General features: G+C 45.9%; 1 protein-coding gene across 1 annotated transcript; it reads right to left on the bottom strand.

Annotated features, from left to right (window-relative positions):
• Positions 1-43832: 43832 nt before the first annotated feature.
• INHBB (inhibin subunit beta B) lies at positions 43833-55472 on the bottom strand. The gene is made up of 2 exons (XM_068246149.1): positions 55000-55472; positions 43833-46271 (listed from the first exon to the last, which is right to left on the bottom strand). The coding sequence occupies exons 1-2, from the start codon at positions 55373-55375 to the stop codon at positions 45499-45501; spliced, it is 1149 nt and encodes a 382-aa protein (XP_068102250.1). The 5' UTR covers positions 55376-55472; the 3' UTR covers positions 43833-45498.
• Positions 55473-72089: the final 16617 nt, after the last annotated feature.

Genomic DNA, 72089 nt, shown 5'->3' with positions numbered 1-72089 from the left:
CAGGGGAGGAAATTTGGAGGGGAATAAAGGAACAGACGGATTTGTGGCTGGCACCGCTGGACCTGAAACCGGGCATGAAGCTAGACACCTGGCACGAACTGGCAATGTACGCAATAGAGGTGCTGGCTTGCCCGGCAGCCAGCGTTATGTCGGAACGCTGTTTCAGTGCTGCCGGAGGCATCATCACAGATCGGCGTATCCGCCTCTCCACAGAAAATGCAGACCGTCTGACTCAAATTAAAATGAATCAATCCTGGATTGGAAACGACTACGCAACACTCCTGGACCCCAACCAAGTAACATGACCGATGAACATCTGGGATGGTTTAGCGTTTCCGGTCCCTGTTTATTGAACCTCTCATCTGTATTACATTTATGACTGCATGGCGGCAAAAAGCATTGCTGCTATATCCGCACGCTTTTTGTCCTCATGCAAGGCCTGGGTTGTTGTGTCTCACAAAGCGTGGCCTTCTCCTCCTGCGCCTCCTCCTGTTCCATCACGTGTGCTGCTGCTGCTGCTGCTGCTGCTGGGTTACCGTTGCCGGTCCCTGTTTATGGAACCTCTTATCTTTATTACATTTATGACTACATGGCGGTACAAAGCATGCTATCCGCACGCTTTTTGTCCTCATGCAAGGCCTGGGTTGTTGTGTCTCACAAAGCGTGGCCTTCTCCTCCTGCGCCTCCTCCTGTTCCATCACGTGTGCTGCTGCTGCTGCTGCTGCTGGGTTAGCGTTGCCGCGTGGTCCCTGTTTATTGAACCTCTTATCTTTATTACATTTATGACTACATGGCGGTACAAAGCATGCTATCCGCACGCTTTTTGTCCTCATGCAAGGCCTGGGTTGTTGTGTCTCACAAAGCGTGGCCTTCTCCTCCTGCGCCTCCTCCTGTTCCATCACGTGTGCTGCTGCTGGGTTAGCGTTGCCGCGTGGTCCCTGTTTATTGAACCACTTATCTTTATTACATTTATGACTGCATGGTGGTACAAAGCATGCTATCCGCACGCTTCTTGTCCTCATGCAAGGCCTGGGTTGTTGTGTCTCAAAGCGTGGCCTTCTCCTCCTGCGCCACCCTCCTCCTGTTCCATCACGTGTGCTGCTGCTGGGTTAGCATTACCGGTCCCTTTTCCTGGAACCTCTTATATGTATTACATTTATGACTGCATGCCGACAAAAAGCATGTTACCTGTGCAAAGAAAACAGACATTTCCCGCATTTAAAAGACAGTTTTCCCTTTGAAACTTTAAAATCGATTTTCTCAAAAACTATAAGCTCTTTTTGCTAAATTTTTTTTTCCTCTTGTACCCACTCCCAAGGTGCACATACCCTGTAAATTTGGGGTATGTAGCATGTAAGGAGGCTTTACAAACCACAAAAGTTCGGGTCCCCATTGACTTCCATTATGTTCGGAGTTCGGGTCGAACACCCGAACATCGCGGCCATGTTCGGCCTGTTCGGCCCGAACCCGAACATCTAGATGTTCGCCCAACACTAGCGGCTAGGTGTGTACCTCTGAGTAAGATCGGAAATGTAGGTTGGACAGGTTTTGTGGACGGATTTGTAGGCCAGACACAGTATCTTGAATCTGATTCTGGACTGGATAGGACGCCAGTGGAGGGATTCACGGAGGTGAGCCGCCCTGGTGGAGCGATGGGAGGAGTGGATAATTCTGGCTGCCGCATTCATTCATATACTACCGATCCGTCAGTCTCTACGGCGCTATTTGTTCCCTGAGCCCCTTTTATAAGTACGCAAATTATTTTCTTTCAATGTGCTTTTAATGTGTTGTAAACAACTTTTATACAACACTATAACATATAACAACAAAAATAAGTAATATAAATAAAAAACACACAAAACAACAACAGTATTGTATATTGTGTACATGGAAAATATTTTGTTTGTATCAATTTGTTTTTTTTCAATTTTATTTGTATCAAATTGTAACTCAAGTCGTTTGTAAGTAGTGGACTGCCTGTATTGTATAAACTATGTTTTTGGGTTGTTTTCAAACTAAGTTTATATAATACTGTCTGTAACATTTAACAACAAAAATGTGTAATAAAGTAACAGTATTGTATATTTTGTACATGATACATAACACAACCTTATATCTCTGAAATGTTGTAACTTGCATCGTTGGTAAGTAGTGGTCTGTCTGTACAGCCGTCTGTCTTATGTTCACTAAGACACATTCTGGAAAATGTAACGCTCGTTATTCTACCTCATGCGGTAGTTTAGACTTTTTTTGTCTGAATTCACGACTCTTCACACGTGGTAATAGTTCGGTAATTTACCAAAACACTGCCTGACAATCCTCTAGGATTTTTACTTCCTGTGGTATTTCATTCAGTGTTTGCTGGATTATTGCAGTGCAGGGAGAATAGATGAAAGATGTGATATTACAGGCAGCATTTTTTTTAATAATAATAATGATTATTATTATTATTTTTAATATTATTACAAGTAAAGTCCAAGTTGTATAAAATTACCATAACATTTGTATCAACTCAAAAACATTATAACCTTACTAACCATTTATAATTACTACATAATAATATTGTGAAGTAAGGGGGAGGGGATATGTTTTTATTATTAACTTTCTTATTTCCCCAAATAGTGTAATTACTTTTTCCCTTTTCTCTGCTCTATTTCCTGCCTACTATAACCTTCTGAATGTCTGTTAGTTACCAACAGCTCTATCCAGGCCGGAGACACCGAACACCACACTTGTTTTGATTAATGTTAAGGTGGCCACACACGATACAATAAAATGATCCAATTTTACAGCAATTCGATAAAAACAATCGTATCTCCTGGAAAAAGATTTGAAGGCTTTTTTTCATTCGACTGAAAAATCCGATCGAATTTCCCATTTTTTTTAATTATATCGATTGCCAGATATTTCTCTTTATTTTTTTTTAAAGATTGTATGGTGTGTGTTAGATTGTCAATTTATTAGTATACACACCATAGCAATTTTCTCAGAGTTTCCAATCAGTTTTATCATAATTGGGGAAAATTGTACATAGGTGTGTGGTACATTCGTCAGATTTTTTGAAATGTTACAATCAGTCAGAAAAATTGATTGCAATTCTTAAATTGAACAGATATTTAAAAAATTGTATGGTGTGTGGCCACCTTTAGTCTTGGAGTTTCTGCGCAGTAGTCTTGGCATTAGACTTGTATAGGTGCCCTCAGTATAGGTAGCCGGGTATAGGTGCCCCCAGTATAGGTAGCCGGGCATAGGTGCCCCCAGTATAGGTAGCCAGGTATAGGTGCCCCCAATATAGGTAGCCAGGTATAGGTGCCCCCAGTATAGGTAGCCAGGTATAGGTGCCCTCAGTATAGGTAGCCGGGCATAGGTACCCCCAGTATAGGTAGCCGGGTATAGGTGCCCCAGCATAGGTAGACAAGTATAGGTGCCCGCAGTATAAGTAGCCGGTATAGGTGCCCCAGTATAGGTAGCCGGGTATAGGTGCCCTCAGTATAGTTAGCCAGGTATAGGTGCCCCCAGTATAGGTAGCCAGGTATAGGTGCCCCCAGTATAGGTAGCCAGGTATAGGTGCCCTCAGTATAGGTAGCCGGGCATAGGTACCCCCAGTATAGGTAGCCGGGTATAGGTGCCCCCAGTATAGGTAGCCAGGTATAGGTGCCCCCAGTATAGGTAGCCAGGTATAGGTGCCCTCAGTATAGGTAGCCGGGCATAGGTACCCCCAGTATAGGTAGCCGGGTATAGGTGCCCCAGCATAGGTAGACAAGTATAGGTGCCCGCAGTATAAGTAGCCGGTATAGGTGCCCCAGTATAGGTAGCCGGGTATAGGTGCCCTCAGTATAGTTAGCCAGGTATGCAGGAGAACGCGAACCCCCTAAGTTCGCCTGGAACCGTTCGCCGGCTAACCGTTCACTACATCTCTAGTGTTTGGATCTGGTGCTGCTGGGACAGGTATGGACTCGCTGTGAGCTGGGTGGATAGAGGATGTCCTCTCCATTGGTCCTGGGTGTGGGCTGGTGATGTTTTTGAAGCAGAGGTTTCGGGGATTTTGTGTGTGTGGATCTGGTGCTGCTGGGACAGGTATGGACTCGCTGTGAGCTGGGTGGATAAAGGATGTGCTCTCCATTGGTCCTGGGTTTGGCTGGTGATGTTTTTGAAGCAGCGGTGAGTGTTGGGGGGATTTTGTGTGTGTGGATCTGGTGCTGCTGGGACAGGTATGGACTCGCTGTGAGCTGGTTGGATAGAGGATGTGCTCTCCATTGGTCCTGGGTTGGGTTGATGATGTTTTTGAAGCAGAGGTTTCGGGGGATTTTGTGTGTGTGCATCTGGTGCTGCTGGGACAGGTATGGACTCGCTGTGAGCTGGGTGGATAAAGGATGTGCTCTCCATTGGTCCTGGGTTTGGCTGGTGATGTTTTTGAAGCAGCGGTGAGTGTTGGGGGGATTTTGTGTGTGGATCTGGTGCTGCTGGGACAGGTATGGACTCGCTGTGAGCCGGGTGGATAAAGGATGTCCTCTCCATTGGTCCTAGGTTTGGCTGATGATGTTTTTGAAGCAGAGGTTTCGAGGGATTGTGTGTGAATCTGGTGCTGCTGGGACAGGTATGGACTCGATGTGAGCTGGGTGGATAGAGGATGTCCTCTCCATTGGTTCTAGGTTTGGTTGATGATGTTTTTGAAGCAGAGGTTTCGAGGGATTGTGTGTGAATCTGGTGCTGCTGGGACAGGTATGGACTCGATGTGAGCTGGGTGGATAGAGGATGTCCTCTCCATTGGTCCTAGGTTTGTCTGATGATGTTTTTGAAGCAGAGGTGAGTGTTGGGTGATTGTGTGTGTGGATCTGGTGCTGCTGGGACAGGTATGGACTCGCTGTGAGCTGGTTGGATAAAGGATGTCCTCTCCATTGGTCCTGGGTTTGGCTGATGATGTTTTTGAAGCAGAGGTTTCGGGGGATTGTGTGTGTGGATCTGGTGCTGCTGGGACAGGTATGGACTTGCTGTGAGCTGGTTGGATAGAGGATGTCCTCTCCATTGGTCCTAGGTTTGGTTGATGATGTTTTTGAAGCAGAGGTGAGGTTTTCGGGGGATTGTGTGTGTGGATCTGGTGCTGCTGGGACAGGTATGGACTCGCTGTGAGCTGGGTGGATAGAGGATGTCCTCTCCATTGGTCCTAGGTTTGGTTGATGATGTTTTTGAAGCAGAGGTGAGGTTTTCGGGGGATTGTGTGTGTGGATCTGGTGCTGCTGGGACAGGTATGGACTCACTGTGAGCTGGTTGGATAGAGGATGTGCTCTCCATTGGTCCTGGGTGTGGCTGATGATGTTTTTGAAGCAGAGGTGAGGTTTTCGGGGGATTGTGTGTGTGGATCTGGTGCTGCTGGGACAGGTATGGACTCGCTGTGAGCTGGGTGGATAGAGGATGTCCTCTCCATTGGTCCTAGGTTTGGTTGATGATGTTTTTGAAGCAGAGGTGAGGTTTTCGGGGGATTGTGTGTGTGGATCTGGTGCTGCTGGGACAGGTATGGACTCGCTGTGAGCTGGGTGGATAGAGGATGTGCTCTCCATTGGTCCTGGGTTTGGTTGATGATGTTTTTGAAGCAGCGGTGAGGTTTTCGGGGGATTTTGAGTGTGTGGATCTGGTGCTGCTGGGACAGGTATGGACTCGCTGTGAGCTGGTTGGATAGAGGATGTCCTCTCCATTGGTCCTAGGTTTGGTTGATGATGTTTTTGAAGCAGAGGTTTCGGGGGATTTTGAGTGTGTGGATCTGGTGCTGCTGGGACAGGTATGGACTCGCTGTGAGCTGGGTGGATAAAGGATGTCCTCTCCATTGGTCCTGGGTGTGGCTGATGATGTTTTTGAAGCAGATGCGAGTGTTGGGGGGATTGGCGGCCCGTTAATTGACAATCCTCTGTCCCTTTCATACCTCTTGAAAGGAGGCCGGATTACCGTTCATTTTATCGGATTACATTTATGGGAATTCCGCGGGCTTTTGACTCCCTGATTGATGCATCTCTAGCAATCGCATTAGCTGCCTTTTGTCTGAGTTATCAGCTTCGCCGCCGCCTCTCTGAACATCTCAGGATCAAAGCCAACCACTTCTCAACGGTTAAGAGGACTTTAACTTGTTGTGTGCCGGAGGACTGGGGCAGCTCTGCTTGGCTGGGCTGACTCTGGTGAGGCCGGTCTCACATCTCTGCCGTCAGGCTCTTGTATAAACGCATAGCATGTATAGGACTTATTCAGCGACCTTTTCTCCTAAAGGCAGAGCAGGATCATCCACCAGGAAACCTAAACAGGTGCTTGGGGGGGCGCTAGTGGGTGTCAAGGGGCCCAACTGCTACCTTCTTTGATCTCCTTCCACTTAAAGGGAACCCGAGGTGAGAAGAATATGAAGGCTGCCATATTTATTTCCTTTTAAACAATACCAGTTGCCTGGCAGTTCTCCTGACATGTGACATGATGAGATAGACATGTGTATGTACAGTGCCTAGCACACAAATAACTATGCTGTGTTCCTTTTTTTTTTTTTCTCTGCCTGAAAGAGTTAAACATCAGGTATGCAAGTGGCTGACTCAGCCCTGACTTAGACAGGAAGTGACTACAGTGTGACCCTCATTGATAAGAAATTCCCCTTTTTATCTCTAAGTGACTGACTCAGTCCTGACTCAGACAGGAAATGACTACAGTGTGATCCTCACTGATGAGAAATTCCCCTTTTTATCTCTTGATTGCTCTCAGAAGCCATTTTCTACTAGGAAAGTGTTTTATAGTTGGAATTTCTTATCAGTGAGGGTCACACTGTAGCCACTTCCTGTCTGAGTCAGGACTGAGTCAGCCACTTGCATACCTGATGTTTAACTCTTTCAAGCAAAGAAAGAAAAAAAAAGGAACACAGCCTAGTTATTTGTGTGCTTGGCACTGTACATACACATGTCTATCTCATCATGTCACATTGGTTATCCTTTAAGCTTTTCAAAAGGACCACTAGGTGGCCCCAAATCTACTGAATTGCCTAAGGCTAATGCATCTCTGCCTAAAGTTTGCCATACATCTCTCAACTTGGCGACAAATCAACCGTCCCATTCGATTTTTATAATCAGATCAGATAAAAATTGGTGCTGCCAAGAGCATGCCCGATCAACGATGCGACCAATATCGGCCGGAATTGGTTGCCTGTATCGATCAGACATGTTGCAAGACGTAGAGCCAACATGCTGGACCGGGAGCGCGGCGGGAACAGCATGCAATATCGGGAAGGGTGTAGAACGCAAAGAAACACCCGGCGCTGTCCTCCCTAATGTAAAATGCCCCCCACCCCCCTGCACGATGCACTATACGTTATCTGTCGGTGTCCGCCGCTGGCTTCGTGCTCCATCCCACGGGTTGGGGGCGTAACATGGGTGCATGTGGGCGTGACAGGATCATATGCATAGCGCTGCCCTACCCCCTTCCCGCTCAGTGACCGCCTCCCAGCTAGGCAGGAAGGATGTCACTGGGATTTCGGTCGTTCCGCACCGCGCTCCCATCAATTACCTTCCTGCGTCTCCCCCTGACTCCAATGACTTTCAGCACCGCTGCGTCGCCGTTGGAGTCATGCGGTAACACACTGCAGACTGGATCAGCTCGGCAGCGATTTGAAAACTTCCGCTCAACGCAACACGGTAAGAATAAAAGGGCCCCATACACTTGCATTGCTGTTGCGTTACCCTGCGGTAAAATAGGGTAACACAACACAAGGTTAGGGCTGGAACCCACTAGTGCAATTTTTTTGAGCGTTTTTAAAACACTAGCGATTTCCCTAAACACTCAGCTAATGTTAATGGGTGGGTCAAATTCTATTGGAGCGATTACGATGACTAAAATCGCAAACGCAGGACATGCAGCATTTTCGAGCGTTAGTGTTTTGCGTTAGCGTTTCTGCACTGAAAAGTATATAAACGTTGGCGTAATCGCTCATGAATCGCTATACAGAATGATTTTGCTAGCATTTTTAAATTACTGCGCACTGTAATAAAAATTTAAATTATTGAAAGGACCAATCAGAATTAAAAACACTAATAAAAACACTAATCGCAAATCTCTACACAATCGCCAGAAAAAGCTTACAAAACGCTCATTAAAAACGCTAGCGCGTGCGATTGGCGATATCGCTTTGTAGTGGGTTACAGACCTCAGACTCCTACTGTAGAAGGGACCTGAGGGATAGTTCTACATGTCAACTCACTGCCCACATAATTCTATGGGCCTGTTCACAGCACTGCACTGTAAAGGGGCCAATACACTGGTCATATCCTTTCAAATCAATCCTTTCGAATCCTTTCGAAGCCGATCGATCAATTTGCGTCTGATTTCGATCGAATTTTGATTGATTTGATCTTTCTGACTGGATGGAAAGTCTAGGTCGATGTGCTGCTGGCAGCAGATCCATGGCCCATAAGCTGGCCATACACTGGCCCGATTTGCGCCCGTTTCGACAGCAGATTCGATCACTGGGATCGAATCTGCTGCCAATCGTTCACGCTACACGCCGAATTTCGATCCATTTCGTCCGATCCCGTCGATCGTGCCGTGCGGAAAATAACCGTCGATCGCCCGCGGGTAAAGAGCGCATCGCTAGCGGCGTTCGAGTGCCCGACGACCGACGCAATAGAGCCCGCATACATTACCTGCTCCGCCGGCGCAACTCCAGTCTCCCGGTCACCGCTGCTCTGTCTGCGCTCTGGTCTCCAGGTCCGGCATGCCTCACTTCTTCTAGCCCGGCAGGAAGTTTAAACAGTAGAGCGCCCTCTACTGTTTAAACTTCCTGCCGGGCTAGAAGAAGTGAGGCATGTCGGACCTGGAGACCAGAGCGCAGGCAGAGCAGTGGTGACCGGGGGACTGGAGTTGCGCCGGCGGAGCAGGTAATGTATGCAGGGGGGGCAGCAGCAGCAGCACCACCACAACAGATTGTGAACGGTTTCAGGCTGAAATCGGTTCGCAATCTGTTTGCAGTAAAGGCAGCCATACGATCCCTCTCTGATCAGATTCGATCAGAGAGGGATCTATCTGTTGGTCGAATCTGATGGCAAATCAACCAGTGTATGGCCACCTATAGAGTTGCATTGGATCTAATGGTGCAATAATGCATTTAGATCGATTTCCAATAGATTTCCTTCTGAAGTATGTTGGAAATCTGTTCCTAGTGTGTGGCACACATCAGATAGATTTCTGTCAGATTGGACTTGCCAGGCATCTGATAGAAATCTATCTGATGGTCGAATCTGCTGCAAATCTATCAGTGTATGGCCACCTTAACTGATCGCATTATTCTAACTCGCTGCATGCAAGCTTTGTATTAAAGTGGAGCTGAACTCTTGCTCAAGACAGAAAGAAAACAGAGAAATGCACCCTGTATGTAATTAGAGAGTATAGCCTGTCTAATTCCCCCTCATCTGTGACTAATTACAAGTTGAAACTTGATCTCTCCCCTGTGTCACCTGAATGCCACGGTAGAAAAGCTCATTTAAAAGCACAGGATGTTAACAATATGTCTGCTTCCATGAAAGCAGGAAGTAGACCCACTGCAGATTTATTGCAGGATTTGTATCAGCTGTAACAAAGAAATGTTTTTCTGTAACGGTTATTATGCTGTTGCGTATCTTTTAGAGCAGAGAGGAAGTTCTGAGTTCAGGTCTGCTGTAAAGTCTATGTCCAGTCTCCATCTCAGTTCACAGTCATTATAACGCCTGCGCTTTGCAACCACTGTGAACAGGGCCTCAGTAATTCTGGTAATCTTATCATGAGTAGTGATTTGTTTGTTTGGGCCATAAAGTTTTGATTTTTATCTTTTTTATTGTTGAGAAGTTGCAGAAACCTCCCCTGTGAAATGTCTGGCGAAATGTTTATAGCTTCAGGGCCAAGTTGTGTGCTGAAATATCCTTCCTATTCCTCGGGCCCTGCAGTCAGACACGAGTCGCTATCGCTGATGTTTCCGGAAGATGACGACATCCAGTTTCACAAACCTGCATCCGTGAGGTGCGCGTCTGTCCTTCAAAACTGACAGGAAGCGCTGTGTAACCATGGCAACGCTAAGCTGGTTGGCGTACAGACTGTTTAGAGGTTCCCAGCGAAGGATCCAGCAACTGACACCAGAAACACTTTGGAATGGCTGTTTTGTGTGCTAGATTTGAAAACAAAGTACATAACTGAGGTGAAATAAGATTTGTTAGCGGTTTTTACAATATGCAGATTTGAACTGAACAGATTGCAGATTGCCGATTCTGCTGTGAAAGGGGGTGTGGTTTTCACGCAAAGCAGAGCTTAGTTAGCATAGCAGAAAGGGCGGGGCAGAAACCGCTCCTCTCTATTTAGTTGATTATTATTGAACACAGCTCCCCCTTCAGGCCAGTCGCATTATCCTCTGTGTAATACTAACTTTGGTAATGGGGGAATGAGACTGGACCATTTTCAAGATGAATGTATTTGCATACAAAAATTGCATAATCCTGCATCAACTTGGAATTATTTGCATCTCATTGACCATCCCTGGTTGCATAATCTGGACAGCAGCTGCTCATTTATCCCTGCGGAACCCGGGAGAGGGATGAAGTCATATAACATACTGGAGCTGGAATATAGAAATGGTATAAATAGAAGCAATAGTCACATGACTGCTGGTGGGCGTGTCTGCAGTGTTGCTACTTTTGTGCAGTATTGCCCGCAGAGCCAGGAGAGGCCTGAGGTCTCACATATTGGAGCTGGTGCTGGAATTGAGAAACGGAAGCAATGGTCACATGACTGCTGGTGGGCGTGCCTGCAGTGTTGCTACTTCTGTGCAGTATTGCCCATTAATTCCTGCAGAGCCAGGAGGGTCCGGAGGTTTCACATACTGGAGCTGGTGCTGGAATTGAGAAACGGAAGCAATGGTCACATGACTGCTGGTGGGCGTGTCTGCAGTGTTGCTACTGCTGTGCAGTATTGCCCATTAATTCCTGCAGAGCCAGGAGAGGCCAGAAATCTCACATACTGGAGCTGGTGCTGGAATTGAGAAATGGAAGCAATGGTCACATCATGACTGCTGGTGGGCGTGTCTGCAGTGTTGCTACTTCTGTGCAGTATTGCCCATTATTTCCTGCAGAGCCAGGAGGGGCCAGAGATCTCACATATTGGAGCTGGTGCTCGAATAAAGAAATAGTAGAAGCGAGAGCAGCACGAATGTAGTCTCACGATAAAATCCACTGTCCTACACGGCCCCAAACGTTTCTACCTCTGATTCTCCTTCCCACTGCAAACATAAAATAGAGTATGTTAGAAATGTAAAAAAAAATCTAAATTGTACCCAAAAGGCAAGTGCAATGCCTCAGCAAGGTTCAGGAAAACATCTGTGTGGGAGCATGCTTCTTTCCAGCTTTTTACAAGTCCAAAAGACTCGGCCCAGGGTCAGCAGGTGAGTTTCAGCAGTGCCTTCCTCTCACCTGTAATTTCAGAAGGAGCAAAGTCAGGAACTGGTGTCAGGCAGAATGCGAGAAAACACCTGTACAAAAATTATAGTTTCAGTATATAATAAGATTCGTTATTGTTATCAGATCAGTGGACGTGGGCCGTGACACGTGGGAAACGACTCAGTCCCATTTCTGAGGCCAGAGATAGCCGTTAACTTGAAGCTTTTCTTTGGGGCAGTTTGCAGGGAAAGAGGGATGAATGTCCCTCTTGTTCACCTCCTGAAAATAAAGAGTTAAGTCCGAGAAAGCTCCCGCCGAATATACACTGTGGCTCCCGCGATAAACTTTCTCTTCTTCTGCAATGACCCCCCTGGCTTGTGTAAAGCAAACTCCATCTTCCTTATCTCTCGCTTCCCCTTTAAACTTCTTTTCTTTGTACACACGGGAGTCAGACTGCTGCGCATTCTGCTTCTAAATATACAGCAGATAACAGTTATAGTTTTTAAACATAAACCACGACGGCGCCACTCTAAAAAATAATCATTCTAGAAAGAGGCCAGATGGCCCAAGCGTGACCGTTTCATCAGAGCGTTTCTGTAACTTCCGCAATACTGACCCGTAAGGCTAGGCTCATAGTGGGGAGCTGCGTTGTGTAAAAACAGGGACGCAACAGAGGGGGAAAGTCGCATCTTATGTTATGTGCATGTTGCGTCACTTAAGCCTGGTACACACATCCAATTTTGATTGGCCAATCAATAGCCAATTTTACCACTTTCATGTAGTATGAGAGCTTACCTACATAATCTGTTGATAGTATTCAATATCTGATGACCCTCATGGTACATGGAGGTGGTGAAATTGGTCAGTGATTGAACAATTAAAACTTCAGCTTGTGTGTATGCACTGATTTTAAAGCAGTGCTGATTTTAAATCTCTGCTAGTGGGTACCAGCCCTTTAAAGGGGCACTACAGCGAAAAACTGTAAAATTTAAAATATGTGCAAACCTATACAAATAAGAAGTATATTTTTTCCAGAGTAAAATGAGCCATAAATTACTTTTCTCCTATGTTGCTGTCACTTACAGTAGGTAGTAGAAATCTGACAGAAGTTACAGGTTTTGGACTAGTCCATCTCTTCATAGGGGATTCTCAGCAAGGCTTTTATTCTTTATAAAGATATTCCCTAAAAAGGATTTAAACAACGATGCTGATCAGTTTCCCTGCTTCCTACACAGTTTTTTGACAGTTGGACAGAGCAACTGCCATTCACTAAGTGCTTTTGAAAATAAATACATCCCTGAGAATCCCCTATAAAGAGATGGACTAGTCCAAAACCTGTCACTTCTGTCAGATTTCTACTGCCTACTGTAAGTGACAGCAACATAGGAGAAAAGTAATTTATGGCTCATTTTACTCAGGAAAAAATGTACTTCTTATTTGTATATGTTTGCACATATTTTACATTTTACAGTTTTTCGCTGTAGTGCCCCTTTAAGTCATTTTTTTATTGAGTAGCATACTTTCCCTGGTAATATGCTGCTGATTGATTCCTCTTGTTTAGAAATGGCGTCCAGCGAGGTTAGGTTGTCTCTGACTTCAAAGGCCTGGCGTGCCGCTGACCCGGGGGAACCCGTGATGCGCTACCCGGGCCTTTTAAGTCGTTACGGTTGGGAAGTTGGCATGTTTGATGAAAGATGATGTCACAGGCCGCTTCACGCGGCGATTACCTGGAGCGTCTGATTACCTGCGTTCCTTCCTCCTGCGCGGGGAGAGGTTAAATCGCAAGGCCTCTCTTATTCGCCAGCAGACATTTCTCTAATGAACTTTACTCTCCTCTTACCTAAAAAAATGAACTTCAATTTCCCTTATCTGGTATTTTGCCCGGGAGGGAGTATTAGATAAACTAACAGAGCGAAGCGCTGATTTTCCAGAGATTAAACTTCTAAAGACAGAAGATAAATCGAAATTTCTCTGAAGACGTAAGCCGGAATCCAGAGAGCAGCGCTCACAGTTCACCGACCACGCAGCTCCACCCACTTTCACTCCATGATTTCATGACAACTGATGATTTTCTAGGGTTTTATTTAGGAGCTACTCTACTGCAAGTGGGAGGGAAATGCCATGGGAGCTGCCATATTTATTTCCTGTTACACAATACCAGTTGCCTGGCAGTTCTGCTGATCTCTTTGTCTGCAGTAGTGTCTGAATCACACACTGGAAACAAGCATGCAGCTAATCTAGTCACACTTCATTCAGAGCACCTGATCTGCATGCTTGTTCAGGGGCTATGGAAGGCAGGACAGCCAGGCAACTGGTATTGTTTAAAGGGATATGGATGTTTCCTTTTAAACAATACCAGTTGCCTGGCTGTCCTGCTGATCTGTTTGGCTGCAGTAGTGTCTGAATCACACACCTAAAACAAGCATGCAGCTAATCCAGTCAGACTTCAGTCAGAGCACCTGATATGCATGCTTGTTGAGGGGCTATGGCTAAAAGTATTAGAGACACAGGATCAGCAGGAGAGTCAGGGAAACGGTATTATTTTTAAAGGAAAAATCCACATCCTTCTCAGTTTAGTTTCTCTTTAAAGAGAAACTCCGACCAAAAATGCAACTTTATCCCAATCAGTAGTTGATACCCCCTTTAACATGAGAAATCTATTCCTTTTCACAAACTGACCATCAGGGGGCGCTGTATGGCTGATATTGTGGTGAAACCCCTCCCACAAGAAACTCTGAGGACCGTGGTACTCCTGGCAGTTTCCTGTCTGTGAACCTTGTTGCATTGTGGGAAATAGCTGTTTACAGCTGTTTCTAACTGCCAAAAAAGCATGCAGCAGCTACATTACCTGCCAACAGTAAAATGTTCACTGGAGTTCCTCTTTAAGAAGAAAAAGATATAGCAGCCTCCACAGCCCTCTCACTTCAGGTGTGCTTTAGAAGTTCACTCCGTCCAAAGCTGAGACCTCCATGGACGCCGGATAGGGTTTGTCCACACGGGTTCTGCCGGCGTTAAACGCTGGGATCAGTTGCGCCCCACATTGAGATGAATGACAATATTCATCTCAATGCAATTACCGCCGTTTGCGCGAATGTCGCGGTTGATTGAAATTCTTAAGCTGCTGCACGGAGCATCTAGCAGTAGTTGCGTTTGGCAATTTCATGACGCCTACGGAGCTGAAACGTGGCATCGCGATGGAACGATGGGAACCAATGCCAAACGCTCATCTGCTCATTTGCAGACTTTTTTTTAGCATTGGCTAAACGCACCCCCAGCAGAAGCTCATGTGAACGGGTCCTTAAAGAGGAACTCCAGGGAAAATATGTAATTAAAAAAAGTGCTTCATTTTTACAATAATTATGTATAAATGATTTAGTCAATGTTTGCCCATTGTAAAATCTTTCCTCTCCCCGATTTACATTCTGACATTTATCACATGGTGACATTTTTACTGCTGGCAGGTGATGTCAGTGGAAGGAGATGCTGGCAGTTGGAAACAGCTGTAAACAGCTATTTCCCACAATGCAACGAGGTTCACAGACAGGAAACTGCCAGGACCATGGTCCTGACATCACACTGTGGGAGGGGTTTCACCACAATATCAATGGCTGAGCCCCCTGATGGTCCGTCTGTGATAAGGAATACAGGTGCAAACCCAGGATTTTAAGAGGGGGGGGGGATTCCTGAATGGTCTCCGTCAGCGACGCACAATACAGTTCAATGACACATTCATTGAAGTATGCCAGAGCTAAAATCTATGAACTGATGTCCCTTGTTTTCTCTTTCCTGCTCTCAGAAGCCATTTTCTGCTAGGAAAGTGTTTTATAGTTGCAATTTCTTATCGGTGAGGGTCACACTGTAGTCACTTCCTGTCTGAGTCAGGACTGAGTCAGCCACTTACATACCTGATATTTAACTCTTTCAGGCAGAGAAAGTAAAAAAGGAACACAGCCTAGTTATTTGTGTGCTAGGCACTGTACATACCCATGTCTATCTCATCATGTCACACCATTTCACATAGGCCGTGTTGTAACTCAGAGCTGGCTGCAAAGTGGAAGAAGTGTTATTCCGTTTATGTTGATTTTCGCTTTGTTTCGCAGTGTCCCCCCCCCCCCCCCCCCAATCGGATCAGTGAAGCCGTGACATAACTTTTTCCCCCTCTTCTCGCCTCTTTTGCCCCCTTCTGCACGTTGGCAGTCGGCGGTGGGCCCCCGCTTGGCCTGCGGGCCTTTGTGCAAGGTCATTAGTAAAATGTAATGCACTATAAGTGACAGAAGCCACCTCCGACAGGCTTTTATTTATTTTTTTTGAATTTTTGCCGGCCGGAACGGGCCGCAATGTTTTTTTGTCAGCCTTTGATTGATATCTTGATTAATTTCCAGAAGGCATTTTACCAGGTGTTAGTGGCGGGCAGACTGGAGGCCGGGGCTCAAAGCCCTTCATAGCCTGTAATGCGCTACGACATGCTCTGCTACAGCGCTGGGCCATTGTTCCCGCTGGCAGACCTCCGAACTCCCTGGGGCTCTGGCCATAAAGACTTTCTGTTAAGAGCCACGCAGCTCATTGTCGAAAAATTGTCCCTGGAAAAAAATTAGCATGGTACGAGGACGCAGGCATCATGTAGCACAAATGACAGCTGCGTTGCTGAAACAATGGGGACGAAATGGCTTTTTGTAGCGGGGCCATTTCTCATGTAAATTTGACCGCACAAGAGATCTGCGCCGCTGCCCCATCGAAGATAAAACAGGCTTCGCTCTGCCGAGACCAGAGGCCTGCGACTACAACATGGGGAGCGAAACACGGGGTCTACAAGGGCTGTTATGCTTGGAGGAAAAACAACACAGCAGTCCAAGAAAAACACCTGCTACCTACAGTAAGATATGGTGGTGGTTCCATCATGTGTGGCCAGTGCAGGGACTGGGAATCTTGTCAAAGTTGAGGGACACATGGATTCCACTCAGTATCAGCAGATTCTGGAGACCAATGTCCAGGAATCAGTGACAAAGCTGAAGCTGCGCCGGGGCTGGAGCTTTCAACAAGACAACGACCCTAAACACTGCTCAGAATCCACTAAGGCATTCATGCAGAGGAACAAGTACAACGTTCTGGAAGGGCCATCTCAGTGCCCAGACCTGAATATTATTGAAAATCTGTGGTGTGAGTTAAAGAGAGCTGTCCATGCTGGGAAGCCATCAAACCTGAATGAACTAGAGATGTTTTGTAAAGAGGAATGGTCCAAAATACCTTCCAGCAGAATCCAGACTCTCATTGGAACCTACAGGAAGCGATTAGAGGCTGTAATTTCTGCAAAAGGGAGGATCTACTAAATATTGATTTCATTTATTTTTTGTGGTGCCCAAATGTATGCCTGCCTATTTTATTTAAAGGGTCACTATGGCGAAAATCTGTAAAATTTTAAATACGTGCAAACATACAAATAAGAAGTACGTTTTTTTTTCCAGAGTAAAATGAGCCATAAATTACTTTTCTCCTATGTTGCTGTCACTTACAGTAGGTAGTAGAAATCTGACAGAAGTGACAGGTTTTGGACTAGTCCATCTCTTCATAGGGGATTCTCAGGGATTTATTTATTTTCAAAAGCACTTAGTGAATGGCAGTTGCTCTGTCCAACTGCCAAAAAACTGTGTAGCGAGCAGGGAAGCTGGCCAGCATCATTGTTTAAATCCTTTTTAGGGAATATATTTATAAAGAATAAAAGCCTTGCTGAGAATCCCCTATAAAGAGATGGACTAGTCCAAAACCTGTCACTTCTGTCAGATTTCTACTACCTACTGTAAGTGACAGCAACATAGGAGAAAAGTAATTTATGGCTCATTTTACTCTGGAAAAAAAGTACTTCTTATTTGTATATGTTTGCACATATTTTAAATTTGACAATTTTTCACCATAGTGCCCCTTTAAACAATTATTGCACACTTGCTGTAAATCCAATAAACGTCATTTCACTTATCTAATATCACTGTGTGTGTCTCCTATATTTTTTATCGTAACAACCAACGACTTATGCAGGAAAATCATGACGATTAGCAAGGTTGCCCAAACTTTCACGTCCCACTGTAAATAAAAATAAAAGTATGAGACTATTTTCTTTACTCCTAATGTTCTATGAACTACCCGTTCTGCACATAACATTCATCATCTCATATGTTTCATTTCGCTTCAGTGTCACTTAAGGGCATATTCACAGCGGGACGTTGCGTTTTTAATGCGTCATGACATGTCTGCATTTAGAGGTAACGCACTGTAAGCAGTGAGTTACCACAATGCAACATTTTCAATGCGATGATAACGTTGCACTGCGAACGGATTATCATTGCAGTGCGGTAAGCTTTATAACGCATCTCCGCAACGTGGCACTGTGAATGCAACCTTAACGTTTTACATTACACTGTTACGGAGGCATACCTCCCAAGTTCTTGAGATAAGAAAGAGGGTCACTTAAGCCACACTCCTGCTACCATAAAGATTTCATAAGAAAATGGGGCCCCTAGGGGGCGCCCTTACTATGAGATGGAACGTAGGACAGTAAGAAGTTTGTAGATGCAGCATGTGGATTGCGGGCAAAGTGAGTATCTGATGACTCCCTCAGCGGCAGCACGTAGGGGGGACGAGCCCGATTGCACAGGCGACTGCGACCGTGACCCCTACGCCCCTGGACAACAGCTCAGTTTGTACGTATGGAAATGCCTACCCTGCTTATGTAACTACCAACTGGGGCATAGGGATTTTGAAGCTCTCCAATAAAAGTGACAGAGGGTGAGAGCCCACTGACGTCTCTAGTTGGACTAATATAAAGGTTTTCTCAAGCTTCTACTCAGGGCCGGTTCTAGACTATTTGCCACCTGAAGCAATACGTTGGGAGTCGCCTCTTGTTGACCTCTAATTGTTGCCGCCCTAAAGCACAAGCTTCACATTGCTTCAGCCTTGCACCTACTTTAAATCAGTAAAATGGGACAACTCTGAGAGAAGGAGCCCCAGTGACCATCTCCGAAGATCTTGGCAGTGTTGGAGACAGCTGGCATCCACGGTAGTTGGCGCCGTTTTCCAGAGAGCTGGTTGGCAAGCCACCGGATCTCCTGGCAAGGCCGGGGTTAATGCCGCTGATAACGCCAAGGTGTAAATCCGTTCCCATGTTTAAGGTGACATCACTGCCTTATTATTGACTCTTCTCCAGCCATAAACCGTCTGTGACCTGCACTGTTTGGATTGCATCAGAGGCATGAGAATGAAATCACCAAAATCAATTCTCAAAACAATTCTCACTGCTGGTGCATCGGGGAGGGGGGAGGGGGGGGGGACATTCCGGGAACAATGGAATTCTCTGTCATGCTGAGCAAACATTTGTATTGGCTGCAGGTAGAGCAACGGAGGACAAGGTGCAACCATAACTCAAAACTTGACACCTACAAGACTGAAGGACCGGCATCTCAGGAGATCTAAACTGCTCGTGGCAATACTCGTCTTCATCATTGACTTTACCGAGATCCTCATGCAGTGGCAGAACTACAATACATGGGGCCCTCCAGATCTTCATACCCCTTCCCTTGCCTCCCCCCGATGCCCTACACAGCTTGGGGCCCATCTCACAAGGGTCATAAAACAAGTGGAACCATTATGATCTTCATACCCATAACAATTGTAGCCACCAAAACACCTGATCTGAAGGAAGGACCCCTGTATCGGAGGAAGGGAAGGTTGGCAGGGGGGCCCCCCAAACGCAGTGGCTGCCCCCTCTAGCTTCGCCACTGTACGCATGACCAGACAACCAGCATTCTCTTCTCGTTGGGTTGATGCAGGTGTGTAGAGGGATCAAAGAACACCCAAGAAGGAAAAAAGAGACACACAGAGACAACAGGAGAACAAATGGTGATGTACGTCACAACAGTGGGTAAAATGGTGAAGATGTAAACTGTGGTACTCACAAAGGGAGGCTGCAAACGGGCAACCAACCACTGTAGGCAGGTGGAGATGCACAAACCCGACTTAATAATCGGGGTGTCCAGTTGTCCTGAACGCAGTCGTAATCTTTGTAAAGAACTCTAGATTAGTTGGGCTGTACAAATACATATGTACCTATTCGATTCATCTTAAAGGGATGGTTCACGCTGCTAAAAAAAAAAAAAACTGCACTCACCTGGGGCTTCTTCCAGCTCCTGGCAGTCAATCGGTGCCCTCGGCGCAGCTCCACCCCCTCCGGGCGTCCAGCGGTGAAGAAGCCTCGCCAGGTCGGCTTCTGTGCGCTCCACGGCGGGGGGTCACGTGGTGTAGAGACCCAATGACATCACGTACACCACGTGACCCGTGCCGTGGAACGCACATGACGCTGACCCCGGAAGCCGACCTGGCAAGGTCGGTTTCTTCACCGATGGACGCCGGGAGGGAGAGGAGCTGCGGCGAGGGCACCGATCGACTGCCAGGAGCTGGAAGAAGCCCCAGGTGAGTACAGTTTTTTTTTTTTTTTTAGCAGCGCGGATCTTCCTTTTAAGGTGCGTACACACGTCAGATTTTTCCAAACGACCGGTCGTTTGGACGTCAAATCGGGCATGTGTACTAACAGTCGTTCAGCTGATAAGACTGGTTTTGACGGATCCGCTTGGTGGGGTAAATCTGGACACACCCATTGAAGGTTTGCTGCGCTGAATAGAGAGTGATGTCATCAGGTCAGTCCCTCCATGGGCCTGCAGGTTTATAAATAAACGGAGTGCGGGGATCTGAGCGAACGTGAAGGAGGAGTGGGGTGGCTGTGAGCGCGGCAGCCGGTACCAGCCTCAAAGATCTACATGGAACAGCCCTTCAGTGGCCAACCCAAACGGGGGAGAGGCCGTCTAACAAACTCATGCTTTTGAAAACGTCAGGAAATTGTAAGTGCAATGTGTTTTAGCAATAAAGTTTTTACATACAGTATCACGCTATGTTTAGCATCTCTTTGGAGGATAACCTTAAAGGAGGATCCCAGTGATAAAACCCTGCAGAAGCAGCTAAGATCGTGGTGGTCGGGGTGGCCAGGGAATAACCCCAAGGCGTATATAGACCAATCTGTTGGTCTCCCTAGAGGGTGAGTTGCATTCCTACTGGGTGTGGTGGAGGTTAAAATCGTTACTTACCTGGAGTTTGTATAAGGAGGATTGTCATCCCAAGGAAAGGACTGTGTTGTGCTTAGGTGTCTTTTTACAGTAACTGCTCATAATCCAAACCAATACTTGTGAGGAGAGCTCACAGAGAGTCCTGTCCTCTCAGCCAGAGGCGAAACTAAAACTCACGGGGCCCCCAGCAAAACATGGGGCCCCCCACACCCATAACAAATGTAGCCACAAAAACACTCAATATGAAGGCTGGATCCCTTTATCAGAGGGGTGCAGAAGTAGGTGGGGCCCCCTTGCAGCTCTGGGCCCCCCTGCAGTAGTCACACCCCTGCTCACAGCGTGGCAGAATCCGCGCTGTATTTGCTCACAATAAGGAAGCATTGCATGTTATGTTGTGTTGCAATCGCCTCCCAGGCTTCCTTCTTCCCCCCACATAACTGCAGATAAGAAGCCATAAAGTGATATGGAACCATCAGAGTGTTTAGTGACAAAGATAAAGAGTTGTATTGTGTATGATTGGCGACAGCTGCTGCTGATTGTCCTCATATAGACTCTATGTAGACATCCAGCCCTTCTATGCAGCACGTATATGTCCTATACTAGCTGAAGACCCAGCATCACTTGGATATGTTTTTGGCTGTTGTTTGGTCCGCCCACTTTTTCTAACCTTGACACACAGTCAGCCAATGTCCAATTCTGGGAGCTTTGGGGTCCTTGGCATTAATAATGTGAGACTGGAAGCAGTGTATCAATCAAAAAATGGGATTGGCTGTTTTTGGCTCCACCCCCTTTTCTGAATTTGAACCCCAGTCATCCAATGACCAACTGTACCAGGTTTGAGACCTCTGTCATTAACAGTGTAAGAATGGCAGCAATTGAAATATTCCCCAGGAAAACCAATAGGTGAATTTTGATTGGCTGTCGCAGGCTCCACCCATTTTCCAGAGTATTAATCCCAGTCACCCAGTGACCAACTGTGCCAAGTTTGAGAACCCTGCCATTAACAGTGTAATAATGGCTGCAGTTTACATTTTCCTATGTAAAATGAATGGCTGAAATTTGATTGGCTGTTTTATACTCCGCCCACTTTCCCATCATTTTTAACCTTGGTCACCAAATGACCAACTGTGCCAAGTTTGGGGACTTTGGCTTTATTACTGTGGGAATGGCAGCCTTTTAATTTTTTCCTATTGGCGTGAATGGGTGAAATCTGATTGGCTGTTTGCAGCTCCACCCAGGTGTGTAGGGGGGATGCGAGACCCCCAGAACATATCATCCCAGGTAGTAAGGGATCTGTATACCAACGTTCTTTGAAATCGGTCAAGGCGTTTTATTATTGCTGTCCTAAGAAAAAAAAATGAGATCCAAAAGATGTCTTTTTTTTCAGAAACTGCAACTTTTTTGTTCTTTTTACCAAACTTTGTATGCATAATTCATATAAAGGTGTTGTCTATAAATACATATAGGAAAGTGTAAATGAATTTATGTTTTAAGTGCAGCACAAAACTAAAGGCTGTGTCCTTACCTTGGAACTGCCATTTTCTTACAGCCCCTCCTCTTTCTTCTGTGGCTTCACCCACCAATGCTGTATTGCAGATTGAGCCTCTCCCGGTAGACAGGGAGGTGGGGCTTGAGATGAAATGACCACAGAGATGATTGGTTATTGTGCCACAAATCCCTCCTCTATGTCCCAGCAGTAAAGAGGCCCTGTAGTGACATATAGTAGAATGCAGTAAAGAGGCCCTGTAGTGACATATAGCAGAATGCAGTAAAGAGGCCCTGTAGTGACATATAGCAGAATGCAGTAAAGAGGCCCTGTAGTGACATATAGCAGAATGCAGTAAAGAGGCCCTGTAGTGACATATAGCAGAATGCAGTAAAGAGGCCCTGTAGTGACATATAGCAGAATGCAGTAAAGAGGCCCTGTAGTGACATATAGCAGGATGCAGTAAAGAGGCCCTGTAGTGACATATAGCAGAATGCAGTAAAGAGGCCCTGTAGTGACATATAGCAGAATGCAGTAAAGAGGCCCTGTAGTGACATATAGCAGAATGCAGTATAGAGGACTTGTAGTGACATATAGCAGAATGCAGTAAAGAGGCCCTGAAGTGACATATAGCAGAATGCAGTAAAGAGGCCCTGTAGTGACATATAGCAGAGTGCAGTAAGGAGGCCCTGTAGTGACATATAGTAGAATGCAGTAAAGAGGTCCTGTAGTGACATATAGCAGAATGCAGTAAAGAGGCCCTGTAGTGACATATAGCAGAATGCAGTAAAGAGGCCCTGTAGTCCCATATAGCAGAATGCAGTAAGGAGGCCCTGTAGTGACATATAGTAGAATGCAGTAAAGAGGCCCTGTAGTGACATATGGTAAAATGCAGTAAATTATTCAGGATACCCAATTTTACTGTTAATTCATATAGCTATATAATACTGAATATTGGTCTAGTAGGCCCACCCTCCCAGTGTTGCTTAGCTTAGGCTGTTTATTATGTGGAATTCTTCTCCAGAGAATTCTGAAAGGCTAGTTATTATTTTCACTGGCTTCAGTACTCTCAGTAAACAAACATTCTGCAGAGATCACCTGGCAGATGTAAAGATGTCGCCACCTCTGATACATTTACAAATTTACAGATTTTACGATGAGAATATTGTAAAAAAAAAATTATGAATCCTGTTATTTTCACGATAGCTCCTCTTTGATTTTGACCCTTGTGGATGGCCTGAGCCTCCCGTGTACACGGCGAGGTTCTCAGCAGCACGCTCTCTCCTCTCGGACAGGAACATCTGTGACACATGGGAGACGGCGGCGTGGCGCGTTCACACCGGACCGCAGCCCAGCGGGGCGAGGGAATGTGGCCCTGTGAATAGGCACAATTCCCATACACTGACACATTGTCATGGACACCGGCACATACCTCCACAGGCCGATTTCCCCCCCCCCCCTCTCACACGCAGGTTCATAGGTTGTGGCCTGCAGACAGATGGCAGATGTACACCCCGGCAGGGGGAGCAGGACAATGTCAGCTGAGCCTGATGTCACAATGTCACCAAATCCCTTCAGTTCCAGCACACAGGAGGCCGAAACGCCATCCAGGCCTGGCAAAGAGACTGCCTGTCATGTATAGAGATGGGTAGAGATACATTCCATGACAGTCATGGGGGTGGGGGGGGGGGGGGTTCGGGGGTACTGAAACAGAGGGGGAGGAGCTGGTTTAAAGTGCATCCAAGATACAATGTGGGGTCATTACTAATGGCCTCCTCACACATACTAAAGCAGGATTAAACTTTTTTTTCCAAACAATAAAAAAAAAATCTACATTAATAAGAGGAACCCAATGGAGCGAATGCAATTAGAGTAATCACAGTCGCAGAACATGCAGCATTTTGGGAGCGCTCCAATGTTAAGAATATAAGCGCTGTCAGATCGCTGATGAATCACTACACAATGCAGCTTGTGTAGTGGCTGGATAGTGTAATGGTTAAGGGCTCTGCCTCTGACACCGGAGACCAGGGTTTGAATCTCGGCTCTGCCTGATCAGTAAGCCAGCACCTGTTCAGTAGGAGACCTTAGGCAAGTCTCCCTAACACTGCTACTGCCTATAGAGCATGCCCTAGTGGCTGCAGCTCTGGTGCTTTGAGTCCGCCAGGAGAAAAGCGCAATATAAATGTTCTGTGTTTGTTTGTGTATGTTTTTGAAGTTCAGGAAGTACCCACGAGCCCTTGTTTTACCCCTTAATGCTTTAAAAAGCACCCTGATACTTCCTGTTTCCTGTCTCCTGGATGACGGGAAGGTCAGAGAGCTGCAGGCTGCACTTAGTGTTTGTTGAGAGAATCGGCTTTTAGACTCCACATGGTGCCAGACAGCCAATCAGATGTGTCGGCCACTTTAAAATATTCATATTGCCAAACAAATATACAAACAACCAATCACAATTGAAATCGCAAATCACAATCGTTGGCAAAAAGCTAACACTAAATCATTTTTACTAAAATCGCCGGCAATTGCTCATGAAATTGCTTGCAAAATGCTTGTATACAACGCAAGCGATCGCCATTCCTTGTGAGTTTCAGCCCTTAAGCTCATTAGTTGCAATTTCCATTGTTTTAGGTGAGTTTTTTGTGGCAACACACATCACTAACTAGCTGTGGGATGACTTACCCTATTATTATTATTTTGTTATATTATTTTTAAAAAAGTTTTTTATTTATCATTCTTAAAAAAATGTAAATGGTAAATACAAATAGAGGAAACCCACCCACACAACAAGCCATATTAAAGCAAATCTGAACTGAGAGGGATATGGAAGCTGCCATACTTTTGTCTCTTAAACAATATCAGTTGCCTGGCAGCCCTGCTGATCTCTTTGGCTGCAGTAGAGTTTGAATCACACACCTGAAACAAGCATGCAGCTAATCCAGTCTGACTTCAGTCGGACAACCTGTTCTGCTGCATGCTTGTTCAGGGGCTGTGGCTAAAAGTATGAGACACACAGGGTCAGCAGGACAGCCAGGCAATGTGCATTGTTGGAAATAAATATGGCAGCCTCCATATCCCTCTCACTTCAGCTGTCCTTTTACTCCCCCAGCAGGCAGAGTTTGGGGCTCAATCCCCTCAATAATACCATCTGCCATGGCTCTTATTATTGCAGTGCACCCTTTGCTGGAGCACCCCATCCAGTTATAAAAACAATGGACTCCTCTCCACCCCTGGTACCCCCAGAAGGAGAGGGAAGGGGCTTATATTAGAATCTGGAGGCCCCTTTTAATAATAACACTGTCCTCAGATTTCTCCCCTGACCCCCCCCCCCCCCCCCCCATCCCAAGGAAATATTTAATGTTTGCAGATTTCTATAAAGAGTTAAAAAAACAAAACAAAACAAAACACTATGTAATGAAAGAAAATGACTCAAAACAGTTATAATAGATTTTTGTTTTGTTTTTTTTTATTTCAAAAGCAAGTTTATTATTATTATAAAAGGTTACAGGTTAACAAATATTGCTCTATGCAAACAGATACGCTTATGTAAATTGGCAGGAATAATGTTTTAAGAATGTGATAATAATAATGTGATAAGAATGAAGACAGGGTATGTGGGCACCTGCTTAATCCTCTCTGTACATTTGGTAATATGTTCTGGATTATCAAGTAGAGGACATCTAGTGGGAAATAAAAGTTTTCATCAATGCCCTTCTCCTTCGCTGTTATCCAAGTCCCGTACGGATGCCCCATTCATCTGTATGGTACAATGGAAGGTGCTTTCCAAATACAATCTATATATATAAAATCGGATGTATGTGTGTGTGTGTATGTGCCGCGATCACGCGAAAACGTCTTGACCGATTTGAACGAAACTTGGTATGCAGATCCCTTACTACCTGGGATGATATGTTCTGGGGGTCTCGTGTCCCCCCTGCACACCTGGGCGGAGCTACAAACAGCCAATCAGATTCCACCCATTCAAGTGAATGGAAAAAATGGAAAAGGCTGCCATTCTCACAGTAATTGAGCCAGAGTCCCCACACTTGGCACAATTGGTCACTTGGTGACCGAGGTACAAATCCTGGAAAAGTGGGCGGAGCATAAAACAGCCAATGCCATTTCAGACATTCATTTTAAATGGAAAAATGTAAACTGCAGCTATTCTTACAATGTTAATCACAGGGTTCTCAAACTTGGCAAACTTGGTCACTGGGGGAATGAGATTAATATTCAGGAAAGTGGGTGGAGCCTAAAACAGCCAATCAAAAGTCACCTATTGATTTTCAAGGGGAATATTAAAACTGCTGCCATTCTTACACTGTTAATGGCAGAGGCTTCAAACTTGCTACAGTTGGTCATTGGTTGACTGGGGTCCAAATTCACTAAAGTAAAACAGCCAATCAGACTTTCTTGGTGTAATAAAGCGCGGAAGCGCAGCCGCTCGCTCTCAGAGCGGGGCGGCTGCTTCCGCATCCAGCATGGCGGCGCCGCCGCATGGAGGAGCCGCCGCACGCCGCGTGAGCAGTGGTGAACGCGGAAAGGCCAGGGAGAGTGCTGGTGTGGCTGGGACTCATAGTCCACCAGCAGTGAGAGTGACGCGCGCGCGCGCGCACTGAGGCAGAGCATATTTGAGAGTCAGAAGTGAGTCAGCTGACCAGGCTGGTCAGCTGACTCTGGCTCCACGCCTCATTGGTCCTGCACTTAGGGAGGTGCTGGAGAAAGGCCTGTGTATATATACTGCCGGCTGTTCAGTTGCTGGTTGTCTGGCGTTGCGAACACTCACGTGGGAGCACTCAGACCTGTAGTCAGATCCTTAAGTGTGCCGGGACCAGCTGGAGCTGTAATCCTACACTTAGCTAGATTCTGTTGATAGCTTAAAGTACTAGTTTGATTGTGATTATCTGTTATGACCCTTTGCCTGCCTGACTATCCTCCTGAACTCTGATCTTGTACCTTGCCTTTCTGATACTCTGTTGCCGTACCCCGGCTCGTCCTTAGACTCTGCTTCTGCCTCCTGATTTTGTACTTCGATTTATCTGATATCCTGTTGCCGAACCCTGCCTGTACCTTGACTCCGCCTCCGCCTTCTGAATCTGTACTTTATCTGTCCGTGTGTTACGACCTGGCTTGTCCGACCTCGAGAACCGACCTTACAATTAGAGGCGGTTCCCTGTCTTCTTAGTGACACTACCTCCAGAGTGTCACTCTCAGATATCCTTCCTACTCTCAGCCTGACTGCTCCCGCCTTGGAGAGTTCAGGTCTTCGGGAGGAATCTGTGCAGTACTCCTCAATGCTCTGAGGCCTAGTCCTCTAAAGTGTTACTGTTACACCTAACACTACAGTCTACTCAGGTGAACAGAGGTTAGCTGGTATATCGGATTATCGGTGATACTGCAGATCACTTATAATCTGGTATACATCTGTATTCCCAGTGATACTGCAGATCACCGGTAATCAGATCCTCTCTGTGCTTCACCGTTCGTTACACTTGGTGGATAAACTGCTTCCATTCACACATTTTTTGATGCCAGGAACCTGAAAGCTCCCAAACTTGGTCATTGAGTGATTGTGGGTCAAGGTTACAAAAAGTGGGTGGAGCCAAAAATAAAGTTCACTAGGAAAATATAAACTGCAGCCATTCCTACACTGTTAATGGCAGGGTTCCTAAACTTGACACAGTGGGCCACTGGGTGACTGGGATTAATATTCAGAAATGTGGGTGGAGCCAACAACAGCCAATTAAATTTCACCTATTGATTTTCAAGGGGAATATTTACATTGCTACCATTCTTACACTGTTAATGGCAGAGGCCTCTAACCTGATAGGTGACTGGGGTCCAAATTCACTAAAGGGGCGGAGCCACAAACAGCTAATCTGATTTGTTAGATTGATTTCAGCCATTCTGTTATTGGCAGGGTTCTAAAACGTGACACAGTTGGTCACTGGGTGACTGGGATTAATATTCAGGAAAGTGGGTGGAACCTATAGCAGCCAATCAAAATTCACCTATTGATTTTTCAGGGAAATATAGAAACTGCTGCCACTCTTACACTAATAATGGCAGAAGCCTCAAACCAGCTACAGTCGGTCATGAAGTGGCTGGAGTTCAAATACACCAAAGGGGTGGAGCCACAAACAGCCAATCAGATTACTTTACTGGATAAACTGCTTCCATTCACACAATTTTGATGGCAGAATCCCAAAAGCTTAAAACTTGGTCACTGGGTGACTGGGATTAATATTCAGAAAAGTGGGCGGAGCCTAAAAAGAAAATCAAAATTCATCTGTTGATTTTCAAGGGGAATATTTAAATTGCTGCCATTCTTGCACTGTTAATGGCACAAGCCTCAAACCTGGTACAGTTGATCATTGGGTGACTGGGGTTCAAATTCAGAAAAGGGGTGGAGCTACAAACAGCCAATCAGATTTGTTTCATCTCACTGGTAAATTACAAATTATTGATGCCAAGGACCCCAGAGCTCACAAACTTGGTCATTGAGTGACTGTGTCAAGGTTACAAAAAGTGGGCGGAGCCAAAAACAAATTTCACTAGGAAAATATAAACTGCAGCCAGTCTTACACTGTTAATGGCAAGGGTTCTCAAACTTTGCCCAGATGGTCACTGGGTGACTGAGATTAATATTATGGGAAGTGGGTGGAGCCTATAATAGCCAATCAAAATTCACTTGTTGATTTTTAAGGGGAATATTTAAATTGCTTTCATTTTTGCTCTGTTAATAACAGATGCCTCAAACCTGCTACAGTTGGTCATTGGGTGACTGGGGTTCAAATGCCGGAGAGGGGCGGAGTCACAAACAGCCTATCTGATTTGTTTACTTTCTATGGGAATATACAAATTATTGATGACAAAGACCCCAAAGCTCACAAACCTGGTCATTAAGTATTTGCGTGTTAGGGTTAGTAAAAGTGGGCGGAGCTAACACCTGCCAAATACATACCCGGGCAACGCCGATTCATCAGCTATTATTCATAAATGTGGATGGAGCCTACAAAAGCCAATCAAAATTCATCTATTGATTTTCAAGGGGAATATTTCATTACTGCCATTGTTGCACTGTTAATGGCACAATTCCCAAACTGGGTACAGTTATTTATTGGGTGACCGGGGTTCAAATTCAGAAAAGGGGGTGGAGCCACAGCCAATCAGATTTGTTTCATTTCAATGCAAATTATTGAAATGAAACAAATTTGGTCATTGAGTAATTAAGTAATTGTCTGTTACTGTTACAAAAAGTGGGCATAGCCAAGACCAGCCAAATACATACACGGGCAATGCTGGGTCATCAGTGGGCGGAGACAAATTTCCCTGGGAAAATGTAAACTGCAGCCAGTCTTACACTATTAATGGCAGGGTTCTCAAACTTTGCACAGTTGGTCACTGGGTGACTGGGATTAATATTCAGAAAAGAGGGTGGAGCCTATAAAAGCCAATCAAAATTCATTTATTGCTTTTCAAGGGGAATATTCAATTGCTGCCATTCTTGCACTGTTAAAGGGGAACTGAAGAGAGAGGTATATGGAGGCTGTCATGTTTATTTCCTTTTAGACAATACCAGTTGCCTGGCAGCCCTGCTGATCCTCTGCCTCTAATACTATTAGCCATAGCCCCTGAACAAGCATGCAGCAGATCAGGTGTTTCAGTGGTTCAGACTTATAAGTCTGATCTGACAAGACTAGCTGCATGCTTGTTTCTGGTTTTAATCAGATACTACTGCAGAGAAATAGACCAGCAGGGCTGCCAGGCAACTGGTATTGATTAAAAGGAAATAAACATGACAGCCTACATATACCTCTCTCTTCAGTTCCCCTTTAAGGACACAAGCTTAAAACCTAAAACAGTTGGTCATTTGGTGACTGGGGTTCAAAATCAGAAAAGGGGGTGGAGCCACAAATAGCCAATCAGATTTGTTTCATTTCAATGCAAATTATTGATGCCAAACAATGCAAAGCTCACAAACTAGGTCATTGAGTCATTGGCCCATGTGCAAGTCACTATTTCTCCTAAGTTTTCTCCTAGGTGATAATTTTTCATCTTCTTTTTAAAATGGCTTTCCAGCACTTTTCAACTGAAAAAATCCTGAGAAGTAAGTACAAAAGTACTATCAAAATTATTTTTAGTATTTTCTTGCTTGCTGGTGGCTTAGCACGCATTTTATTGACAAGTTTAAAAAAATATCACCTAGGAGAAAACTCAGGTGAAAAAGTGAATTGCATATGGCCCATTGTGTGTTAGGGTTAGAAAAGTATGCGGAGCCAACACCAGCCAAATACATTCCCGGGCAACGCCGGGCAATCAGCTAGTATAATAATAATAATAAATGTAACTTGTGTCTTCCCAAAGTCGTGGCTGTCGTGTTTTCTTCTGTCTGCTCTGTTACTTCTCTGCACTGAATGTCCTGCTGGTGGAATGAACCAGACCGGTATTGCTGAAGCAGGGGAACCACACACTCATCAACCTTGTCTTCCAAGCCAATGGAAACCTGTGGGGCTTTTAAGAGGTTAGTAGGTTTGAGAAAGGGAGGGCATGCCTGATCTCAGAACTTCCTCTCTCTTCTACAAGACAAGCCAAAGCTCAATAATCTTCAAAGTAAAACATTTATTTGCTACAGCTGATACAAATCCCGCAATAAATCTGCAGTGTGTCTACTTCCTGCTTTCATGGAAGCAGACACAGGGTTATTATTATTACACTTGATTTATAAAACACCAACGTATTCCGTGGCACTGTGCAAAGTAAGAAACAAGCATGGGGTACAAAATAATACAGACAATGATATACACTACTATACAAAATAAAAATCCTGTGTTTACAAATTAGCTCATCTGCCAAGGCAGCCAACTGACATAGCTGAGAGATCAAATTACTGTTGTGATTAGTCACAGATGAGGGAGGGGGATTAGACAACTCTCTAAATACATACAGGGTGCATTTCTTTCTGTTTTCCTTCTGTCCCATGCAAGAGTTCAGGTCCACTTTAACTCTCTCTCTCCAGAAACACTTCCTATATTTGTATATTGCTGTATATTAATATGTAGGTGTTAAGTAAGCCAAGAGTCTTATCTAATTGCCATGAATACCTCACAATCCTCACAAGAACCCTTATAATTAATGTAACTGGATGACACTTATATTTACCAAAAAAATGACTCATTCATTCTTAGGCCTCTTGCACACTGCATGCATTTCCGATTCAGATTCCGCTTTTTAATCGGTTTTTACATCCGATTCCGATTCAGATTTTAATCTTTACTGGATGCTGCGTTTTTTGATCCGTTTTTCTGTTGATTGTATTCAAGGAAAATCGGAATTGAAAATCGGAATCGGAATCAGAATCAGAAAACGGATTTGCAGTGTGCAGGGAGCCTAATCAGGCCCAGTGTACACCAAAAACCTGTAGCAGATCCGCAAAACGCTGGAGGTTTTTGAAGCAGATTTCAGAGCGATTCTAGGCATGTGGTTAGAGAGGTTTTCTAAACACGCCTAGTGTTTTTGGGAGCGTTTTTGTGTAGCAGATTTCATATACTGTATTGTTACAGTAAAGCTGTTACTGATCAGCTTCTGTAACAAAAACGCCTGAAAAACAGCTCTGATCTAGCGTTTTCCAGAGCGGTTTTCCACTTTCCTATTCTTCAACATTAAGGCAGAAACGCCTCAGAAATCTAAAAAATGCTGCAGCCCTCGAGTTTGCGTTTGTGGAAAAAACGAGCCGCTCTGGGGTGCACCAGCCCATTGAAATACATTAGCCAAGCGGTTTTCACACAGCTAGTGTTTTTAAAAAAACGCTCCAGAACCGCTCCGGTGTGCACCAGCCCTCATTGCTGAACTAGTTGGTCTTAATTTTATCACCTGAGTTGGGCAAAAAAAGTATCTAAAGCTCACCATACAAGTATCAATTTTGATCACCCCAATGGGCCCCACCAGCCAACCTTCGTGCCCTGTTTGTGCCGCGCCTCCCCCCCCAATAAATAAATAAAAGAAATTTAAAAAAAAGAAAAGAAAAGTTAAAACATTTGAAGCTGCATCCGCCACTGGGTTGGGCATAGTGTGTGTGTGTGTGTGGGGGGGGGGGGATATATGGGATCATTGGAGACCTCTGACAATTGAGTTTCACTATAGTGTCGATTTTCAAGTATCCCTTGTTGTCCATGCAGCTATAAATAAACAAGACATTTATATTGTGCTTTTCTCCAGCTGGACTCAAAGCACCAGAGCTTCAGCCACTAGGACATGCTCTATAGGCAGTAGCATCGTTAGGGAGTCTTGCCCAAGGTCTCCTTACTGAATAGGTGCTGGCTTACTGAACAGGAAGAGCAGGAAGATTTGAACCCAGGTCTCCTGTGTCACAGGCAAAGCCCTACTACACTAGTACACTATTCAGCCACTGCACGTTAAGCTTAGTGCTTCCTAGCCTGATTTCATTTCCTATCACCTGTTTGGATTTTTTTTTCTTCAGCTGTCACACCCCTCCCGTCCCCTCCCACCTACCCCCACCTCCCGCTCCTCCTCATCCAATCAAAGCACTTCCCTGAATTTCCCTTCTAATTCCCCAGGAACTGCAGCCCCGTCACGAGCAGGATAAACAAATAGTGCTGCTGTATCCATTTATTTGCAAGGATTATCTGTACACACATCCTGGATTACGCCGGCGTTCTCAACGATTTGCATAATTGCTGTTGATCAAGGTGAGGATTTCTGTTTTCCTGGAAACCGATTGAGCAGGTGGACAACCAAACCTGTGTAAAGAGAACATGTCACGCCTGGAACGCCACAGAAGAGCCCATTTATAAAGGGGTGATAGGTCATCATTCATAACCCATCCCTATCACTTTGCAAATCAAACCTTTAAGGGGCTTATTAATCAGGGCCGGCTCTAGACTTTTTGCAGCCTGAAGCAATACATTGTGAGGAAGCCCTAACAATGCGTAAAGCCAGACCAGAGAGGAGAGACACATCGGGCTGTACATTGCAGGCACTGGAACTACACTTACCTCCCTCTGCTTCCTCCAAGAAAGCATGCCCTCCCTGCTGGCCCGCAGCATCCCACCTCTGATCCCCAGGATTCTGGGTATGTGCCTCACCCACTCTCAGCAGATTAGCGATGGGATCATCAGACAGCTAGTCCTGCTTCCTCTCTGACTACAGCGGCGCGTCATGTGACCCGGCAGCACGTAACAGGTCACATGAGCCACCGCTGTAGCCATGGATACAGGACGCAGGACGGGCGGATGGAGATCCCATTGCTGCAATGAGTAAAGCGGCCGCGCACATCTAGGGAGGGGGAGATGCAAAGTGCAAGGAGGGTAACTTTTGGGGAGGGGAGCCGCCTCTTGCCGCAGTCTAATTGTTCGTATAAGCAAATACAGAAAAGAGGCAGTCCTCATATAGAATTAAAATTGGAGTGTGTAATATGGGAGCTAGAAGCTCCTCACAAAGGAACACACACAATTACTTGGGCCCCAAAAACTAACGTACATAATTTCGTATTCAAGAAGCAAAAAAGTTTAAAGAGCAGGACCTCAGCATGATTCAAAAAATGCAAAAATCTTTATTGTGGACCTATTCACAGTAATCAACAGACAATTAAAATCATTTAAAAATTGAGGATCCCAGAGTGCCTCAGTTACCCCTCCACACATTCATCTGCAATACACATTCAGACCACACACACATGATTAATTGGAATGCTGCAGCAATTCTAGGATATAGGGGTGTTGCAACTTGCACAAATATAAATGTCCCCTTCAAGATATAGCTAATAGCTTCAAGATGAGCCTCAATCTCATTGCAGAGGTAATATATTATCAAGCTGTAAGCGGCAAATTGCTAGATAGTTCAAAGAACCTGAGTGCACTCAAAAAATGAATGGCCAATACAAAAAGAAAGGGTCCTTATAGCAGGAAGACAATTTAAAGACACTTCCAGCCGTTAAGCATAGCAGTTCTCCTCTATGTCAGGCATATCTTAAACATTCTCTGTGTCAGGACAGGAGCAAACTTATTCCACAGCTTACTTGTACTCCCAGTGAAACAGAATATTCCGTATTACTTACACCTCCGGAAATCCGCAGGTCCCCAACACTCTGCGGTCCGCGGTAATTGTGCGCTGGTGAATGAGGCAGGCCTCCTGGGACTCCTCCCACTGTTTCACCAATCAACTTGGCTTCCTCAGAGTGACGTCAGTCTAATTGTTGCCAACCCTTAAGCATATGATTCACATTCCTTCATGGAAGGACCGCTCCTGCCACTAATAATGCTTTCTGTAGTATAGAAAATTCAGGGAGACAGCCCTTCACCAGCCCTTATATCGATATAATCGAAAGAACACAGGCACCGATAAGTATAAAATGTATTAAAAACAGTTTAATCGGAGGCAGTAATGGCCTTATCTCCGAGAAAAGACACACTCTCTCATTCAAAGTAAAAAGCTTTATTCGGACAAAAAAACTCTAATATGCAACGCCTTGCACGGGACAACCCGCCTTTCTCAGGCATTAATTATATGTTGGCGTGTCCTATATTTCCTGAGGAAGAGGGTTGTCATTCCTGCGAAATGCGTTGCATACTGGAGTTTAGTCCGAATAAAGCTTTTTACTTTGAATAAGACCGTTTGTGTTTTTTCTCAGAGGTAAGTCCACCGCTACATCTTTTAAACTGTTTTCAATACATGTTATACTTATTGGCACCTCGGTAGTGGGAAGTCTCGGGGAACGAGAGAAATGGTAAGTATCTAATTTTCACTTCCTACCCACTGCAGCTTTTTATTTTACCAGAGCCTTGGTTGGGGGCTGTAAAAAGTACAGAGAAGGAGAGAAAGAAAAAAACGCAGGGGTACCAGGAGCCCTTCTGGTGTATTATCTTCAAAAAAAATGGATTAAAAGTAAGAGTAGTAGTTATACTCACAAGTGTGGGTTGCTAACCATGCAACCACTTTGTATAGCATGTTGGGAAGTACCGCCCCCACTCGGCCTTTTAGAGGGTTGGTCGCTGCTCCTTTGGAAAAAAGACTTCACTCCTGGATAGTCGTGAAGAACCCCACAGGGCGCCCTGGCATCTGTTGTCTTTATGGCGAAGCACCTTATTTTGACCTGAGGAAGCGGTTTGAGCTGCGAAACGCGTTGTCTGAAAGTGCAATATATCAATAAAATAGTCAAATCCTGTACGAAGTGACGTCTCCTTGTATAAGGGAACATCAAATATACTACACGGGCGCCTCCTATCCTTCTTGAAACAAGATTTTGCACTCTGGTATCGTTTATTGTGTGTGTCTATTCTGATCAATGTAGCATAGCTATATGTTTCAATATGGTTGGGAATGAGCCCCAGGTAAGAAAGAAAGGAACTCTTATTGATGTAACGATCCACACTTGAGCACACCACTATGCTCAGAGTAGTACCAGGTTTCTGTATAGGAGGATCGGTTTGAAAAAGGTGAAGCCAAACACCAGCAATCTGTTTCCAAAATTTTTAGTTTCAAACTTTATTGTATTCACAAAAATCTTTCTTCTCCAAAAATGTAGAGGATTCTTTATAAAACAGCAGCGAAATTTGTGGTACAGACTTAAAAAAGCAATACAAAAAGCAGATCATAGACACTGTGTGCTTTGTTTGATGAAAAAGATATTTTAAGTTAAGGCGACGACACTCAGGGCCGCCATCAGAAATTTTGGGGCCCCTCACACATCATCAGGTCTGGGACCCCCCTCCCTGGGCCCACCCACTGGTTGCTGTGCCCGCCCACTAGCCACCCCACCCCCATGCAGGAAGTGCGCTGCGGCGACAAAATGTTCATGGCTCCGACACTGAAGAAAGCGCATGCACAGCATGATGCAGCAAAAAAGTGGGCGTGACCATGACATGTTGTGGGTGGAGTCAAATACTAGCAAAATACAGGTAGTCCCCGGTTAACAAATGAGATAGGGACTTGTAGGTCCGTTATTATTCTTTATCCATTCTCTTTTGTCCCCCTCTTTTCTTCCTGTGCCTCTTTTGTCAGTACTACAGTGTGCTGGTTAGTGAGCCACAGGCCCATAGCCAGCATATGCGGCCCTTCCAGCGATTGGGGGGGCCCCTAGAAGCTCTGGGCCCCTCACTGCAGTGTCAGTTGTCCCCCCCTGAAGACGCTAGTCCGTTTCTGGTTATTGACCCTTCGTCAGGCCTTTACAAAGCATAGAGAATTATCTTGATCAAAGAATATGTATAGTCATATGAGCTTAAAATATGAATTTGATTAATAAAGGGGTATCTGTTCCAACCAGACACAACCCGGCACCTGACCAATGGCTGGCATAGGGGAAGTCACAAGTCAGCTCAGCTGCAAAGTGTTTTCTGATGATGAAACCAGGAGAATTACCATAAAAGTGGGTATCCCGAATAGCTTACTACATTGTACTGCTCTATGTCACTACAGGGCCTCTTTATTCAGTCCTGACTGTAGGCATGCTGTGTGGCGATGACACATGTCACAGTGATTTCTTAGTGAAAGGTACACTTCTCTCTCTCTGAGAAGTATTTGGTTTTATATTTCCTGGAGGGAAGCTTGTGCTGGGAGGAGGCAGGTGGACTGGGGAATGGGATCTGTGCGAGGTGGCGTGTGTCAGAATGGGGCCATTGTTGCTGTGATGTCACTCGCTGCAATCAGATGCTTCAGAGGAAACCCAATCTCTACTGGTGGGAAGGTGGATGGAGATCTAATCACTGCTGGTATCTGTGTCAGCTGAGAAGAATCACAGGGGGAGAATTATCAAGACAGGAGCAGAGGAAACCCCAGGCTAAAGTGCTGCAGCCAATCAGAATACTTGCCGGTTTAAAAGCTGGAGCCTGATTGGCTGGTTTGTGCAGCTGCACTTTAGCTGCGGGTTTTCTCTGCTGCAGTGTTGATTATTCTCCTTCTGTGATCCTCAGCTACCACAAGGGGTGATTTTATGCATTTCTAGTCTTCACCTTCCCAGGGATAAAGATCTAAATAACTTCCTTTGACCCCTACTTCTCCACCTAAAAGTACCCCTGGCCTGAACTGTGGGAAACCCTATTAAATGAAGGCCATGGTGGGTGTACTTTTCAGAAGTGTCCTGGTGCTGCTTCTTGTTGCCTCCTCCTCCCCCCCCCCCCCCTCAGTTTCTCAGAGGGGTGCCGTGCAGAGCTACTATGAATTATTGCTCAGTCGCAGGTGTTGGATAGATTGCGCCTGCGCAGTGAGTGAAAGCGGTCATAGAAGAGCTCTTGCTTTCGCTGTACTCGTGTGGTTCGGAACTTTGGGCTGCGCAGTTCTGAGGCACGCGCCTCGCTAGGGGAACCTTCCTGTTTTAAGAATTCGACTGGAGGATCCTGTAGAATATGAAGAGGGCTGGGAACTGATCCTCACTGCTAATATGCTGCTCCACTGTGGTGACTCTGCATGGGAGGGAGGGGGCTGGCTACCCGTATTGCGGCTCCCTAATCTGAAGTGGTGACCTATACTTGGGGGAGGGGGGGGGGGGGAGGGGGGACTATTCTAGATACATGTCTTGGGGGGGTGGGGCATCTTCTGGCTACTGGGAGGCCGTCCAGTTACCTATATGGGGGGGGGGGGACAACTTCTGACTACCTATACTGGGGGCCTACTTCTGGCTACCTATACAGGGACCCCCTGTGGCTACCTACACTAAGGTGGTGACCTATACTGGAGGGGGCACTACTTCTGGCTACCTATCTGGGGGGGGGGGGCTACATCTGGTTACCTATACTGAGGGGGGGGGGGCACCTGGCTACATCTGACAACCTATACTAGGGTCTACTTCTGGCTACCTATACAGGAACCCCTGTGGCTACCTATACTGGAGGAGGAGGGGGCTACTTCTGGCTAGCTATACAGAAATGCCGCTCTAGTTACCTATACCGGGGGGGCCTTCTGGCTACCCATATTGGAGGGGAGGGTAACATCTGGCCGCTGGTTAACATACCAGATGGGCTATACTGGGGGCACCTCTGGCTACCTGAAATTCAGTGGGCTGAAAGGAGCCTTTATCATTTCACTTTTGGGTAGGTGGGGAGAGAAAGCCCAACCGAAAATTTGCTATGAGGCCCTTTGATTTCTAGCCACGCCCCTGCATGTGTGGACAATATTTACAACCTGATCTCCTGAGCACCTTGTACAGAGCAGGCCTGGCTGTGGGCCAGAGAGGAATTCTAGCAGGTTTTTGAATAAGCTCCAATGATTTTTTGGTTGAATACACAACAGAGCTAAAGGGGGTTTAAATTGTTATTTAAAAAACCAAGTTGCCCGGAGTGGCGGCTCCTAAAGCTGCCGTCCGCGTAACAGCTCCGAGCAAATAATGTTCTGACAGCTGAGACCGCTGCCAAGAATGCTTCTACTGCTTATGACTCCGCTGCCCAACCCCAGGACGTCTTGTTGCTACTGCGCTTAACCTATTCACGGCCACAAACTGCAGTGAGGGGCGGAATGGATGGTTGGCAGTGCGCTCTAACTGGCGAACGATCGGAATCAGTTTTTCAGAATCTACCGCAGTCGGCTGAAAATAAGATCATTTCTGATTGCCCACAGTCACCGGTAGTGATGAGCGAAAATGCCAATATACTTTTCGCATTAATTTTCACGAAAATGCTAAAATCGATTTTTAAGCCAAAAAAAAAAAAAAAATCAAAAATAGGTTTTGTTAAAGTATTGTTTTTTTTCGTATTTTTGCAGTTAAAATGCGCGGTAAAATATGTTTTTTCTGCGTTTTTGCTTTTTTTTCAGAAAAAATTATCGATTTTTGTATAAAATGCGAAGATACAAGCTATTTCCACTAATATTTTCTCAAAATCGAAAATAGCATTTTTTTTTAGTAGAAAGTGATTAGTTTGATCAGGAGACAGATTAATAAAAAGATGGCTATACATGATACAATCAAATCAATCGATTTTCCCGTTTTCTTAATAAAAATGATCAGTTGTATAAGAACTCAAAAAGAACCCTGAAAAAAAAATTACATTTTTCCATATTTTTTTTCATAAAAATCTGATTGGATGTGTTGGAAAAAATCGGATAGAAAAAATATAAAAACTTAAAGTTTTATTCATTCGTTTGATATGTTTGGAATAAGGCCCCGTTCACACTTGCATTTTGGCATGCAAACGGACCGGATCGTATCAGGACCTGATCCGGATTGGAACCGTACGGTTCCGATCCGGATCCGATCCGGTCCGTTTTCTTCAGGCTGCCATCCGGATCCGTAGGGAAAAAAAACAAAAAACAAACAAAATACCTTAAAATTTGTTGGGGTCTGCAGAAGGTGCACCTGGTGCACCTGTAGAATCAGGTCCTCCGCTGTAGGCCTCACCTCCACCTCCGACATTCTGCCAAACAGCTCCAGCACGTCTGTCACTGCTGCTCCACTCCAGATATGCTGGGCCCATGTGTCCCCATCCGAAATGGCCGCTTGGATACGCATAGGAAGTGGGGTAGAACGTCCGGCGTTGTCCCCAGTGTGTTCTGTGCTTCCGTTTCCCATTGGATTTCTATATCCGCATGGTGCAGTCAGGATCCGTTCCGGGTGCGTGGGCCGGATGAGCCGGAGCAAAAAATAGCGCATGTTGGAAAAGTGTCCGGAGTCCGGATCCGGCTCCGTACTGTACAGAACGGACGCGTGTGAACGTCCGCATAGACTTTGCATTGCTATGCGGAACGTACGTTCCGTTTGTACAGTATACGGTCCGAATCCGATCAGGCGGATCCGGACAGGGAACGCTAATGTGAACCGGGCCAAGACAATTATAAGCATACAATATTTTGGTTTGATTTTGAATCGTATGAGCGGATTGTGTTGGTAAGCTCGCATACTGCATGGAGGTGGTAGCATTGGCCAATCAAAATAGGATTTGTGCCTGATATAGACCTTCAACTTTGATTAGCCGATCATTGACCGATTTTACCACCTCTGTGAAGTATGAGAGATTACTGACACAATATGTTCATAGTATTCAAAATCTGTTGACTCTCGTGGAAGAGATAAAATTGGCTAGTCATTGATCAATCAAATTTGAAGGTGTGTACTAGGCTTTAGGTCTATTCCTGTCAGTTTCAAACACAAATCGATGACGACAGCATATTTTGTTTTACATCATTTTCTTTATTTAAACTGTACATCACAAGATATTGCTCTTTCGACAACATAACTAAGTGGAAAAAAAAAAGTTTGGTTTTAAATTATTATTATGTAACAGAAACTAACGAGATTTTTTTTATTAAATAAAAGCAAACATTGAATTTAGGAATGTACATATTTTTTTTTTTTTTATGCTACAATAATTCTTTCTCGCTCTGCATTCCATGTGCGCATTGAAATAGAAAATTAAACACCTTGAAATGTGTGTATGTATGAAATGTGTGTGTATATGTATATATATGTATATATATATATATATATATATATATATATATATATATATATATATATATACATGGTTTTCCCGTGAAACGGGACATTCGGACCCGGAATGAGGCAGCGATGATCTATGTACAGTAGAACCAAGCCTCGCTACCCTGCCATTCACTCCATTGTCTCGGCCTCTTTGGTTCCAAAATGACGTATAATACAATGAAAAAAAATTGCTATAAAAATATTCATTTATTTTTTTATTTATTTTTTTATTATTATTATTATTTTGTCTACTTTACAGGTGGCAGTTTTCACTATCTATGCTTCTATTCAGTGCAAAAAGTCACAAACAATCCTTCGCTTTGAAAAAAAAAAAAAAAAAATTACAAATACGGGGAAAAAAGTAAGAAAAGCGAATGATTTTTATTTCAAGTATAAAAAATATATATTAGAAAATAAAATAGTACATTATATGTATTTATTTATATTGTATGTATGTATATGTGTGTATAAAGTCCTTTGCGCCTGGTGGGAAGGAACGGAAATGCATAGCTGAAGGGGGCGGAGTTAGTCACAGCAGGAGGCGGGGGTACCGCCCCGATGACCCAAAAAGAACCAATCCAAATCTGTTTCTCAACATGGAGTGATATGTGCCTATTCCGCTGAAGCGTCGCCGTACTACAAGAGCCAGCTTCACCATGTGTCTTGCTGGGACTAGTAGTACTCCGGCAACTGCCCCCTCCTGACAATCTGATACTATAAGGCAATAGCAGCGACAGGCTCTTGCAGTGTCCATCATACCCTACTTTGTGAACATGTAAATTTAACTTAAGATAGGCTACCCCTGTGGAATGTCATTTCTTCTGCCAGGTTCTCTTTAAAGGTAGATGCAGCAGTGACAAGATTTAAAGTCCCCCCCCAGGCACAGATTTGTATGTAAGCACTCTGTTGCTGAGCCTGTTTTACTTCTATGCAATAATAAACCTTTGAACAGCTGATGTCACTAAAATCATTTGTAACGCAAATAGTGAGAAACCCAATCACCAATCAGACACCCTGTGCTATAGGCTGCCACACCCTAAGAGAGATTCAGTCTGTGCAGCAATTCTGAACAGCAGAATGATGTCATCCAACCAGAAGCCCTGCCTATAGAAGCCACAGGTAGTACTTAAGTCTGTTTACTAAACTACTAGTCAGTATTTTTGAATCTGTGCCTGAAAATGGTCTTTAAAATCTTATCTTCTAAGATAAAAATGACATCGTCATAGTGATTTAAGGTCATGTTTAACGTGGATTAAAATGGTAAGTAAGCAGGAGATTGCATGACACGATTCTGAACATGTTTACTAATATGCCTAGAGTCTCTCTGTCTCTCTCTGCTAAACTAGACTAATAATCTGGACTGATGGGTTTAAAGCCCAACCAGAATTTAAAAAATTAGCACCACAAATAGAATCCCCCCCCCATAACCAAATTATTAGAGGTCTTGGAAATGTATTTTTGTTTTGAGCCTTCAGCTAAAAAAGTAATAAAAACACACCCCCCCCCCCTGCAAGTACCAACTATAGGGGTCACACGACTGCTGCCGTTTCTGTAAGGAAGATTTCTGTGATGAAATGTGAAAATGTGGGGGTGGAGTTACTGATCATGTGACTGGCATGTTTCCCATGGGACTATTTTCCTTTGAATAATTTTCAATGAAATCTATGGGTACTTCAAGAGCCCAGGCAAGTTGTTTAAGGTCAGTGCCCTCTTTTACAGAATCACAATTGTCAGGAAGTTTGAGTTGGGCTTTCATTGTACCAAAGACGTGGTTAATATTTTTGTGGGGTTAAAGAACAATACTGGCAAGGAGAAACCTCTCTTAAGGTGGCCACTAACGATACAATTTGCTGGCCAATCGTTTACGAACGAGCTTCATATGGGCGATCTGAAATTATCAATTGTGTCCACTTATGGAAAAAAATCTCCTAACCAATCCGATACGATTATTGAAACCAATACGATTTTCGGATCGATCCTGTCAATCTGATCACATTGTTTGGATTTTTTTCCATTAGTGGTCCCAAATGATTATTTCAAAATGTTCATACAAATAATCATTCGTAAACAATCATCCAGCAAATTGATCTTTAGATGCCAACTTTAAAAACATCCAATCTGCTTTTATTTTCAAGGTATATAATTTTCTCGTGTTTCTTTTTTTTCTTTCTGTCCATCTTGCACCACGCACACACGGCCCTGTGGCAAAGCTCCTCCCATATCAGACACCTCACTTCCTGTGCAGCCAGGACATTTCCTGTTGGTAAATGACATTGGGCACCCTGTTACACACAGTTATTGCTGCTGCTGGATATCTGGATAATGTAGGCACAGGCTTGTTGAGTTACCACAAAAAAAGAGAAATTATTTTAATTATGGATCCACTGTGTTTGGGAAAGACAGAAAGTTATTCCTTCTTTTTATTGATTGATTTGCACTATTACTTAGTGCCTATTTAGTTGTGGATACATCTTGCTGTGTTCAATTGTCTTTTTACCATGGTAGTGTTGTAGAGTTGTTAGGGTTAACCCTTGGCCGAGGATTTAGGCCTTACTCTGCAAAGTTAAGGTTTTAGGGTTAGGGCTAGGAGAGGCAGTTGGTTTAGGTTAGGCTGAAGGGTTGAGTTGGCGTTGTGGGCTATATTGAGGTAAAGTAAAGGGTTAGAGCAGCAAACAAGCAGCCTTGGATGTACATGTTAGACTTTAGTCTATGTGGGTTGACATTTATTAATAATGAATAATAACATTGAAGGTTAGTCGCATACAATTTATGCTTAGGTGTTAAACTGGTTATAGTTTGTTCTAGATGTTGGAGTCAGGGATTGGGTCTTGTGTTTAGGCTGAATTTTGGAAACAGGATTAGGCGTAAGCTCTTGGGTTGAACTTCAGCCTAAAGAGAAGACCCTTTACGTAACCCTTCAACCGTTGAAGGGTTACGTAAAGGGTCTTCTCTTTAGGCTGTAGGTTGAAGATCGGGTTAGGAAAAAGTCTTGTTGGAGATGAGGTTAGGGATAGGGTCTTGTTGGAGATGAGGTTAGGGATAGGGTCTTGTTGGAGATGAGGTTAGGCATAGGGTCTTGTTGGAGATGAGGTTAGGGATAGGGTCTTGTTGGAGATGAGGTTAGGCATTGGGTCTTGTTGGAGAGGAGGTTAGGCATAGAGTCTTGTTGGAGATGAGGTTAGGGATAGGGTCTTGTTGGAGATGAGGTTAGGCATAGGGTCTTGTTGGAGATGAGTTTAGGCATAGGGTCTTGTTGGAGATGAGGTTAGGGGTAGGGTCTTGTTGGAGATGAGGTTAGGCATAGGGTCTTGTTGGAGATGAGGTTAGGGATAAGGTCTTGTTGGAGATGAGGTTAGGCATAGGGTCTTGTTGGAGATGAGGTTAGGGATAGGGTCTTGTTGGAGATGAGGTTAGGGATAGGGTCTTGTTGGAGATGAGGTTAGGGATAGGGTCTTGTTGGAGATGAGGTTAGGGATAGGGTCTTGTTGGAGATTAGGCATAGGGTCTTGTTGGAGAAGAGGTTAGGCATAGGGTCTTGTTGGAGATGGGGTAAGGCATAGGGTTTTGTTGGAGATGGGTTAAGGCATTGGGTCTTGCCTTTAGGCTGAAGATTGGAGACAAGGTTAGGCACTGGGCCTTGTGTTTAGTCTGAAAGTTGGACATGGGGTTAGGGATAAGATCTTGTATGCTGTGAATATTAGCCTATAATCAGGGTTGACTGAGGATTGGTTTCAGATCAAGAGACAAGAACTAGAGAGTTCTACGCAATATTAAGTCAAGATTGATAATGTATCAAAACATCACGTATGCCATCAACATTAGCTATTTTCTGCTCGTGAGCTACAAAAATTTCCCTCAAGATTTTTTTGGGCGCTAAAACCTTCAGCTCAGAAAATGTGTCTCCAATATTCTTTCACCAAAACCAATCACGACTACTGTGACCATCGGATGGCATTTTACAAGTCGCCCTCTACTGCTTGGCATGGTAAGTCATCAAGGTACAGGACGTTCGCCCACCTGCTGCCTCCGCCCCTAGGCTGGGGCCAGATCCATCTGATCAGTAAGGGAATGTAAGTGCACTATCAGGTACCATTATTCAAGGCAGTGGGATGTGCAAGTGCTACGGAAAATAAGTATCCAGCAGTCTGCAAGTGCTATGAATCATGGACGCCTCTCTGACCCCGCCCCAAAATCAGGGGGGAGGGGGAGAGCCCGCCCTTCTATCCACACACACCCCCTTTAACCGGAAATCCCAGAGTTTGAGCTCCTACAGTGCAGGATGAGATTACAGTAATTTAGCAGGCCATTGCGTTATCAAACAGGGGTTATAAAAATAATATATAAATATATATATAACTTTTTATATATATATATATAATAATCTGCATTCTCTTTTGCACTCTATTGTCTCCTGTACACACGGATGATTTCCCGGACAATAGAATCTGCATAACATAATACAGTGGCTTCTATACATACAACAGAAGAGTCAATAGATGAGGCCTCATTGGATGAGGTTCTGTTGGGTTGCACACAGGGTTTGCAGTCGGCAGAAGGTCCAGAGTGGGCCACAGTGTGTCTCTGCTCTTTGCATTTTTTCCTGCAAGACTCTGAAATATTTCAGGAAGACCAATTTTAGTCAATCCATTCGTTCATCTGCAACGTGAAAATACATTCCTCATGAGAAGTGCTGAAAGGCTGTAGTGGGTAGAAAAAGTCAACAATATCCCTCACCACCACAATACTAAGGATGGCCAGTCGGTTTCTCCATTGGTCACTGACGTTGGGTGTTTCGAGGAACACAGCAGGTTTCCCCCCTGGAGAAAGTTAAGACACCTGGAATTGGGTGAATTGGATCTCCTTCTCAGGAAACACATTGGGAACGCTGAACTGAGCCTCACTGAGTGCTGTTCGCTTACAATCTCATACTACGCATTTCGAGAAGAGGATTGGGCATCCCCAGACTGGCACTTAGATCACTTGTAGAAGAATCTTTGCCACCCTAACGTCAAAGCATCATGGCACAATGCTGGTAAAAGGTGCAGCAAAGGCGGGGGAATGTCCTGGCATTTGTAATCATGCGCATCCACATTCCTCCACAATCATATTAGGCACGTCCCTCTTGACGATGTTGTACTCATCGTCAAAGTACAGCATGGACATTGTACTTAGTTTTGTAGGAATGCAACAAGAGTTCACCGTCCCGGGGTTCAGCCCCCTCATCCTGTACTGATTGACCACCGCCGTGTGAAAGGAGGATGCCGAACCCGGGACGCCTGCCAAGTAGGCCGGGCAGCTGCCTTCACAGTAATTGCCATAGTAACCAGATGGCGCTATGATCCAGTCATTCCATCCGATGAGTCGGAAGTCAATATAAAACTGTTGCCTACAACACAGGCTGGTCCGTCCATCGCACTCGAGACCTCTTTTCCTGATACGGTGCTTGTTGTCCGCTAGGCGGGCGTGGACCACCAAAAACGGACGATGGGACTCCTCTCCCGGGTCAACGTAGACCGGAACAATGGACAAGTCCTCACAGCCATCGCACTGGACCTCGAGGTTCAACCTACGGTCTCCTTTCTCGAAGAGAGCCTGAATGGTCTCTGTCAGAGGAAATGTGTGCCAACCACTTCTTCGGATGTCCACCTTCTTTTCCACCAAACCCATTTTCATGGGGTTGGTGGGGTCTTGGAAGTGAAGTTTGATACGGATTTTCCTCCTACCCGTCTTCTCCATCACCTCTGGGAGCTTCAGGTAAAGCCACAGGTTGGACTGGAAGACAAACAAGTTCTGGTTGCCTTCGCTTGAAATGGTGAAGGAGAGCTGGACTCGGGATGCCGTCAGTTCATCTGCAGAAGAGAAAAAGACAAAAACAAATCAGAACTTAAAACGCGTTCAAGACAAAGGAAGTCAGTTGGTCATTTTGTACGATGCTAACTGATGCCACATGCTCGCCCTTTGAGAGTTATTGTGGACAGGCAATCATGTTCTTGTTTGTGATTGTCTCACGTTTATGATCACACACCCTTTATTTTACGTACAGAGCTGCGCAATATATCCGTGCTTCGGAAATAGAGGACAATAATAATTGTCTTGTTACTCTTCAAAACCTTGAGTGAAGAATTAACTTCTGACAACTGTAGGAGACAAAGACTTTGATTGGATAAAGATAGTGGACACCATTTAGTGCCTTATGCTTGGAACCATCACCTGGTTTCCTGTCCTAACCATGCAAAGGTCAGTGAATTACAGTTTGTAAAACTCTACTCACATGCACTAACCACGCCAAGAACTCACCATACTGCCTGGTGCACACCATGCAGTTTACCGACAGATTGACGGGTTGAATCAATCTTTTCCGACATCTCAGAACTGCTCCCAAACAGGATTGATTTTCTGCAGTACTGATCCTGTTCTTGATCGGGAGAAGATCGGTTATGTCAGAAATGATTGCCTTGACCTGTCCATCTAATGGGAAAATGAATGGTGTGTACAAGGCGTTAAAGTGGGAGGAAGATTATACGTAAGCCAGCTTAATTTTAGTAAAGTGAGGCTCCAGTTAAAAAGTCAGTGTACCTGCATTTCTAAATGTAGTTCTGTTCTAAAATGCAAGCTTCTCACTGCCATTGTTTACATTTCAAGAAAAAATAATAAACACCTGTCCGTATGCTCATGGTAATTTTTTGCCGATGTTATCACCACTTCAGTGAAGTGAGGAAAATAAGTGCATAGAGTGAATTTACAGTCACAGTAGCAATGGAAAGATTTCTGAAGGCCATTACTGAAGTGGAGGTTAGCACACACTGCTGCTAGTTTACTATCAGTATAGACAGTAACAGCGTGTACTGTATATACTGGAGGTAGCAGAGATCAGCACATGCTGCAACTAGTTTACTATCAATACAGGCACAGATGGAGTAACAGCTTATACTGTACATACTGAAGGCAGCAGAAATCTGTACACAATGCAGCTAGTTTACTATCAGTACAGGCACAGAGTAACAGCTTGTACTGTACATAGTGAAGGCAGCAGAGATCGGCACACACTGCAGCTAGTTTACTTTCTCTACAGGCACAGAGTAACAGCTTATACTGTACATACTGGAGGCAGCAGAGATCAGCACAAGCTGCAACTAGTTTACATGCACAGAGTAACAGCTTATATTGTATAATACTGGAAGCAGCAGAGATCAGCACATACTGCAGCTAGTTTACTATCAGTACAGGCACAGAGTAAATCATTGTATATCATTGTATGTATACTATGCTGATCCAATAAAAATTATGATTATGATAGTCTCCAGCCTCAGGGCGCAGCGTAGGAGGGGGCACAGGGCCGGTCCGAGGCAGAGGCAAGAGAGGCTCCAGCCTCAGGGTGCCGCATAGGAGGGGACACAGGGCTGATCCGAGGCAGAGGCGAGAGAGGCTCCAGCCTCAGGGCGCAGCATAGGAGGGGGCACAGGGCCGGTCTGAGGCAGAGGCGAGAGAAGCTCCAGTCTCAGGGCGCAGTGTAGGAGGGGGCGCAGGGCGGGGCTGAGGCAGAGGCGATAGAGGCTCCAGCCTCAGGGCGCAGTGTTGGAGGGGGCGCACAACTCACTCAGCTATTATTCCCCTATTGTGTGTGAAGCAGAGAGAAATAAGAAAAGGGAATACATGGCAGTGACTGCAAGCCAGATAACTAGAGATTAGGTGTTGTGGGCCCTGGGCGCCTCTTAGTGTAATACCAATGAGTGTGTGACGGCTGGGGTGGCAGGGATGGAGGGGCCTCTTAGTGTAATACCAATGAGTGTGTGACGGCTGGGGTGGCAGGGATGGAGGGGCCTCTTAGTGTAATACCAATGAGTGTGTGACGGCTGGGGTGGCAGGGATGGGGGAGAGGCCTCTTAGTGTAATACCAATCAGTGTGTGACAGCTGGGGTGGGAGGAATAAAGGGGCGCACTTTGGTGTCTCAGCCTTGGGTGCTGGAGGACCTTGTCCCGGCTCTGCATATGGGCCTGTGAGTGAGAAAGTTCTGTGATCATTTCTAACAGCTATGATTACATATCACTGTTTACTATCGTTTCTTCACTGCGCAAAAAAAAAAATAAAAACAAACAAACCACAAAAACACCTTAAAATCAGTAACACTGAAAGCGCTGAGAAACCTTAACAAGACCACAGGAAGGGTTCTCAGGATTCTCAGAGCAACATAAAAACAACCCCCCCCCCCCCCCAAAAAAAAAACCAAACAAACAAAAAAAAAACATAGGACAAAATGGCGGACGCAAACATCACGCGACCGTATTGTGAAAACGGTTTACATAACAGGGCTCTCCGCTGCACTGCTTTCCCATCGCTTATTAGTGTCCCCTCCTGCACACGATCGGCCGTCCTGCCAAGACTTCAACAAGGATCTGAATGGCGCAAACCCCCCCCTCCTTCCCCCCCTCCCCCGAAGACATGGTGAGAATGCCTGGAGGCGATGCCCATGCCAAGTGCCAATACATCACACCGGTCCCAGCAGTGTCCCCATCAAAGGCTGCGCCTTCCGCCCAGAAGTGGCAAGGAAATGCCAGCGGAGAACGCGGCTTTCAACTCAAGAGGTTCAGATAGTAAAAAAACAAACAAAACAAAAGCAAAGGACAGGCCCAGCAGAAACACAGAAAAAGATGTCTCTCTGTAGAGTCATCCCTCAGGGCGCTTTCACACTGGGGCTGTGCAGTATTTTTACAGCACCCAACACCGTGCAATGAAAGTCTACGGAGATTTTCATACTGTGACGTTACGGCGCGACGTAAGTGACGTTTTCACCCCATCCCCGACGCAGGGCCAGAATGACGTTACCGCGCTGCTTCTGCGTCGAGTTGTGGCGATCTGCATTGGCCCAGAAGTCATGTTAGTCTATGGCGACGGGGGGATTTCTAAAAAATTACCGACGTGACATCGTGGCGCGCATGTGCAGAAGTGTATGTTAACAATACGCTTCCGCATACCCGAAGCAGGAAGTAACAAACGCACGACACTTCCTGCTTGGCCAGTGGCCAGACGGGGACACAGCGGAAATAAAGCGGTGTTCCCTGAGGGCTTGCTTTTGACGGTGCAATGTGGTGCGTGGGGTGCGACGTGCTGCATCGCCAACTCCGGTTCACAGTGTGAAACGGGCCTAAAGTTAAAAGACAACGATTGTAAAATTTTGTTTAAATTTTAAATTCATGCATATAAAATATACTTATTTTCACAGAGTAAAATGCACTGTACATTACTTTGTTTCCTGTCTTGCTGCCACTTACAGTAGGTAGTAAAAATCTGACCAATCTGTCAGGTTTTGGACTAGTCCATCTAATGGGGGATTCTCAGGTATTTCTTTATTTAGAAGAGCTCTTTCTAGACTGCCCAAATAGTGTGCAGATGAGTAGCTGACTGACACCTTTGTGCAGATCTCTGCCAGAGAGGGCTTTTGTAAAGAATAAAAGAACAAGTCCCAAAATCTGTCAGATCTGTTTTCACTACCTGGTGTAAGTGCCAGCAACATCGGAAAAAAGTACGCCACAATGTACATTTAATATGAATGTCTTTCAAAGGGACACTCCAGAGAAAAATGTAAGCATTACAAGTCTGACAGAACCAAGAAGTTTTGAACTAGTCCATCTCCTCATGGCGGATTCTCTGGGTTTTCTTTGTTTTCAAAGCATTTCCTGAATGGCAGTTAAGCTGCGAAAATTCTTTGATACCAGCCAGCCTTCCTAATCACTTGAACACTACAGTATTTTGTCAGACTTAGCAACTGCAATTCAGAAAATGCTTTTGAAAAACAAAGCAATCCCTGAGAATCCCCCATGAGGAGATGGTCTAAAACCTTTCAATTCTAACAGATTTTAACTGCCTACTTTTTTTTTTGCTGGAGTGGTCCTTTAAATTGTGCAATTTTTCATGTTAGTGGTCTTTTAAGCCAGCTTAGACACACATCGATTTTACCCCACCGATATGGCAAACTGATCGATCATTCTCTGATCAGAACATGATGGATTCCTAACACACACACACAAAGCAAATCGATATGCAATAGATTTTAATCTGCTGAGAATTCATCGAACCACAGCCCTGCAATCCCTGATGCAACACTATGGTCCAATCGATTGACCACCATCCTGGCAGATCAATGGGTCAAATATTGATCCAAATGAGATCGATCCGGCATAGATGTTAGGACATACTGTAGATTTTTGGCAGACTCTATCAGAGATTAAAAAAAATTAATCAATGAATGTATGAGATTACAGTGGTGGCCATTAATGATCCAATCTTTTTCATCCAATCTTACCAAATCTATGTAGTATAAGGGTAAATTAAGTGAATATATTGAATGATTGAGGCAGTTCCCTAATATTACATAGAAATGGTAAGATTGGATGAAAAAGACTGGATCATTAGTGGCCACCATAAGTAATATAAAGGACTACTTAAATTACCCATTCAATATATTCACTCAGTTTACCCTAACGACTGGTACACCGTTTTGATTATAATTGGCCAATCACTGACCAATTGTACCAACTCCATGTAGTATAAAGGTACACACACATGTCGGATTTTTCCAAACGACCGGTCGTTTGGACGTCAAATCGAGCGTGTGTACGATCGTTCGTTCAGCTGATAAGACTGGATTTGACCGATCCGCCAATCTGTCGTTTGGAAAAATCTGATGTGTGTACGAGCCTTAAAGAGAACCAGAGACGAAGTACCCTCGGGTATTTTACCATATATATCAGTGGGAACATTAGAGAAAACACTTACCTTACTTTCTGCTTCATCCTTCACCGCTCAGGCTGCTTGTTATCAGCCCTGATAAAATCCCCGACTGAGCACTCAGTCTGGCTTTGCTCAGGAATCATTATAGCTGAGTCTATCTTCTCTGATGTCTTTTCAAGCCCAAGCCTGCCCCCTTGTGGCTCTGCTATAATGACTCGGCTATAAAGATTCCTGAGCAAAGCCAGATTGAATGTTCAGTCCGGGATTTTATCAGGGCTGATAACAAGCAGGCTGAGCAGTGAAGGATGAAACAGAGAGCAGGGTAGGTGTTTTCTCTAATGTTCCCACTGATATATATGGTAAAATACATGAGGGTGCTTCGTCTCTGGTTCACTTTAAGAGCCAATAAATCCTGAATCCTATGAGCAGATTGTGCAGGGAAACCCTCATACTACTGGGAGGGGGTAAAATTTGTCAGTGATTGGCCAATCATAATTTAAAGTGTGTACCAGGCTTTATATTACGTAGACTTGGTAAAATTGGATGAAAAAGATTGGATCATCAGTGGCCACCTATATAAAATGTGTCATAAGATGAACATGCAATAAGAAAGAAAATCTAAGTAAGTCCTAGAATCCCCTAATACCCTAATCATGGCTGTTTTTAAACAGGGAGCAATTGCGCTGTGATTGGCAGTGGTGAAAAAACGCTGCATGTTGCATTTCAGGAGCAAAAAAATGCAGAAAACCATCGATAAGCGCTAGCAATTGCAATTTTTCTGCTATTTTCGGTATGATTCAGCCCTTAGGGTGTACTTGTCATAGTAGATCCATGACAGTAATTTTTGAGTGAAAGAAAGATATGTCATCCATAGAAAAGAAAGCTTTGTCATCTATAAACAAACCTCCTTAAAGGACCACTATCACGAAAAAAGCAGGCAGTTAAAATCTGACAGAACCGACAGGTTTTGGGCCAGTCCATCTCCTCATGGGGGATTCTCAGGGGTTTCTTTGTTTTTGACAGCATTTCCTGAACAGCAGTTGCAAAGTCTAACTGACAAAACAGTGTGCAAGTGAGTAGGGAGGCTGGCTGGCATCTTATTATTTTGGCAGGTAAACTGCTTTTCAGGAAATGCTGTTGAAAATAAAGAAAACCCAGAGAATCCCCCCATGAGGAGATGGACTGGTCCAAAACCTGTCGGTTCTGTCAGATTTTAACTGCCTGCTGTTTTCGCGGTAGTGGTCCTTTGATTATTTCAAGCTAATTCAAAGCATAAGGGAAAGCAATGATATTCTATCATCGCGTGCGTCTCAGAAATCTATCTGTGTCAGGGGGTAGCGGAGGGGATGTTGCCCACAGCAGGGGGGCATTTGGCAAAGGCGGTCTTACACAAGGGGGTGCAGCTGCCCTAATGTTGGGAAACACAATGTTCTTTAAGCGAAGCGTGGATCTTTTTGGTGCAGGCTTTTGGCAGCGTTGCTTTTTGGCGTACGGAGTATAAGGCGTGGTGTGTGACATTAGACAAGATTTATTGGGAACGACATACCTAAAGGTGCCAACTTCTCTGATGTGATAACTGAAATCTCTGCATTAACAGAGTTATCCAATGATCAGCACAATAAGTGCTAAAAGATTTGTGTCGGTGTACAGGTGGGACCAATGGCGTCACACCAGATCGGGAGATAATATCGAGTTTGGCTTAAGCTAGGTTAGGATCCAAGCTGAGGTCACACTCAGAAGAACTTAAAAGGAGGCCACTAACGATCCAAATTCTAGCAAAAAATCATTTGAGCGATCAGATAATTCTGATCGGAAGTGAAATCTTTCACTACACCGTCAACGAACCAATCTCTGCTTCCTATCTATCACAACCGACACCAGAAAATCCAAATTTTGGTTAGACGATTGTTTTTATAATCGTTCGAAATCGAGTATGCCCATCAATGGAGATTATTTACAACCAATCTGATAAGAATTTCTGCTTACTCAAATGATTTTCAGCTAGAAATTGGACCATTCGCGGCCACCTTAAGGTCCATATACACACTAGATAAACGTCAGGGGAAACAAGCAATGTCGCTCAATTATATCCCGGCAAAATAGAATGAAAAAGTAGTTTACACGATATTGTTCACACACACACACACACACACACACACACACACCAGTGTGCCAGTATAGGATGCCCTGTGCTCCTTGTGCCAGTATAGGGTGCCCTGTGCTCCTTGTGCCAGTATAGGGTGCCCTGTCATCATTGTGCCAGTATAGGGTGCCATGTCCTCCTCGTGCCAGTATAGGGTGCCCTGTGCTCCTTGTGCCAGTATAGGGTGCCCTGTGCTCCTTGTGCCAGTATAGGGTGCCCTGTGCTCCTTGTGCCAGTATAGGGTGCCCTGTGCTCCTTGTGCCAGTATAGGGTGCCCTGTCCTCCTTGTGCCAGTATAGGATGCCCTGTCCTCCTTGTGCCAGTATAGGGTGCCCTGTCATCATTGTGCCAGTATAGGGTGCCCTGTCCTCCTGAGAAAGGATGGAATATATGGTCCTCTCTATGCAATGGATTGTGTGCCCTGCCCCCCTGCTAGTATAGAATGTTCATGTTTATCAATATACAGGTGAAACTCGAAAAATTAGAATATCTTTCAAAAAGTAAATTTTATTCAGTAATTCAATGTAAAAGATGAAACTAATGTCCAGGATAGAGTCCCCTGCCCCCCCCCCCCCCCCTGCTAGCATAGCCCCCTGTCCCCCCTGTGCCAGAAGTGTGTGCACTGTCCTCCCTGTGCCAGGATAGAGTCCCCTGTAGCCCTGTGCCAGTAATGAGTCTCTTGTCCCCCCTGTGCCATTATAGTGTCCCCTGTCCCTCCTGTGCAAGAATAGAATGCTCTGTCCCTCTTGTGCCAGGATAGAGTCCCCCCTGTGCCAGCAGAGAGTCCCCTGTCCCCCTGTGCCAGTATAGAGTCCCCTGTCCCCCTGTGCCAGGATAGAGTCCCCTGTCCCCCCTGTGCCAGGATACAGTAACCTGTCCCCCTGTGCCAGGATAGAGTCCCCTGCCCCCCTGTGCCAGGATAGAGTCCCCTGTCTCCCTGTGCCAGGATAGAGTCCCCTGTCCCCCTGTGCCAGTAATGAGTCTCCTGTCCCCCTGTGCCAGGATAGAGTGCCCTGCCCCCCTGTGCCAGGATAGAGTGCCCTGTCCCCCTGTGCCAGTATAGAGTGCCCTGTCCCCCCCCTGTGCCAGTATAGAGTGACCTATTCCCCTTGTGCCAGTATAGAGTCCCCTTTTCCCCCTGTGCCAGTATAGAGTCCCCTGTCCCCCCTGTGCCAGTATAGAGTCCCCTGTACCCCCTGTGCCAGTACAGAGTCCCCAGTCCCCCTGTGCCAGGCTAGAGTCCCCGTCCCCCCTGTGCCAGGATAGAGTCCCTTGTCCCCCCTGTGCCAGGATAGAGTCCCCTGTGCCAGGATAGAGTGCCCTGTCCCCCCTGTGCGAGGATAGAGTGCCCTGTCCCCCTGTGCCAGTATAGAGTGCCCTGTCCCCCCTGTGCCAGTATAGAGTCCCCTGTTCCCCCTGTGCCAGTATAGAGTGACCTATTCCCCTTGTGCCAGTATAGAGTCCCCTGTTCCCCCTGTGCCAGTATAGAGTGACCTATCCCCCCTGTGCCAGTATAGAGTCCGAGTCCCCTGTACCCCCTGTGCCAGTACAGAGTCCCCTGTGCCAGGATAGAGTCCCCAGTCCCCCTGTGCCAGGATAGAGTGCCCTGTCCCCCCTGTGCCAGGATATAGTCTCCTGTCCCCGGATTTTCTGCCCTGTCCCCCGGTGCCAGGATAGGACCCCCCTGCCAGCCGGTAGCACCCACCTGTCTCGGCGAAGCTGATGATCTCCGAGGTGCCCTGCTCTTGCAGCTCCGGGCTGTGCATGGCATGGCCATCCAGGTTGGGTATCTCCAGACGCCCGTCCTCCCTCACCCGGCCAGAGTGCAGCTTGCGCAGGGCGGTGACCATGGCAGCCTTGGGCACCGCATGGGTGATGTTGGGGCGGTCCCGCATCTGAAGTCGGGACAGTATGTGTCTCTTCACCGCCTCCAGAAAGTCGGGCTCCAGCCGACCCAGCTCCTCCTCTGGGGGTCGCAGCCCACAGGACGAGCAGGTGTCCTGGGGGGCGTCAGGCACCGGAGTGGGGCTGCCAGCAGTGCAGAGGGCACCGGCCAGGAGGAGGAGGAGGGGGCGCAGCATGGTCCGCAGAGCTAGCAATCGCTCAGCACAGAGATCAGAGAGCTATCTGGAGCCAGTCACCCCTCTTTATACCGAGATCCACCTCCTGCCCTCAGGGTACCCGACAGTCCCCCCCCTGTGCCAGTATAGAGTGACCTATTCCCCTTGTGCCAGTATAGAGTCCCCTTTTCCCCCTGTGCCAGTATAGAGTGACCTGTCCCCCCTGTGCCAGTATAGAGTGACCTGTCCCCCCTGTGCCAGTATAGAGTCCCCTGTACCCCCTGTGCCAGTACAGAGTCCCCAGTCCCCCTGTGCCAGGCTAGAGTCCCCGTCCCCCCTGTGCCAGGATAGAGTCCCTTGTCCCCCCTGTGCCAGGATAGAGTCCCCTGTGCCAGGATAGAGTGCCCTGTCCCCCCTGTGCGAGGATAGAGTGCCCTGTCCCCCTGTGCCAGTATAGAGTGCCCTGTCCCCCCTGTGCCAGTATAGAGTGACCTATTCCCCTTGTGCCAGTATAGAGTCCCCTGTTCCCCCTGTGCCAGTATAGAGTGACCTATCCCCCCTGTGCCAGTATAGAGTCCGAGTCCCCTGTACCCCCTGTGCCAGTACAGAGTCCCCTGTGCCAGGATAGAGTCCCCAGTCCCCCTGTGCCAGGATAGAGTGCCCTGTCCCCCCTGTGCCAGGATATAGTCTCCTGTCCCCGGATTTTCTGCCCTGTCCCCCGGTGCCAGGATAGGACCCCCCTGCCAGCCGGTAGCACCCACCTGTCTCGGCGAAGCTGATGATCTCCGAGGTGCCCTGCTCTTGCAGCTCCGGGCTGTGCATGGCATGGCCATCCAGGTTGGGTATCTCCAGACGCCCGTCCTCCCTCACCCGGCCAGAGTGCAGCTTGCGCAGGGCGGTGACCATGGCAGCCTTGGGCACCGCATGGGTGATGTTGGGGCGGTCCCGCATCTGAAGTCGGGACAGTATGTGTCTCTTCACCGCCTCCAGAAAGTCGGGCTCCAGCCGACCCAGCTCCTCCTCTGGGGGTCGCAGCCCACAGGACGAGCAGGTGTCCTGGGGGGCGTCAGGCACCGGAGTGGGGCTGCCAGCAGTGCAGAGGGCACCGGCCAGGAGGAGGAGGAGGGGGCGCAGCATGGTCCGCAGAGCTAGCAATCGCTCAGCACAGAGATCAGAGAGCTATCTGGAGCCAGTCACCCCTCTTTATACCGAGATCCACCTCCTGCCCTCAGGGTACCCGACAGTCCTGACATCCAGGGGTCACTCCGGTCCAACACACATCCAGCGACCTGGGGAAATCCCTAAAACACAGATCCAACCAAAAGATCCAACAGAAGGACCACAACAGACCAAATCCAAAGCTTCAAGGAATCTCCTGAGATCCACAAGCCGGGGGAAACCCTCCCGGAGACCTGGGAACCTCCTGCGATCAGCTCGCACAGGTCCTTCTAGACTGGGGGGTCTTCTGCCATCATCCAAGGGTGGTATTCTGTGATCTCCAATCCGAGAACTCTAATCAGCAGGAATATGGACCCCCTGATAGCAGTCCATGGGGGTCTCCCGATTACCTCCAGAAAGAAGTGTTTTAAGAAACTTTTGCAAGCAGCAAAGTGATCCCCAGCGATTTGTTCCTCAGGGATCAGTTCCTCGGCTGTAATGGTCAAATATCTCCAGTTATCAGTTTCTCAAGGATCTCCAGTGATCAGATATCTCCAGTGATCAGTTCCCGAGGGATCTCCAATTGTCAAATATCTCCAGAGAACAGTTCCTGAGGGATCTCCAATGATCAGGTATCTCCAACGATCAGTTCCTCAAGGATCTCCAACAATCAGTTGCCAATGATCTCCAGTGATCAGCACTCATCAGTCCCTCATGGATCTTCAGAAATCAGCTGTCAGTGATCTCCCATGATCAATTCCTCGAGGATCTCTAGAGATCAGTTCCTCAAGGATTAGTTGTGAGGGATGTTCAGTGATCAGTTGTGAGGGATCTCCAGTGATCAGTTCCTCAGGGATCTCCAATAATCAATTCTTCAGTGATCAGTTCCCCAGGGCTCTCCAGTGATCAGTTCCCCAGGGCTCTCCAGTGATCAGTTCCCCAGGTATCTCCAGTGATCAGTCCCTCAGAGATCTCCAGTGATCAGTTCCCCAGCGATCTCCAGTGATCAGTTCCCCAGGACTCTCCAGTGATCAGTTCCCCAGGGCTCTCCAGTGATCAGTTCCCTCAGAGATCTCCAGTGATCAGTTCCCCAGGGCTCTCCAGTGATCAGTTCCTCAAGAGATCTCCAGTGATCAGTGCCTCGTCTGCGGGGCTGAGCTGTCAGGGGTCTCGGGCTGTCAGTGGTAGGCACACGTGGGGTCTCTGGGTGGTGGCAGTACAGTGGCCCCCGGGGGTCCGGGCTCGGCTCCTGCTCTCAGGCTGTGTGAGCTGAGACTACCTGATCCTCTTCTATGTACACAGAGGAGGAGGAGGGGGAGGGAGGGGGGAGGTTCTACTCCTTGTTACTTTGTAGCACTGCAGGCACTTCTCTCTGTACCTAGTTTAACCCCTGCCAGCCCCGCTCCCCCCGCGCAGGGGCGCCCTCTGCCGGCCACTGGCCACCCCTTCAGTGCTGGAGCGACGCTGTGCGATGAGGGGACTTCATCTGTGACATCTGCGGGCTGCACACTGGGGATGCCGGGACTGAGCCCTCCCCTGTGCAGGTGCCGTGTCCCCTGACCTTGCTGCACTGTAATGAGGGGCAACCCTCTCCCCTCCTCCCACTCCCTCTGTTACCCTTTCCTCATGTTACCCCCCAACTCTCCTGCCCCCTCTGTTCCCCTTCTGAGCAGCCCACCTGTCAGCTCTCCTCTCTTTTTCTCCTGCTCTGACTTCTCTCCTGCTCCTTCCTGCTCTTACCTCTTCCTCCTGCTCTAGTTTCACCTTTCTTTCTCGATCCCTCCTGCTCTTATCTCTCCCTTCTGCTCTCATCTCTCACTCCTGCTCTCATCTCTCCCTCCTGCTCATCTCTCCCTCCTGCTCATCTCTCTCTCCTGCTCATCTCCCTCTCCTGCTCTTATCTCTCCCTTCTGCTCTCATCTCTCACTCCTGCTCTCATCTCTCCCTCCTGCTCTCATCTCTCCCTCCTGCTCATCTCTCCCTCCTGCTCATCTCGCTCTCCTGCTCTCATCTCTCCCTCCTACTCATCATCTCTCTCTCCTGCTCTCATCTCTCCCTCCTACTCTCATCTCCCCCTCCTGCTCTCATCTCTCCCTCCTGCTCTCATCTCTCTATCCTGCCCATCTCCACCTCCTGCTCATCTCTCACTCCTGCTCTCATCTCTCCCTCCTGCTCTCATCTCTCCCTCCTGCTCATCTCTCTCTCCTGCTCTCATGTCTCACTCCTACTCTCATCTCCCCCTCCTGCTCTCATCTCTCCCTCCTGCTCTCATCTCTCTATCCTGCCCATCTCCACCTCCTGCTCATCTCTCCCTCCTGCTCATCTCCCCCTCCTGCTCTCATCTCTCCCTCCTGCTCTCATCTCTCTATCCTGCCCATCTCCACCTCCTGCTCATCTCTCCCTCCTGCTCTCATCTCTCCCTCCTGCTCATCTCTCCCTCCTGCTCATCTCTCTCTCCTGCTCTCATGTCTCACTCCTACTCTCATCTCCCCCTCCTGCTCTCATCTCTCCCTCCTGCTCTCATCTCTCCCTCCTGCTCTCATCTCTCTATCCTGCCCATCTCCACCTCCTGCTCATCTCTCTCTCCTGCTCTCATGTCTCACTCCTACTCTCATCTCCCCCTCCTGCTCTCATCTCTCCCTCCTGCTCTCATCTCTCCCTCCTGCTCTCATCTCTCTATCCTGCCCATCTCCACCTCCTGCTCATCTCTCCCTCCTGCTCTCATCTCTCCCTCCTGCTCTCATCTCTCCCTCCTGCTCTCATCTCTCTCCTTTTCTTCTCTTTTCAGTATAGTACCCCTCTTCTGTATGTGCCCCACCTCCAATCAATTACAGCCTTCCTTCAGCTGCCCATTTTCAGACTCTCCACTGGAATAGCCATGTCCTTAGGGCCCGTTCACACTGACAATTGCAAAGTACTAGCGATCGCCGGCGATTAGCGTTTAACGCCTGTTAATCACCTGAGTGTGAATGGGCCCTTAAAGGGAACATGAAGTGAGTAAATAAATATTACATACTTACCTCACTGTCTTTTCCTCTCAGAAGCTATCCATTTTTTTCTTCCAATGATTTCTTCCAATTCTGACTAGATCTAGTCAGTCTTGTCTCTCAGGAAGCTGAAAGCCTTAGGGCCCTTTTCCACTACATCAGTTGCTCTCAGTTATAACTGAAAGGACAAGTGATGTGCAAGGTAAAGTCCATGTTTCCCTATAGCTCAAGTTGGCAATATTGCTGGTTAGAGAAGGGCTGAACAGGAAGCTGTCACGGGGTCATCGACATTTTTAAAATGGAGAACAGAGAATTCCATTGATGATCACATTGGACAAACAGGCTTTTTCCCATAATCCCCTGTACCTATAAACATTCTGTTGGGCTGTACAGTAGCATAACTATACTGCCATCAGCTTTTTCCCATAATCCCCTGCTCGTATGAACATGCTGCTGGGCTATACAGTGACATAACTATGCTGCAGGAGTGTAATGCCGCCAACAGCTTTTTCCCATAATCCCATTTTCTTATAAATATGCTGCTGGGCCGTACAGTGACATGACTATACTGCTGGAGAGTAATGCTGCCAACAGCTTTTTCCCACAATCCCCTGCTGCTATAAACATGCTGCTGGGCCATAGAGTGACAAAACGGTCCTGTAGGAGGGTAATGCTGCCAACAGCTTTTTCCCATAATCCTCTGCTGCTATAAACATGCTGCTGGGCTGTACAGTAGCATAACTATGCTGCCAACAGCTTTTTCCATAATCCCCTGCTCCAATAAACATGCTGCTGGCCCTACAGTGACAAAACTATGCTGCAGAAAGGTAATGCTGCCAACAGCTTTTTCCCAGAATCCTCTGCTGCTATAAACATGCTGCTGGCCCTACAGTGACAAAACTATGCTGCAGAAAGGTAATGCTGCCAACAGCTTTTTCCCAGAATCCTCTGCTGCTATAAACATGCTGCTGGCCCTACAGTGACAAAACTATGCTGCAGGAGGGTAATGCTGCCAACAGCTTTTTCCCAGAATCCTCTGCTGCTATGAACATGCTGCTGGCCCTACAGTGACAAAACTATGCTGCAGGAGGGTAATGCTGCCAACAGCTTTTTCCCATAATCCTCTGCTGCTATGAACATGCTGCTGGCCCTACAGTGACAAAACTATGCTGCGGGAGGGTAATGCTGCCAACAGCTTTTTCCCATAATCCTCTGCTGCTATAAACATGCTGCTGGCCCTACAGTGACAAAACTATGCTGCGGGAGGGTAATGCTGCCAACAGCTTTTTCCCATAATCCTCTGCTGCTATAAACATGCTGCTGGCCCTACAGTGACAAAACTATGCTGCAGGAGGGGTAATGCTGCCAACAGCTTTTTCCCAGAATCCTCTGTTACTAGAAGCACAGGGCTGCTGCGCCAGTGTGGGAAAACATCGGAAAATGTTTTCCTGAATTCTTTTAGCTCCAAGGTGCCGGCCTTTAGCTAACAATATATCATTATTTACGGCCGTCTCTTCAACAATGCGGCCGTTTTAATGACTTTTTGGTGAACGTGACAACAAAGTGAACAAATAATATTATGATTGGCCGCAGCGCTGTCACGGATCAGATGCGGGGTGTTCTCCACAGATCAGGCCTGTTATTATTGCCGCTGACAATACATCCATTCTTGCCTTTATCTGTTGCTCTGATTGTTCCCCTTCATCATTTTAATCCTCCTGTCATAATAGTTTTTTTATGGCTGTTTTGTTGTTATGTTTCACTAGCAGCAGCCAGTTGCCACTCATTCATATGCTGCTCTGCCTGCTGCTTGCATGGATGGAGAGGACACAGACACAAGCAGAGAGCGCCACCTGTCTGTCTACACTCCAACTGGTAAGGTAAGGAAAAAAAATCACTCAGAGGTAGTCGCCTCAGACAAAACTGATGATGATGATGATGATTATTATATTATTGTATTTTATAGTCATGTTCATAATCTAATCATATTGACATCTTCTGCAGCACATTACAGAGTACATAGTCCTGTCACTGACTGTCCTCAGAGGAGCTCACACTCTAATCCTACCATAGTCATAGTCTAATGTCCTACCATATTATTATTATGTATTTATATAGCACTGACATCTCCTGCAGCACATTACAGAGTACATAGTCATGTCACTGACTGTCCTCAGAGGAGCTCACACTCTAATCCTGCCATAGTCATACTCGAATATCCTACCATATTATTATTATGTATTTATATAGCACTGACATCTTCTGCAGCACATTACAGAGTACATAGTTATGTCACTGACTGTCCTCAGAGGAGCTCACACTCTAATCCTACCATAGTCATAGTCTAATGTCCTACCATATTATTATTATGTATTTATATAGCACTGACATCTCCTGCAGCACATTACAGAGTACATAGTCATGTCACTGACTGTCCTCAGAGGAGCTCACACTCTAATCCTACCATAGTCATAGTCTAATGTCCTACCATATTATTATTACGTATTTATATAGCACTGACATCTTCTGCAGCACATTACAGAGTACATAGTCCTGTCACTGACTGTCCTCACAGGAGCTCACACTCTAATCCTACCATAGTCTAATGTCCTACCATATTATTATTACGTATTTATATAGAACTCACATCTTCTGCAGCACATTACAGAGTACATAGTCCTGTCACTGACTGTCCTCACAGGAGCTCACACTCTAATCCTACCATAGTCATAGTCTAATGTCCTACCATATTATTATTACGTATTTATATAGCACTGACATCTTCTGCAGCACATTACAGAGTACATAGTCCTGTCACTGACTGTCCTCACAGGAGCTCACACTCTAATCCTACCATAGTCATAGTCTAATGTCCTACCATATTATTACTATGTATGTATATAGCACTGACATCTTCTGCAGCACATTACAGAGTACATAGTCATGTCACTGACTGTCCTCAGAGGAGCTCACACTCTAATCCTACCATAGTCATAGTCTAATGTCCTACCATATTAATATTTCGTATTTATATAGCACTGACATCTTCTGAAGCACATTACAGAGTACGTAGTCATGTCACTGACTGTCCTCAGAGGAGCTCACAGTCTAATCCTACCATAGTCATAGTCTAATGTCCTACCATATTATTATTATGTATTTGTATAGCACTGACATCTTCTGCAGCACTGTACAGAGTATATAGTCATGTCACTGACTGTCCTCAGAGGAGCTCACAGTCTAATCCTACCATAGTCATAGTCTAATGTCCTACCATATTATTATTATGTATTTATATAGCACTGACATCTTCTGCAGCACACTACAGAGTACATAGTCATGTCACTGACTGTCCTCAGAGGAGCTCACACTCTAATCACTACCATAGTCACAGTCTAATGTCCTCCCATATTATTATTATGTATTCATATAGCACTGACATCTTCTGCAGCACATTACAGAGTACATAGTCATGTCACTGACTGTCCTCAGAGGAGCTCACACTCTAATCCTACCATAGTCATAGTCTAATGTCTTACCATATTATTATTATGTATTTATATAGCGCTGACATCTTCTGCAGCACTTTACAGAGTACATAGTCATGTCACTGACTGTCCTCAGAGGAGCTCACACTCTAATCCTACCATAGTCATAGTCTAATGTCCTACCATATTATTATTATTATTATTATTATTATTATTATTATTATTATGTATTTATATAGCACTGACATCTTCTGCAGCACTTTACAGAGTACATAGTCATGTCACTGACTGTCCTCAGAGGAGCTCACAGTCTAATCCTACCATAGTCATAGTGTAATGTCCTACCATATTATTATTATGTATTTATATAGCACTGACATCTCCTGCAGCACATTACAGAGTACATAGTCATGTCACTGACTGTCCTCAGAGGAGCTCACAATCTAATCCTGCCATAGTCATAGTCTAATGTCCTACCATATAATTATTATGTATTTATATAGCACTGACATCTTCTGCAGCACGTTACAGAGTACATAGCCATGTCACTGACTGTCCTCAGAGGAGCTCACACTCTAATCCTACCATAGTCATAGTCTAATGTCCTACCATATAATTATTATGTATTTATATAGCACTGACATCCCCTGCAGCACACTACAGAGTACATAGTCATGTCACTGACTGTCCTCAGAGGAGCTCACACTCTAATCCTACCATAGTCACAGTCTAATGTCCTCCCATATTATTATTATGTATTTATATAGCACTGACATCTTCTGCAGCACTGTACAGAGTACATAGTCATGTCACTGACTGTCCTCAGAGGAGCTCACACTCTAATCCTACCATAGTCTAATGTCCTGCCATATTATTATTATGTATTTATATAGCACTGACATCTTCTGCAGCACATTACAGAGTACATAGTCATGTCACTGACTGTCCTCAGAGGGGCTCACAATCTAACCCTACCATAGTCATGTCAGTTAATGTCGCTTGCAGGGCATGGCAGCCATGGTTTCATAGAAGTGCAATTTGAGCTTACGGACAGTTTGAAACACTTGGCTGCAAACTGAATTGCACCCCCAAATCCCCCCCCCCCCCCACCCCCACACACACACAGACCACCACTGCCCCAGATAACTGTATGCTGGGATGTGATTGCAGGATCTCAGTGCTGCAAGGCAAGCATACTAATCAATTAGCCCCTGATATGCTCACAGGACCGGCCCCAGGGCTGAGATGCAGCTCTGTTACCCACTGAGCCCCAGTGCTGTCAGTTAGCAGGACACTGGCCCAGTTTATGACATTATCATTGCGTCGCGCTAAGCATGTAATGAGGTTTGCTTGGCCCTGTTAACTGGCGTGACCTGCCGCGAACGTCTGCGGGATTATCCAGGAATCGCCAGAGAGACGGATCAGCCGATGACCCAGTTACCTCGCAGGAGGTAATGAGGGCCGGGCAGGAGGCGGCAATGCCCTGGTAATCCCTGGCACTTGTCATTTTCACTGCCGGAAGCACGTCTGCCTGGCAGGCCTGGGCAAAGGTGGCAGAGAGTAGTGTCGCCGGTAAATAGTGCCGGATCACTCGCCGCCGGAGATATCAGAGGGGATAACAGGAACACGAAGAGTGAAATCTCTCCAGAGGCGCCACCACAGATGCCAACAGCGGGCATCATAAGCTGGCACAGCTGTCAGCATTAGATTATTACTATTATCAGTCACTTCCACCGATTAGCGACTACATTAAAAACACTGAGGAGTGACATGAAAAATATTTAGTACTAGTGACCTTAGCCCATTTAAAAACGGGCTAGGTCTGTCACTAATCCGCCGCCCCTTCTTGCCCTGTCCTCCTCTGGCTCTCGGCAGTGTCTCTGTCCCTGCACATGTGCAGTGCAAAAAAGCACTGACACAGGGACAGACGCAGCGACACTCGCAAATTATATATAGAGATCAGTGCTGCTCATCCAGATTCCGGATATCCGGGTAACCCGGATACCCGACCTTTTCTCAGCTATCCGACCAGATTCGGATTCCGGATACCTGGGCCCAAATCCAGATAGCTCTATGCGGATATTTGGTCGCATCCCCGGATATCCGGCGGATATCGGAATCCGAATACTGTAACTAAGGAGATGACATCATTAAGCCAATCAGAGGGCTCCCAGCAGAAGCCCTAGCTACCAATCACTGAAGGGAACTTTGGACAGCCCCACCTGACCTAATTGAGCCAATCAGAGGGCTCCCAGCCTAAAGGCTCATACACACATCAGACTATAGTCTTTGGAAAATGAAAGATCACAGACCAATCTTACCACCCTTCCAGGTAGTATGAGAGCCATACTCTACACAGTCTTTTCTATGGAGCTGAACTCCCCATCAGATAAAAATCTTTGCAAGATGCTGCACATACAGATGCTGTACAGACACAAAAGATCAGTATCTGCAAAAGATCTGTTCCTGCCAAAGATCCGTTCCTGCAAATTGCAATGATAGTCTATGAGATCTGCAGATCATCATACACACATGATTTAACTGACATTCATCTGCAGATCAAGCAATCATCTGCAGATCTGAAAATCCATCCTGGTGGATCTGATCTGCAGATGAATGTCAGTTAAACAAGGTGTGTATGAGGATCTGCAGATCTCATAGACTATCATTGCAATTTGCAGGAATGGATTTTTGGCAGGAACAGATCTTTTGCAGAGACTGATCTTTTGTGTCTGTACAGCATCTGTGTGTGCAGCATCTTGCCAAGATTTCTGTCTGATGGGGAGTTCAGCTCCATAGAATAGACTGTGTAGGTGTGGCTCTCATACTACATGGAAGGGGGTAAGATTTCTGTCTGATGGGGAGTGCAGCTCCATAGAATAGACTGTGTAGGTGTGGCTCTCATACTACATGGAAGGGGGTAAGATTTCTGTCTGATGGGGAGTGCAGCTCCATAGAATAGACTGTGTAGGTGTGGCTCTCATACTACATGGAAGGGGGTAAAATTGGTCTGTGATCTTTCATTTTCAAAAGACTATGGTCTGATGTGTGTATGAGCCTTTAGTGTGAAGAAGCCCAAACTGTGATCTAACATTGCTTGATCATTTATTTTGTCAGACTCAGAGCACTTGCGAGCTGCAGCCACTAGGGGCGCTCAGTAGGCCACCCCACAGCATTGAGGAGTCTTGTTCTAGGATTTCTGGCTGGTGTGGATCTGGCTCTTGCAGGGATTTGAACCCCAGTCCTCTGTGCCAAGGGTGGTGCTCTTCACCAGTAAACCATCCAGCTGCTTAAAAGACCACTGGTGCGAAAAAATGTAAAATTTTACATCTGTACACCTACATATATGAAGTGCGTTTCTCCCCGAATAAAATGAGCTATGAATTATTTTCTGCTATGTTGCTGTCACATACAGAAGGTAGTAACAGTGTGACAGAACTGACAAGCTTTGGACTAGTCCATTTCCTCATGGTATTTCCTGCGTTCTTTACAAAAGCCCTCCCTGGAAGGGATCTATACACAGATGTCAGCCGGCCTACTCATTTGCACACCATTTTGGCAGTTTGACAGAGCAACTGCCACTCAGTAAGGGCTGGTGCACACCGAGCGGCTTTTTCAGCGTTTCTGCAGCCGCTTGCGGCTGCGGATCCGCTTGGTCAATGTATCTCAATGGGGTGGTGCACACCAGAGCGGGAGGCGTTTTGCAGAAACGAATACTCCCGGGGTGAGGCATTTTTTGGATTGTGGATGCGTTTCTGCCTCAATGTTAAGTATAGGAAAAACGCAAACCGCTCTGAAAAACGCCTGTTCAGAGCAGTTTTGCAGGCGTTTTTTGTTACAGTAGCTGTTCAGTAACAGCTTTACTGTAACAATATATGAAATCTACTACACCAAAACCGCTACACAAAACCGCAAAATGCTAGCTGAAACGCTACAGAAAAATAAAAAAAAGCGTTTCAAAATCTGCTAGCATTTTGCGGATCTGCTAGCGGGTTTTGGTGTGCACCGGGCCTCAGTGCTCTTGAAAATAAAATCTTGAGGATCCCTCATGAGGAGATGGACTGGTCCTGAACCTTTCAGTTCTCTCATACTTTTACTCTAAGTACTGTACTGTGTACTGTAAGTGACAGCAACATAGGAGAAAAGTAATGTATAGCACATTTTACTCTGGGAGAAATGTATTGTATGCATACTGTATGTATAAATACAAATTTACATTTTTTTTTGCGATAGTGATAGGTTTAAGGCCCGGTTCACATTAGCGTTTCGAGCCAAAAGGATCCGGTGAGCGGATCTGGTCTCCGCTTCACCGGATCCGGATGGCTCAGTCCGTGGCCCGGTACACATTAAAAATGTAAAGTGAAAACGGATCTGATCAATGATTTATCGGCTCTGTTTTCACTCAATTTCGCCAGCAAATACACACCTAATGTTCTGCAGCAGCCGGGCGGGTGGGTGAGAGAAAAATACACACCTAATGTTCAGCAGCAGCTGGCGGTAGAGGCTTCCTCTTCTTCCGCTGTGACTACACAGCGCGTCATGTGACTAGTCACATGACTCGTTATGTAGTCACATGACGCGGAAGAAAACGGAAGCTTCTACCGCCAGCTGCTACAGAAGATTAGGTGTGTATTTTTCTCTCACCCACCCGCCCGGCTGCTGCACCCTCCCCTCACCCTCCCATCTCTCAGATTCACGTTGCCGCATCCCCCCATCCCCCGTGGAACAGTCCGTTTCTTCACTAGTGTGAAGAAACCTTCCATTTCCCATTGCCCCAATGCGGCAGTATTTTTGTCCGGATCCGTTCCGCTAAGCAGAACGATCCGGAAAATTAGGGCCTGCAGCAATTTTTAGGTCGGGGACCGGCACGTACGGAACGTATCCATACCAACGGACGCATGTGAATGGATCCATAGGTTAACATTGGATCCATTCACATCCGTTCTGTTTGTACAGTATACGTTCCGGTTACGTTCTGGGAAAAAACACTAATGTGAACCGGGCCTTAAAGTGAACCTCCGGACTAAAAATCTACTCAGCAGCACTGAAAAGGCTTGGTGTTTCTTTAACAGTTTCACAGCATCAGAACTTTGTTTTTCTTACCAAAGCATCATTTTTAGCGGCATTTTTAGCTAAGCTCCGCCCCATCAAAGAAAACTGCCCAGGCTTTTTTCCCCTGATGCTGTGCAAAGCATGATGGGATTTCCTATGTTGTTATTCACGTTGCCTAGCAACTGGGAGGGGTGATCAGCACACAGGACAACTGGAACTGTGTCTCATGCTCCCTGTCACCTCCTTTCAACCAAAAAGATGGCTGCCATCATGAAATCAAACTGTTCTTTTAAAACAAGGTGGTTCAAGAGATTATATTACCTATCTATTTTAATTAACATAAATAATGTAACTTAATGACAGTATGGGTCTGATTCACAAAGCGGTGCAAAGTGTTTGCACGCCAGTAAAAAGCCCTTTATCACGCCTAAACTCAGTTTAGGCATGATAAGAAGAAACACGTGCGAATTTTGCGCGCGACAACTGGCGCACGGTGCAGTGCGCGCGATGTGCCCATTAAACCCTATGGGCGCTGCGCGCGGAGTTGCGTGATTGCGCGCGGGACTTTGCGCACGATAAAGAGCACAAAGCGGTGCTAACTCAGCGGTGCAAAGGTTATCACGCCTAAAGTCTTTTAGGCGTAATAACTGAGTTATCACCTCTTTGTGAATCAGGCCCTATGTTTGTTTAGGCGGGAGTGCCTCTTTAAGCATGAAAAGGAAAATGACATTCTTACCTTGGAAGGCCCCTGTATAGTCCAGAGGCTTCCGTGATCCCCCTGTAACTTTGCAGCGCTGGGTCCCTCTAAACATCTTCGGCCACAAGAGGAAGAGGGTCCTGAACCGCAATGCCGCGCTCACTGTTAACCAGCGATGATTGTAATCAGCCAATTACGATTACGCTAAATTTCGCGTACATTTTTGTAATAACGCCTATACGTAATTACAATTTGTCAATTAAATTGATTTCGTGTAATCATTCGTAATTTCGCCTAAAATTTTGCTTAATTTTTGCGTAATTTCTTGCCGACTTTAGCAGTGAATAGCAAATCCCCCATACATCCTATTTACACCAAATTTGCTGCACATGTTAAAGAGAGCAGTGGGTACAAGTCACAAAAAGAATTTTCCAAAAAGACCTTATAGTTTTTGAGAAAATCGATTTTAAATAAATGCAAAGAAAAAAATTTTTAAACTCAGAAAAATTAGTTTAAAAACCATTTTTCTTTGCATTTTTAAAATTGATTTTCTCAAAAACTACAATGTCTTTTTAAAAAAGATTTTTTTTGACTTGTACCCAATATTCTCCTTAACATATGCAACAATTTTGGTGTAAATAGGATGTATGGGGACTTTGCTATTAACCGCTAAAGTCGGCACAAAATGATGCGAAAATTTACGCAAACTTAATAAATATTACTAATACATACAGAATGAATGACGATTTTCTCTGAAATTTCGCATTATGACTACAATGCATAATTGCGATGCAAAATTTCGGCCCACCACTGTAAACGCTCAGCGTGCAATGTGTTACAATGTCGCGCAACCTTTTAGTGCAACACATCCACCGTACCGTGAGCATCGCATATTTTTTTTCTAAAGTGTGCTGGAGCCGAAGCTCGGGTACAGATTGTGATACTTACCTAAAGAGAGGGGAGCCTCAGGATCCTAGACTTCCCTCGCTGCTCTGATGTGCCTCGTCGCTGAATGCCCGCCTCCCGGATGATTAGCGAGAAGGCGTTGCAGCCTGGCCGCACCATAGACCGGTGAGCCTGCCCATGCACACACAGTAAGCGGGAGTCGCCAGCTCCATGCTACTGCACATGCGCAGCCGTGCTCGCGTGTCTACTGCGCGGCCACGCTGCAAGACAGGAAGGGGCGCGGCCCTGATCCAGAGGGGGGCTGCACCCAGCGACGGAAGACATCGGACCAACAAGGGAAGCCTCAATAGGATCCTGAGGTTTCCCGCTCTCCATGTATCTTATTCTGATCCTGAGCTTTGGCTCTGGAACATTTTAAACCACAAGTGACATTTCTTGGGGAAAAGGCGCAGAACAGTTTGGTGCCCGTTAGCTCTCATTAGTGGAAGCCCAGACACCGTGGCTCGGAGAATGGCCGGGTCACGGTGCGGGGGCCTCAGTGAGCGAGGAATGGCACAGAGAGAGGCTCAGCCTTCCGTAAACAGAAAAGAAACAGCATGGACGTCAGCGGAGTGTGCGCAGCGCCGGGGACCTGGCAGCAGTGCAGGGAAGGTGACATATTTCATACAAATTCCATTACATCATCAGAGTGCATTCCTCCCATCAAGTCCCCCGCAGGGAACAGCCTGACAAGCGTGCATGTTGTCACTGCCACCCATAGCACATGTCCCCGTACTGGCACTGGTCGTCACGGCGAGCAAAGATCCTGGGGCTTACTTCTTACGAGTGCGGGGAAAAAACGTCAAGAAAAACGGTGAAATGTAAAATACATAAATATAAACTTGCACATTTTTTTCCCAGAGTGACAATGCACCGTACATTATTTATTTTCCTATGTTGCTGACACTTACAGTAGGTAGTGAAAATCTGACAGATCTGTCAGGTTTTGGACTAATCTATCTACTCATGGGGGATTCTCAGTTATTCCCTTATTTATAAAAAGCACTTACTGAACTGAAGTTGCTCAGTCCTCTTGTCAAAAATATGGTGCAAATGAGTAGGGAAGCTGACTGATATCTTTGTATAGATAATACAATACAATAACATTTCTATAGCGCTTTTCTCCCATAGGACACAAAGCGCTTAGGCTCTCTCAGATTCAGTAATTGGTAGTAGGATGAAGTATTCACACAACAAAAGTTATATTTCTGCAAATGCCAGACTGAACAGGTGGGTTTTCAGTCTGGATTTAAACACGTCCAGGGATGGAGCTGTCCTGATCTGTTGAGGTAGGGAGTTCCATAATGTAGGAGCAGCATGACAGAAGGCTCTGGGACCAAACGTTTCCAAGTGGACTCTGGGTATGACTAGATTATTAGAACCTGTGGATCTGAGAATGCGGGGATTGCTACGTAGCTGCAACATATCCTTCATGTATCCAGGGCCTAGATTATGTCGTGATATAAATGTCAGTAGGCCGATCTTGATTAGGACCCTCCATTCTATAGGTAGCCAGTGAAGGGAGTGCAGGACTGGCGTTATGTGGCAGTGACGGGGTTGGTTGGTTAGCAGTCTGGCAGCAGTATTCTGTATCAGCTGTAGTCGGTACAAGACCTTTTTTGGAAGGCCAGTGTAGAGAGCATTACAGTAGTCCAGTCGGGATGTGATGAAGGCGTGGACTAAGGTTGGCAGATCTTCTGGGGGGATGAGGTGCTTGATTTTTGCAATGTTCTTCAGGTGAAAATAGGATGATTTCACCACAGCAGAGATTTGAGTTCTGAAGTTTAAATTCCCATCAATTCGAACTCCCAGGCTACACACATGATCAGAGCTGCGCAGATCCGTGCCTCCTATTCCCAGTGGTGAAGACTGCAAGTTAAGTTGTTTTGTTATCATGCTCTGCCCTCCTATCGTATAGATAATACATGTCAAACTATGGCCCACACAGCCATCACATTTGGCCCTCAAGTGGTTTCCCCACTTTGCATTATGTTTGGCCCACTCTAGAGACCCCCAGGCAGGCTATATAGGAGGTGAAGCCCTAGATCACCATGGAAGCCATATGGGGGAGGGAGGGGAAAGCAATAGACACCAGGGAACTGTATAGGGGGGGGGGGGGGGGGCACTGGACAACAGGGGACTATTTAGGGGTGGGAGGGGAACACGGCCGGTTCTAGAGTTTTTGCTGCCTGAGGCAAACTTGTGAGGATGCCCCCACCTCCAGATTTTTAATGATCGCACGGCACCCGACAATTTACTCTGCTTCATTTAATGTTCTCACATGACATGCTGCAGCTCAACACAACAGCACACTGGCTGGCTGGCTGTGAGTGTGTGACAAACAAACTGCTCACCCTCAGCTACTCCATTCCTCCTCAGTCAGGACAGCAGTGCCACCTCCTCCCTTC

This window comes from Hyperolius riggenbachi, chromosome 7 (assembly GCF_040937935.1).
Source record: "Hyperolius riggenbachi isolate aHypRig1 chromosome 7, aHypRig1.pri, whole genome shotgun sequence".
NCBI lineage: Eukaryota > Metazoa > Chordata > Amphibia > Anura > Hyperoliidae > Hyperolius > Hyperolius riggenbachi.
Note: the sequence above shows the minus strand (reverse complement) of the source record. Positions and strands in the feature narration are given on the sequence as shown.

Excerpts from the sequence above, each read along its gene's own strand:
- INHBB (XM_068246149.1), bottom strand. The coding sequence starts at position 55,375 with ATGCTGCGCCCCCTCCTCCTCCTCCTGGCCGGTGCCCTCTGCACTGCT. Across the intron at positions 46,272-54,999 it reads CATCAGCTTCGCCGAGACAG|ATGAACTGACGGCATCCCGA; the intron begins GTGGGTGCTACC and ends TCTCTTCTGCAG.